The sequence below is a fragment of the Peromyscus leucopus genome, unplaced genomic scaffold, assembly GCF_004664715.2.
Source record: "Peromyscus leucopus breed LL Stock unplaced genomic scaffold, UCI_PerLeu_2.1 scaffold_1271, whole genome shotgun sequence".
NCBI lineage: Eukaryota > Metazoa > Chordata > Mammalia > Rodentia > Cricetidae > Peromyscus > Peromyscus leucopus.
Window position 1 is genome coordinate 1 of NW_023504415.1, and position 59,639 is coordinate 59,639.

At 41.2% G+C, this 59,639-nt stretch overlaps 1 protein-coding gene across 2 annotated transcripts; it reads right to left on the reverse strand.

The window, feature by feature from the left end:
* Positions 1 to 41: 41 nt before the first annotated feature.
* LOC114687725 (cytochrome P450 3A31-like) lies at positions 42 to 28,971 on the reverse strand. 2 transcript variants are annotated; one of them, XM_028862359.2, is made up of 6 exons: positions 28,745 to 28,959; positions 27,679 to 27,772; positions 25,750 to 25,802; positions 2,329 to 2,428; positions 373 to 486; positions 42 to 287 (listed from the first exon to the last, which is right to left on the reverse strand). In XM_028862359.2, the coding sequence occupies exons 1-6, from the start codon at positions 28,813 to 28,815 to the stop codon at positions 195 to 197; spliced, it is 525 nt and encodes a 174-aa protein (XP_028718192.1). In that variant the 5' UTR covers positions 28,816 to 28,959; the 3' UTR covers positions 42 to 194. The 2 variants fall into 2 exon arrangements, with proteins under 2 accessions (XP_028718192.1, XP_037057630.1); XM_037201735.1 differs by lacking the exons at positions 42 to 287; positions 373 to 486; positions 2,329 to 2,428 and adding an exon at positions 22,622 to 23,304 and having other exon boundaries at positions 28,745 to 28,971.
* Between the last annotated feature and the right edge of the window lie 30,668 nt (positions 28,972 to 59,639).

The following is a 59,639-nucleotide window of genomic DNA, read 5'->3' on the forward strand; positions in this document are numbered from 1 at the left end:
CCAAGCATCTTTCCTTCCTACCCTCCCCCTACCCCCGTGACCTTGGCATGACTATGTTTCTTTGCAACTGAATATTTTGTCATCTAGTGTCTAAAGGGAAGAAGGAGCAGCTGGACCATGTGAGACACACAGATGATGACCCTTCTGCCCCAGTTGCCCTTCCTCTCCCAGAACCGCAGTACATGGATCACTACTTACTCTTTCATGGTGATAGGCTTGCCTTTCTCTGCCTCTCTTCTCAAGTATTTTACCAAAATATCTCCATACTGTTCAATGATGGGGAACATCTAAGCACAAAACACAAAGGCATCCATAGTTAAGTGTGGGGACTCAAGTCTCATAAACGTTTCACCTAAAAGTCCTTTGAGTCACCTCTTTGAGTTTTCCACTAGTGAAGGCTGGAGACAGCAAGGCTCGAATTCTCTTCCACTCCTCATCCTTAGTCATGGTGATGGCTTTACTCATAATCCCCACAGGACCAAAATCCTAGAGTCCAAGAAATGCAAATTTAGGTTTCTGTAAGTCCAGAATTATCCATGGTTGCAAAAGTGCTAAGTGGATACTGCTGTATAAAAATTAGTTACTGACTGTTTACTATGGATCAACCCTCATGCTAGATGCAAAAAAATGTTAGAATTTCCTCACAGTCCATAAATCAGGTGCTCACTGGGCTGCCTGTTGAGATTTCAAATCTCTATATTTCAGGATCCTTCTAAATGTAAATCTCTCTGTGGTTGGAAAATTAGTTCCATGGTTTGAGAGAAGATGGGAACAAGATATAGCAGATTCTCCAGACCTATGCAGATGGCAAGAGACTTGGGTACAGATGGAAAGTTATCTTTGCAGCAGACAAGTTCTGTAGCTCTATATTTATAACATTACCAATGTGAAACTTCCTTCTACCTTCCATACTTCTTTTTTATACTATTGTAGAGTCTTCCAACACGCCCTTATGTGAAAGTGCTCAGCACAACAGGAAGAAATGTAAGTGGCTTCCACTTGATGAAGGGCAGCTGCAAACTAGATCTTCTGCCAACTTCATCAAATGACCCAAGGCTGAATGATGGTCAGAGAGATGGTAGCAGGTTAAGGTGCTTGCTGCCAAGCCCCTCAACCTGAGTTCAATCCCCAAGACCCACAAGGTAGAAAGAGAGAACCAGTTGGTTTTCCCAGATAGATCAGTGGGGTAGGCATGGTTTAAAAAAGAGAGAGAACATTGAACTAAGTATCATACCTAGTACAAAATTAACATAAATAAATCCATATGTTCAAGAGCAAATCTCAAAAGTGTGTAATTTGTATTCAAGCATACCCACACAGGAGGACCAGGTAAAGAGTCATCAGACTTGACACTGACCCCACAATCCATGGAGAAGGAAAATGGATACACAAGGTAAAGAGAAGAAGACAGGCTGAACAAGGCAGCTAATGGGCTAGCAAGAGGGAATTGCCTGATCAAGGAGCAGCTCGGCATTCTCAGTGTTTGTCACCACACAAATCTAGACCTGTGGTTAAGTGTACTTCACCACACAGACATGAGAAAGGTCCTGTGAGACAGGAAATGTAAACACAATCTAGATGACAACAGTGTTCATCTGCAATTAGATTACAATAATATAGTATATTTACACTTCCTATTAACAAAATGAATGCCCAGACCCTGCTTATATGTTATTGTGGAAGCCACTGTGAATCTATATTTATTTCATTTTTTTAAATTTATTAAGTAGCCCGGAGGTGGCAGTGAATGCCCTTAATCCCAGCACTCAAGAGGCAGAGGCAGACAAATCTCTGTGATTTCAAGGACAACCTCGTATATAGAGTGAGTTCTAGGATAGCCAGGACATATTAGAAACCCTGTCTTGAAAAATTCAAAATAAAAAATAAAAACAAATACCCAGTATAGCTGGGTGGTGCCGGCACATGCCTTTAATCCTATAATTTGGGAGGCAGAAGCCGGTAGATCTCTGAGTATGGGCAAGCCTGGTCTATAGAGTGAGTTCTCTAAAAAATCAAACCCATCAAACAAAATAAATTCAATAAGTAAAATGTAAAGTTGTGTATTAGTAAATGGGGGAAGCTTGAGATATGGCACAACAGTTAAGGGCACTTGCTGCTCTTCTGGAGGAGCCAGGTTCAGTTCCCAGAATCTATGTCAGTCCACTCACAACTGCCTAGGACACCAGCTCCAGGGCATCTTGCATGCTCTTCTGGCCTTTGCCAAAACCTGCACACATATGTCATTCACTCATATAAACACACATATATAGACATAAATACAAATATTAAACATAAATCAACTTTTTAAATTGAAACAAAGTTACCTACCCTTCTGTTTGTGAAGACAGAATAGCATTCTTTCACTAGTACATTCTTGATCATCTCTGTGTCTGTGATAGCTAACACAGGTGTATGACCATCAAAAAACCTGTGTGGGGAAAACAGCTGATTAACCCAAGCCAGGTTCTGAAGCCAGAACCCCAAATCCAGACTTTGATTCTCATGTTATGTGACCCTCCCTCTGGTTATACAACATATTATCACAGGAGGTCCCAGTCCAACTTAGGGAGTCTGACCACAGATCCAGTGGAGTTTTTGTAAAGTGATAGGTAATGTCATTTAGGACACTATGAGTCACTTAAAGACAAAAAACTTTGTAGTGGGAATCTAGTAGAGTCATTGCATCTAGAATAAACACTAGAATGAAAAAGTTGCTTTTTACTCTATTTAGGGCAATGACAGAACGTATTAGTTGTTTGTTGAAGGTACCTAGACCTTGAAGAAATCATAATAGAGAACAGTGACTATTTTCTATGATTTGTAGGGTTGTTTTTTTGAAGGGGTTTTCCCTCTGTTGCATGACTTTAGTCACAAGACTATCCAGGCATGCTTGGAGTTCTTGAATTATTGGGTACTACAAACAGTGCACAGTAAGGACTGAAGTATCTGGGGTGTGATGACTTCCTTCAGAGAACATCTAGAATAGATTAAAGGACTTTGGTATAAGAATCTCACTGTATCCCAAACACAACCTTTTAGCCCAGCTTAAGTTACAGGAAAACCCCACCTGATATCCTCATACAGTAAAAGAAGCCAATTAAAAGTTACAGCAAAGCAGGGTCATAATAAAGAAAAAATGTAGTAGGTACAACGACTGCTAAAAGAAATAATAGTTTTCTTGCAGCTGCAAAGTAACCAAGGACAGCACCTCCAGATGGAGGTGCATCAATCCTGAGTCTGCTCCTTCTTGCAGCTGCAAAGTAACCAAGGACAGCACCTCCAGATGGAGGTGCATCAATCCTGAGTCTGCTCCTGTGTAGCCTGAAAACCCGAACCCCCACCTGCTTCACCCCTTTGCTTTACTCCCTATAAATACCCTTCCCAATTGCTACTCGGGGTCTCTCCTGCTGTGCTGCTGTGTCAGATGACTAGACAGTCACTAGTTAACTTGTAACACTACAAAGACTCTTTGCTTTGGCATTAGATTCAGTCTCTTGGTGTATTTTGGAGTTACCCTAGGTTCAACATTTGAAGGTTCCACCAAGATTCCCAATCCCACCACTACCACTCTCCATTGAGTCTTACGGTGCCTATTATCTGGTAACATCAAATTTGTTTTACAAGCTTTTTTGGTTTCTGTTTCTGGCTATTTATGGCAGTAGGAGCTCTGTCTGTGAAGCCCGCATAAGATCTATGGTGGATTCAGTGGCAGGTCGTGGGTTGGGGTCCTGACACACGTCCAGGGCTCCTTTGAGGGGTAAGGAGACCCGTCTGAAGGGAAGACGATTCCCCTGGTTTTTCTGGAGAGGCTAAGCAGGTGGCAACTTCAAGCTGAGAGTCCACTGACTCATTTTGAGATCTATGCATGACTGTCTGTCTTGTCTGTCATTGTCTGAGTGTTTGTTGCTGTGTTTATTCCTTTGTTTGATGGTTGGAGCAAATTGAATACCCTAAGAACATGGGTCAAACTAATAGTCACCTTACTCCATTAAGTCTGTTTCTTAACAACTTGAAGGATTTCAGGGACCATGGACACAGCGTTGGGTTAGAAGATCTGAAACCTGTGAACCTGGGGAACCTGTGTGAGCAGAAATGGCATGCCATTTACACTACCTGGCCACAAGAGGGCACTTTTCATTTATCTATTATAGGAAAGACCAAGGATGTCATTCAGAAAGAACATCATGACCAGCTCCCATACATTTCCATGTGGGAAGATGTGGTCTACTACCTCCACCCTGGCTTAGGTCCCTGGTTTCAACTCAGCCACCAATAGAGTTGCAGATTTTTACACTGAGAAAGGAGGGCCAACCCAAGAAAGCTACCCCTGCTGCTCCCCTCCCCACTGTCTTGCAAGGTAGAATGGAGGAAGAGTTCTTCCTCACACCTCTGCCCTATCCCTAGCTCCTTCCCTTCTGAACCCTCCACAGGTTCCCTATTTCTCCAGGGAGAAGCCAATGGAATGGCTCAGCCTGTGGTCTTGCAGGTGGCCAGCCCCCCTACACCTATAGATGTATCCCCTTTTAAGACTCCTCAGGACCTCAGCCAGAGTCCACTGCTTTACCTCTTCAGGTGCTCAGGCCCTGGAACAAACAGTGAATTGAGATTGATCAATACTGGCTCTTTGCAATGGTTGATCTATGCAAATGGAAAAACTAATACTCCCTTTTCTCAGAAAACTGAAAGGGCTTATTAACCTGTTAGATTCAGTGATATTTACACACTTCCCAACCTGGGATGATTGCCAGCAGATATTGCAGATTTTGTTCACAACAGAGGAGAGGGGACTAATTGTGGTAGAAGCTGGGAGGCCAGTTTTCAGTCTGAAGGCCTCCATACCACTGACCAATCTATGATCAATGCAGGGTTAACATTGACCAGTATTGAATGGAATTTCAATATATCTGAAGGTAGGGAGACTCTTAAAATCTATTGCCAGACTCTAACAGGGGTCCCCCAGGCCACAGAGTGGCAACCCACTAATTTGGCCAAAATTAATAGCATATCACAGGAACCAACCGAATCCCAATAGCCTTTTAGAGCAGCAAATGGAGGCATTCATGACCTGATCTCCAGTGGATCCTGAGGCAGCAAATAACAAATTGGCTGTGATCCTAGCCTTTGTTAATCAGGCCACCCCAGTCATTATAAAGAATCTACAGAAAATGATAATCTAGCAGGGAAATCTTTATCTGAACTGCTAGAGGTGGCATCTAAGGTATACAACAACAGAGACCCCAGAGGAAAAACAGGCCAGGTCAAGGGCTGAAGAAAATGAACGGGGGTGGGGGTGGGGTGGGGACAGGATAAAGGCTTCAGAGAATGAAAGGCAGAGGCAGTTGAAACAATAGGTGATCACATGACATGGCATGCCTATTTTTAGCAGTCATGGTTTCAGACCCAGAGGAAAGACAGAAGCTACTATGATGCCTTGGTGGGAACCAAGGTAATCCTTCCTGCCAGAGAGATATGCCCCCTTTGCAGAGAGACCAATGTGCCTACTCTAAAGAAATGGACTATTGGGCAAGGAATTTCCCCTATAAAGAAGGACATAAAAAGCTGCCTCCCCAGGTGATAACAACAAAACATGAGGAAGAAAGTGATTGAAGGGGATGGGGTTTGAGTCCCCACCCCGAACCTAGGGTAATATTAAAATTGGAAGGGAGGCCTGTCCAATTCATGGTGGATTCACGCATACAGCATTCAGCTCTGACAGAAACTGTGGGCCCTATAACCAAGAAAAAGGTATGGGTACAGCGAGCCACTGGCATGAACCAATACCCATGGACTACCCAAAGACAGGTGGATCTTGGCTTGTGCTGGGTATCCCATTCTTTTCTGGTCATGCCTGACTGTCCATATCCCCTTCTAGGAAGAGACTTGATAACTAAAATTGGAGCTCAAACCACATTTGAACAGGATGGGGTGGCAGTAACAGACTTAAAAGGAAAATCAAAATAAGTCCTGACAGTACAATTGGAAGATGAATATAGAGTATATGAACAGCCATCCCCATGCCATGAGTTGGTTCCCTTGGCTGAAATTATACCCAGAGGCATTTTTGGAGACAGAGGGGGCCTGGACTGGCTCAACACTGACCCCCCATCTTGGTGGAATTAAAACTGTGGGCTACCAAGGTATGGGTCTATCAATATCCCATGTCAGCAGGGTATCTCCCCTCACATCCATTGCCTGCTTGACCAAAAGATTTTAAAACATTGTCAGTCATCCTGGAGCACCCCCCCCTACTCCTGATCCAGAAGTCAAACTCTGATGACTACTGCCCAGTTCAGGACTTGAGAAAGGTTAATAAATGGGTCATTGACATTCACCCCACTGTCCCAAATCTGTATACTCTTCTGAGTTCATTGTCACATAGTCTATAAAGGTATCCTGTCCTAGATTTAAGAATGCTTTCTTCAGCCTGCTGCTGTCCCCCCAGAGCCAGGTTTACTTTGCCTTTGAATGGCATGACCCGGGAAAAGGATTCAGCTGGCAGCAGATTTAGACTCGGCTGCCCCAGAGTTTCAAGAAATCACCCACTATGTTTGATGAAGCCCTCCATGAAGACCTGGGTGCCTACCAGACTGAGCATCCCAGAATTATTCTCCACAGTTTGTGGATGATATCCTAATTGCAACTGCCACCAAAGGCAACTGCAAGGTAGGGACAAGGGACTTGCTTGGGACTCTAGGAATGCTGGGATATTGGGTTTCAGCCCAAAAGACACAGATCTGTTGAGAAAAAGTGACATATCTAGGCTATATTCTCAGAGGAAGGCAACACTGGCTGTCAGAAGCCCACAGAGACTGTGTTAAAGATACCCACCCCAAATGTCAGAAGGCAGGTTATAGAATTCCTCGGTTTTCTGATGCCTATGGATTCAGGTTTTGCTGAGATGGTAAAACCCCTGTATGAGGCCACTCAGCACACCAGACCTTTGAGTGGATGGCCAAACAAGAGAAGACTTCTACACTGGTCAAGGCAGCCTTGTTATCAGTCCCCACACTCGGGCTTCCAGACATCACAAAGCCCTTCTGCCTATATGTAGATGAAAACAAAGGAGTAGCAAAGGGAGTCCTAACCCAGATGCTTGTGGCCTCAGCATGGCCCTCATGCCTGAGGATCACAGCGGCCATTCCTTTGCTTGTCAAGTTGCTGACAAGCTCTCCATGTGGCAGGAACTAACTGTGACAGTGCCTCATGCTGCAGAAGGGGCTTTCAAGCAACCTCCCGCACACAGGTTTAGCAATGACTCACTACCCGACCCTCCTCCTCAACCCCCATGCATATGCTTTGTCTCATCAATGGCCCTAAATCTGGCTACCGTTGCTCCTGACCGGGATCTGGAACAACCAATTAATGACTGCTCTGAGACACTCAGACAAGTTCATGAGACATGGTCAGCCAACATCTGATGCTAAGCTTACTTGGCACACCAATGGGAGCAGTTTCCTCAAGGATGGAAAAAGGTATGCGGGTGCTGCGGTGGTCATGGAGGGAGAGGATAATTGAGCTGAGGCTCTGCCCCCAGGGACATCAGCACAGAAGGCAGAACTGATTGCCTTAACCAAGGACTGACAACTAGCCAAAAATAAAAAACTCAATGTCTATACAGACAGACACTATGCCTTTGCTACAGCACATATACATGGTGCTATATGGGGACTTTTAACAGCTGAGGGGAAGAGTATCAAAATAAACAAGAAATTCTAAACCTTCTGGAAGCCCTGTGGCTCCTGGAAAAGCTAGCCATCATTCACTGCCCATGAAATCAAAAGGGAGACTCCCTGGTTGCCTGGGAAGCCAGCAGGAAGACAGGGCTACTAAAGCAGTGGAAGAGCAGGCAGCCTCTGTATTAACCCTAAAGTTGCCATACAGGGGCCCCCATGAAATAACTGATAACCTGGCATATACTGCAGAAAATCTGGCCATCATTCACAGCTTACCCCATGCCTGGCAGCCCCAGAAGCCAGAAGGATGGTGTCTGACAGGAAGTAGGAAACTAGTCCTGTCTGTTAAAATGGCAACAGACTTACCAAGCTATATTCACTGAGCTACCCACCTGGGCCCCAAAATCCCTGAAGAATTGCTCAGATGAAGAATGCTCATCATTCAGTCTCTGAGACAAGGTGGAGCACATAGCCTCTAGATTCTTGGCCTGCTGACTAAATAATCCCAAACCCACCAGAGGACAGCACTGAGTGCAGCTGAGAGGAGACCACCCAAGGTCTCATTGGGAGACTGACTTCACTGAGGTAAAGTCAGGAAAATTTGGCGACAAATATCTATTAGTTTTTCTTGATACCTTTCAGGATGGGTAGAAGCATTTCACACCAAGCACAAGATGGCTCAGATGGTGGTGAAAAAACTACTGAAGAACATCATCCCCAGGTATGGAATACCTGTATTGCTAGGCTCAGACAATGGGAACTGCATTTGCTGCTCGAGTAACTCAACACTTAGCCAAGGTTTGGGGAATATCATTGTGCTTATAGGTCCCAAAGTTCTGGACAAGTGGAGTGTATGAATCAGATGCTAAAAGAGGCTCTTACCAAATTAACCATGGAGACTGGTGGAGATTGGGTGGCTCTCCTTCCTTTCTCTCTGTATCAAGTCTGAAAGTCTTTATATACACTCAGGTTGACCCCCTCCCATACTCCCCAATTTACAGTCAGAACTGCTCTCTGAATTCAATGATGTTAACTTGCAGCAGCCCCAGTATTCAAGTATATCTGGCTGAGATTATGGGAGGTATATGAAAAAGACCGTCTACCCACACTACGCCACTTCCAGCCTGGAGATTGGGTCTTTGTCCACAGACCTCAATGCAGGACACTAGAACCTTGCTGGAAGGGATCCTTTCATTATGATTCTGATCACCCCCACTGTCATCAAGGTTGATGGAATTGCCACTTGGATCCACCACTCCTAAGCCCATGCAGCTGATCCAGAGTTGACTGAGCTGCTGAGACAAGCATGAGGAAACACCAAACCCTGCCAGAACTAGACTGCAAAACTTGACCCCAACAACCCACTGAGACTTAAACTGAAGGTCATATCTCCCAATGGCCAGGGCGATGCTTGCCTTGTTTTTAACTCTTCTGACATCAGACAGGGCAATCAGTAGCCCATATCAACCCCTAAATCTCACAAGGTAGATTTTAGACACTGATGAGAACCTGGAAAGCAGGTCTCTAAACCTCTCCCCACTAAAGATCTGGTTCCCTGACATTGACTTTGAACTTTGTGGAATAATAGGCCCTGACTAAAAAGTTAAAGCGTGAGATATTGCATGGTCAGCTGATTGTCTAAGAAGGGCACATTTTTGTCTTCTCAGGTTGGAAACAATCAAGGGCTGACAAATATGGGGGCCTATCTGACTACTACTGTGTGGTTTGTGGTTTTGAGTTCACTGGTCACATATGGTGGAAGCCCCTGGTTACAAGAGACCTCATTACAGTCCACCAAAAGCCCACTAGAGTCCCCAATGATCCCACAGTCCTATACCCATGTGACATAGTCCACCTAGAACCTGTCACCCACTGTTGCAACCCTGTAACAATAACCTTCACAGAACAAGGTAAAAGACTAAGGATTGGCATATGGGTGAAACATGGGGTATTAGGCTATATGAGTTTGGATATGATCCAGGGGTCCTATCTACTCTTTAGCTAAAAGCCACAGTCCCTACTCCTCTAGCAGGGTAGGGGATCCTTAAAGGATAGGGCCCAATAGAGTGCTGGCTCCACCTGAACCAGCTCTTCCCCCAGGGAAAACACAAGCTGGTCCCATGCCATTCCAGTCCCCTTATCAGGTTGCTATATTTCTCAGAGCACCTAACCTTATCATACCAGAGCTGGACCCCATCTTGAAACTGCTAGAGGCCTTCTACAAAGTCCTCAATGTCTCTAAACCAAACCCCACCCATTCCTGCTGGTTATTCCTTGACACTAAACCACCCTGCTATGAAGGAATAACTGCCATGGGGAAATACACTGAATCTGACCACCCTTCTCAATGCCATTGACAGCAGAAAGGGGAAGCCAGGCTTATTTTATAGACTGTTGTGGGAATGGGGCTCTGTCTAAGAATGGTGCCTATCTCTTACAAGCCACTATGTAATCAGATCATTCAGATACTTCCCTACAGATACCTCCTGCTTCTGTAGGATGGATGGTGGGCATGCTTCTCTGGGTTGGCTCTCTGTGTTCACAGGTAGGTATTGGGTCAGGCCAAAGTCTTTTGTATATTGGTGTGTCTGGTTCCCAAGATAATCTATCATCAAGAAAAAGACATGTACTCAAGATTAGAGGGATACCAGGCTTGACTGAAAAGAGAACCTTGACAGACCTCACATTAGGTGTCCTCCAGAGCATGAGATTGGCAGGTGCAGGGACAGAGATATTATCTTTAGTGGACATGGCAAATATTAAAATGGTCTGTGAGCTGCAACTGACACAGACATAGAAAGGCTTGAAAACTCTATTGCCCACCTGCAGACCTTGTTATCTTCCCTTGCTGAAATAGTGTTATGTAACAAATGAGGGTTGGACCTTCTATTTTTACAGCAAGGTGGGCTATGTGCAGCTTTTGTGGAAGAATGCTGTTTCTGTGTTGACCATTTGGAGCTAATACATGAATCACTGGCAAAAGTGAGAGAGGGATTGGGAAAGCATGAGAGAGAGAGAGAGAGAGAGAGAGAGAGACAGAGAGACAGAGAGACAGAGAGACAGAGACAGACAGAGAGCAAGTACAGGGCTTGTTTGAGTCACTATTAAACTCATCCCCATGGTTAACGACTCTGATTTCTACCTTATTGTGTCCCTTACTGATTTTGTTACTCTTTACTCAATTTTGCTCCTGTATCCCGAGCTACTTAATTTCCCTCATTAAGGAACAGATAAATACAGTACAGCTAATGGTGTTGAGGTCTCAGTACCTTCCCTTAGGGACCCTCAGAGAGAACCTATGATTGGGTCCTCTTGAGTAACATCAAGAGGGGGAAATAAGGAACCAAGCCTCCTGCCCAGACCCATGCCTTGACTATTCTGCAGCTATGACAGGCTATGGAAAACACCCAACAGAATGTAGGCCCATGGCACAGCATGATGTACCCTTGAGTCCCCAAACTTGAGCCTAGCCCTAGTTACAGGAAAACCCTGCCAGATGTCCTCATACAGTAAAAGAAGCCAATTAAAAGTTACAGCAAAGCAGGGTCATGATAAAGAAAAAATGTAGTAGCCACAACAACTGCTAAAAAGATAATAGTTTTCTTGCAGCTGCAAACTAACCAAGGACAGCACTTCCAGATGGAGGTGCATCAATCCTGAGTCTGCTCCTATGTAGCCTGAAGAACCCAAACATCTTCACCCTTCTTGCTTTACTCCTTATAATTACCTGCCTCCATGCTACTCAGGCTCTCTGCTGCTCTGCTGTCTTGTCAAATGAATGGATAGTCTTGAGTTGACTCATTACAATACAAAGACTCTTTTCTTTGCATGGGATTGGATCTCTTGGTGGTTTTGGTGGGACTCTGGGTATAACAACAGGCTATGGAGGTTGGCCAGGAACAAGACAAGGCAGAAATTGGCAACCTAAATTTGGAATAGGGGCCATTGCTGCAAGCCAAACTGCTCTGCCTTTCAAATAGTTAACTAATAAACCTGTATGGGTGAACAGTGGTCCATAATTAAAAAAATACAGGTGTTTGAGTAAGTAGTATAAAACATTTAGTTGCTAAACACACTGAAAAACTACAAAGCCTTGGTATTATCCTGTATTTATAATAAAAATATCTTTAAAAAAGTACTGATTTAAAAGCTGTAATGAATGCAATTGAACCTATGGGTCCTTTAGAGCCTAGAATTCCATTACCATCTTTATTGCCTAAGGCTTGGCTTATTATAGTTGTTGATTTAAAAGATTGATTTTTTTTTTTACTATTCCCTTGCAGGAACAAGATAAAGAAAAATTTGCTTTAATAGTTCCTACTTATAATAATGCCCAAGCATGTAAAAAGGATATAAATGGAAAGTCCTTCTGAAGGAAATGGTAAATAGTACAATGTTATTGCAATACCTAAATATGTAAAGAATCCTGGTGGTGGTGGTGCACGCCTTTAATCCCAGCACTTGTGCAGAGCCAGGTGGATCTCTGTGAGTTCGAGGCCAGCCTGGGCTGCCAAGTGAGTTCCAGGAAAAGGTGCAAAGCTACACAGAGAAACCCTGTCTCAAAAAAAAGAAAGAATCCACTGGAAGTAGTTTGTAAGCAGTTTCCTCAATTTATTATTTATCATTATGTTCAGGATAGTTGATCACTGTGAACACTGAGATTGCATTAATTAAATAAAATCAACCTTGTTTCAAGAGGCAGAGCCAGGAACTAGTTGACAGGAAGCAGCCATAGAGACTTAAAGGGAGCCTTGAAAATAGAGAAAGGCACAGGAAATAGTGAGGAGGGACTTGGAGTTTGGTGGTCCTGTTTGGTTTGGGACAGGAAAAGAAAAGCTCTCTTTCTGAGACTTCAACTAGGAGGAAGGTCAGCTCATTGCTCCTCTGCCTTTCTGAGCTTGCAGGTTTTCACCCCAGCATCTGACTCCCAAGTCTTTATTGGAAAATCATAAGATTGAGATTTAGTTTTAAAACAACATCATTATATGGATAATATCTTAATAGCTGCCTCTGATTTCAATATCTTTGAAAAGGTGTTTGCTGAGGTGCAACAGATTTTACCTCAATGGGGATTGCAAATTGCTCCTGAAAAAATTCCAAGAGGAGACTCTCTTAATTATTTAGAATTTAAATTAAGTAAGCAGAGAATCCAGCCATAAAAAGGATAGATTAGAAGAGATGAATTACATATACTTTATGATTTTCAAAATTTACTGGGAGATATTAATTGGTTGTGGTCTAACAATTGGACTGACTACTCAAGAATTAAGTAGCTTATTTCAAAATTTGCAAAGTGACTCAGATTTAAACAATCTTAGGTACTTAACACCTGAAGCAGAAAAGGTGTTGTCCCAAGTAGAATAGAAATTGCAAGATGTTTATGTACATCTGTTAGATCTCACAAATTGAATGTATTTTAGTAATTTTACCTTCTACTCAATCCCCTATTGGACTCATTATGCAGAGAGAAGATAATATTTTAGAACTGATTTTTTTGCTCATAAACAGTATGTAAAGATAAAAATATACAAAGGAAAGTTTTCTGAATTAATTATAAAAAGAAGAATAAGATTTTGTCAATTGTCAGAAATAGATCAGGCTGAGATTTTAGTACCTCACACTAATGTTGAAATTATGCAATTATGGGTAATTAATGATGACTGACAAAGAGCCTGTAGCAATTATTTAGGAGAAATCAACAATATATATGCCAAAAGTAAAGAGCTTCAATTTATGAAAAGAACTGAATGGATTCTTCCCCATGTAGTAAAAAGAACACCTATTTCTGGGGCTCTTCCATTTTATGCTGATGCAAATAAATTAGGAATGGCTGCTTGTAAATCAGGAAGTAGTCCAAAGTCCATATTTTTCAGTATAAAAATCAGAATTATATGCCATTATAATGGTTTTATTAGATTTTAATGAGTATCTTAATATGCTTACTGATTCTCAATATGCAAAAGGAGTTGAATTATATACATATACTGTTCAACTTATTCCTGATAATCAGAATTAAATTTGTTATTCATACAACTGCCACAAGCAATCTGGAAAAGAAATTATCCACTATATATCATTCACATTTGGTCTCAAACAGGATCTACAGGGCCATTTGAAAAAGGAAATGAAGAAATTAATCAACTACTAATAGAAAATGTATTAGAAACTTCAAAATGTCATAAAAAATCATGTTAATAGTTAAGGCTTAAAGTAAAAGTTTTCTGTTACCTGGTGACAAGCTAAATAAAGTATAAAAAATGTGCTCCTTGTTCTTGGTACAGTCAAATTCCTTTATGAGCAGGAAATAATCCTAAGGGTACTCAAAGAAATGAAATTTGGAAAATGGATATATTTCACTTAGCAGAATTTGGAAAAAACTAAATATATACAATGATGCATATTCTGGATTTCAATCGGTATCTGCCTTAAGCTCTGAAAAGGCTGATTCTGCAATTACACATTTATTAGAAATGATGGCTGTAATGGGCATATCAATACAAATTAAAACTGATAATGCTTCTGCTTATGTTCTCAGTAAAGTAAATTTTTTTTACATTATAAAATAAACATCATTACAGGGATACCACATAAATACGACAGGACAAGCAACTGTTAAAATATCTCATCATGGACTTCCCTTCTGGACCAGAGGTGAGTATCCGGGTCCAACCCTGCCCCCATCCCTGGGCACCAGCCACTCCGGGAAGACCTGCCCAACTTGGCCACAGGCTCTGGCCACCGGGTGGTCCCCTTATAGCCCCACCAGGAGGGATCCCCTTCCCCAAGCCCCCTGGCAGCCCCTGCAATCTCCGCGCCCTGCCCCCACACCCATCTGCCTGAGACCCCAGTCACTTCCTGAGACTTAGAGACCGGCCCCCAGCTCCCATCCTGCCCCCGACTTCCCTTCTGGACCAGAGAGCTGGACAAGAGAACTCCCTTTTGGACAAGAGAGAGAGACTTCCTGAATCTGTCAGCTCTTTCTGAAACAAGTACACTGATAAGACCAAGAAGGAACCACAAGGAGATGGGCAGACATCAAGGCAGAAGTACATACAACAAAATGAAGAGCAATACAGCGTCACCAGAACCTAGCCCGCCTCCAACATCTAGACCTGAACACCAAAAATTGGAAGAAGCAGAAGAAAGTAGCCTTATGAGTAACTTCATGAAGAAGGTAGAGGCTTGTGTAGAGGAAAAGACAAGAAAATTGGAAGAACGCTGTAAACAACTAGAGGAAAAGGCAAACAAATTAGAAGAAAACAATAAAGCCCTCCAAGAAAACAATAAAGTCCTGGAAGAAAACAATAAAGTCTTACAAGAAAACAATAATGCACTGAGAGAAAATCATGAAAAAGTAATGAAACAAACAAAGGGAACAGTCCAAGAACTGAAAAGGGAAATTGAAAAAATAAAGAAGACACAAACAGAGGGAATGCTGGAAATAGAAAACCTGAGTAAAAGATCGGGAACTTGAGATGCAAGTATAACCAACAGAATGCAAGAGATGGAAGAGAGGATTTCTGGCATTGAAGACACAATAGAAGAAATAGTTTCATCAGTCGAAGGAAACACTAAAGCCAACAAAGTCATGAACCAAAATGTCCAGGAAATTTGGGACACCATGAAAAGACCAAACCTACGAATTATAGGGATAGAAGAAGGTGAAGAATACCAACTCAAAGGCACAGAAAATATATTCAACAAAATTATAGAAGAAAACTTTCCCAACTTAAAGAAGGAAATGCCTATGAAGATACAAGAAGCCTATAGAACACCAAACAAACTAGACCCCAAAAAAAGTCCCCTCGACACATAATAATTAAACAACTAAATGTACAGAATAAAGAAAGAATATTAAGAGCAGCCAAGGAAAAAGGCCAAGTGACCTATAAAGGTAAACCCATCAGAATAACACCCGATTTCTCAATGGAGACTTTGAAAGCCAGAAGGACCTGGACAGATGTAATGCAGACACTAAGAGACCATGGATGTCAGCCCAGACTAATATACCCAGCAAATTTTTCAATCATCATAGATGGAAGGAACAAGACATTCGAAGACAAAGCCAGATTTAAACAATACCTATCCACAAACCCAGCCCTACAGAAAGCACTAGAAGGAAAATTCCAACCGAGGGAAGTCAGATACACACTCGAAAACACAGGCAATAGATAAAGCCACAACAGTAAACCCCAAAGAAGAGAAGTACACACACACTACCACCAAAAATAACAGGGATGAAGAATCACTGGTCATTAATATCCCTTAATATCAACGGACTTAATTCACCTATAAAAAGACATAGACTTACAGAATGGACACGAAAGCAGGACCCATCTTTCTGCTGCATACAAGAAACACATCTCAAATTCAAAGACAGACACTACCTAAGAATAAAAGGCTGGGAAAAGACTTTCCAATCAAATGGTCTTAAGAAACAAGCAGGGGTAGCCATCCTGATATCCAACAAAATAGACTTCAAACTAAAATCAATCAAAAGAGATCAAGAAGGACATTACATCCTCATCACAGGAAAGATCCACCAAGATGAAGTTTCAATTCTGAACATTTATGCCCCAAACACAAGGGCACCCACATATGTAAAAGAAACATTACTAAAGCTTAAACCACATATAAAACCCCACACATTAATAGTGGGAGATCTCAACACCCCACTTTCACCACTGGACAGATCTCCCAAATCGAAACTTAACAGAGAAATAAAGGACTTAACTGATGTCATGACCCAATTGGACCTAATAGATATCTACAGAACATTCCATCCTAACAAGAAAGAATATACCTTCTTCTCAGCACCCCATGGAACTTTCTCTAAAATCGACCACATACTTGGCCACAAAGCAAATCTCAACAGATACAAAACAATCAGAATAACCTCCTGTGTTCTATCAGACCACCATGGTTTAAAGTTAGATTTCAACAACAACAAAAACTACAGAAAACCTACAATCTCATGGAAACTGAATAATGCTCAACTGAATCACCAATGGGTTAAGGAAGAAATAAAGAAAGAAATTAAAGACTTCCTAGAGATCAATGAAAATGAAGACACCACATACCCAAACTTATGGGACACTATGAAAGCAGTGTTAAGAGGGAAATTCATAGCACTAAATGCCCACATAAAGAAGTTGGAGAAATCCCACACTAGTGACTTAACAGCACATCTGAAAGCTCTAGAACAAGAAGAAGCAAAGTCTCCCAGGAAGAATAGATGCCAGGAAATTATCAAAGTGAGAGGTGAAATTAATAAATTAGAAACTAAGAGAATAATGCAAAAAATTAATGAAACAAAGAGTTGGTTCTTTGAGAAAATCAACAAGATAGACAAGCCCTTATCCAAACTAACCAAAAGACACAGAGAGAGAATCCAAATCAACAAAATCAGAAATGAAAAGGAGGACATAACAACAGACATTGAGGAAATCCAGAGAATTATAAGGTCATATTTCAAAAACCTCTACTCCACAAAACTGGAAAACCTAAAAGAAATGGACATTTTTCTGGATAGGTACCACATACCTAAGTTAAATCATGACCAGATAAACTATTTAAATAGTCCAATAACCCCTAAGGAAATAGAAACAGTCATTAAAAGTCTCCCAACCAAAAAAGCCCAGGACCAGATGGTTTCAATGCAGAATTCTACCAGATCTTCAAAGAAGAGTTAATACCAATACTCTCTAAATTGTTCCACATTATCAGAAACAGAAGGAATATTACCAAACTCCTTCTATGAGGCTACAATTACCCTGATTCCTAAACCAAACAAGGATGCAACAAAGAAAGAGAACTACAGACCGATCTCCCTCATGAACATTGATGCAAAAATACTCAATAAAATACTGGCAAACAGACTCCAAGAACACATCAGAACAATTATCCACCATGATCAAGTAGGCTTCATCCCAGGGATGCAAGGGTGGTTCAACATATGAAAGTCCATCAATGTAATACACCACATAAACAAACTCAAAGAAAAAACCACATGATCATCTCACTAGATGCAGAAAAGGCATTTGACAAAATCCAACACCCCTTCATGATAAAAGTCTTGGAGCGATCAGGAATACAGGGAACATACCTAAACATAATAAAGGCAATATATAGCAAACCAACAGCCAACATCAAATTAAATGGAGAGAAACTCAAAGCAATTCCACTAAAATCAGGAACGAGGCAAGGCTGTCCACTCTCCCCATACTTATTCAATATAGTACTTGAAGTTCTAGCCAGAGCAATAAGACAACATAAGGAGATTAAGGGGATTCAAATTGGAAAGGAAGAAGTCAAGCTTTCCCTATTTGCAGATGACATGATAGTATACTTGAGTGACCCCAAAGATTCCACCCAGGAATTGATAAAGCTTATAAACACCTTCAGCAACATAGCAGGATACAAGATCAACTCAAAAAAATCAGTAGCCCTCCTATATACAATGGACAAAGAAGCTGAGAAGGCAATTAGAGATACATCACCCTTTACAATAGCCAAAAATGACATAAAATACCTTGGGGTAACACTAACCAAGCAAGTGAAGGACCTATATGACAAGAACTTTAAGTCCCTGAAAAAAGAAATTGAAGAAGATGTCAGAAAATGGAAAGATCTCCCATGCTCATGGATAGGCAGGGTTAACATAGTAAAAATGGCAATCTTACCAAAAGCATTCTACAGATTCAATGCAATCCCCATCAAAATACCAACACAATTCTTCACAGACCTGGAAAGAATAATACTCAACTTCATATGGAAAAACAAAAAAACCCAGGATAGCTAAAAGAAACCTGTACAATAAAACAACTTCTGGAGGCATCACAATCCCTGACTTCAAGCTCTACTATAGAGCTACAGTAATAAAAACAGCTTGGTATTGGCATAAAAACCGACATGTGGACCAATGGAATCGAATTGAAGACCCTGACATTAACCCACACACCTATGGACATATAATTTTTGACAAAGAAGCCAAAAGTGTACAATGGAAAAAAGAAAGCATCTTCAACAAATGGTGCTGGCATAACTGGATATCAACTTGTAGAAGGCTGCAAATAGATCCATATCTGTCACCGTGCACAAAACTTAAGTCCAAGTGGATCAAAGACCTCAACATAAATCCAGCTACTCTGAACCTGCTAGAAGAGAAAGTAGGAAATAGTCTTGAACGCATTGGCATAGGAGATCACTTCCTAAATATAACACCAGTAGCGCAGACACTGAGACAAACAATCAATCAATGGGACCTCTTGAAACTGAGAAGCTTTTGTAGAGCAAAGGATATGGTCAACAAGGCAAAGCGACAGCCTACAGAATGGGAAAAGATCTTCACCAACCCCACATGTGACAGAGGACTGATATCCAGAATATATAAGGAACTCAAGAAATTAGACATCAAAACGACCAACAGTCCAATTGAGAAATGGGCTTTAGAATTAAACAGAAAATTCTCAACAGAGGAAACCCAAATGGCTGAAAGACATTTAAGGAATTGCTCAACATCCCTAATCATCAGGGAAATGCAAATCAAAACAACTCTGAGATACCACCTTACGCCTGTCAGAGTGGCTAAGATCAAAAACACTGAAGACACTTTATGCTGGAGAGGATGTGGAACTAGGGGAACTCTCCTCCACTGCTGGTGGGAATGCAAGCTTGTACAACCACTTTGGAAATCAATATGGCGCTTTCTTAGAAAATTGGGAATCAATCTCCCCAAGATCCAGCTATACCACTCCTGGGCATATACCCAAGAAATGCTCAATCATACCACAAGAGCACTTGCTCAGCTATGTTCATATCAGCATTGTTTGTAATAGCCAAAACCTGGAAACAACCTAGATGCCCTTCAACTGAAGAATGGATAAATAAATTGTGGCACATATACACAATGGAATACTACTCAGCAGAGAAAAACAATGACATCATGAAGTTTGCAGGCAAATGGATGGATCTAGAAAAAATCATCCTGAGTGAGGTAACCCAGACTCAGAAAGACAAATATGGTATGTACTCACTCATAGGAAGATGCTAGATGTGGAACAAGGATGACTAAACTGCTACTCACATCACCAGTGAGGCTACCTGGAAAACGGGACCCCAAAAAAGACACGGAGAAATGGATGAGATCTACATGAACAGCCTGGTCATGAGTGGGAACAATGAAGGCGACGGTCGAGGGAAAGAGAGTGGGAGATCCTAGCTGGATCAAGAAAAGAGAGGGAGAACAAGGAATAGGAGACCATGGTAAATGAAGACCACATGAGAAGGGGAGGAAGCGGAGAGCTAAGGAGGCCCACGGAGATCCACAAAGATACCCCCGCAAAAGACTGCTGGCAACGGTCGAGAGACGGCAGGAACTGACCTACTCTGGTGATGGGATGGCCAGACACCCTGATAGTTGTGCCATAAACCCCATCCAAGGACTGAGGAATCTGGATGCAGACATCCATGGCTGGGCCCCTGGTGGAGCACTGGGAGTCTAATTAGTGAGAAAGAAAAGGGTTTATATGAGCGAGAATTGTTGAAGCCAAGGTTGGATAAAGCACCGGGACAAATAACCAAATGAATGGAAGCACAGGATCTATGAACCAAAGGCTGAGGGGCCCCCAACTGGATAAGGCCCCCTGAATGGGTGAGACAGTCATTTGGCTTGATCTGTTTGGAGGCAGCTGTGCATTGGTGCCAGGTCCTGGGCTCGTTGCATGAGTTGGCTGTTTGAATCCTGGGACTTATGCAGGGACACTTGCTCAGTCTGGGAGGGGGGGAATGGACCTGCCTGGACTGAGTCTACCAGGTCGATCCTGGTCCTCAGGGGAGACCTTGATCTGGAGGAGGTGGGAATGGGGGGTGGGCTGGGGGGAGGGGGGCTAGAGGGAGAGAACAGGGGAATCTCTGGCTATTATGTTGAACTGAATGGTGGTGTAAAATAAAAAAAAAGAAAAAAAATACCCAAAAAAGCAAAAATATCTCATCATACTCTAAAAGACATGCTTTAAAAAAGAGGGGGAATAGGAGGACTCCCAGAGATAGATTTTTATCATGGTTTGCTAACTTTAAATTTTTAAATGCTAATGAAGCAGGACAACAGCTGCTGAAAGTCATTGGACTGTGGGAAAAACTCTTGAATTAGGTTATCATGTGTATTACAAGGATATTTCAATCAGAATGGAAACTAGAGAAGGTGTTATGTTGGGGTTGAGGTTATGCTTATGTTTCTGAAGGAGACCAGAAGTTGTGGACATCATTAAAGTTAATAAATTTTGACATGAGCATGAGAAGTCTCCTGGCTGTCTTGGCTGCTGACATGGATTGCACAACTCTGGAAAGAAAGAGATACAGGAGGCCCTTGCAACAAAGAGCTTATCCTTCTACATAGGGATGGCTTAAGAAATTGACTGAAGAAGCAGAAACAATAGTTCAGCTGGCTAGGGAGCCTTTGAATTCTACAACATTGTTCCATGCTATGCTGTCTGTGGAAACTATATATGTAATGGGGACCAATCATACTGGGCTTATATTCCTAATCCTCCCATTAATAAAGGGATCAGTTGGGGAGTTATAGATATTCCTGTAGTGGTCAATGAATCCTCTTGGCTACTTGGTCCTTATGACTAGTGAGGACCTGGTGGGCCTGAGGAAGAGGGTAAGGAAACTACAAACCATACTGTGGAAAATCAAGGAATTCCAATTTTTATGGGTGATGTAACTCACTGTCAAAATATAACTTTTCAAATTTGGTTATCTATAGTTCATACTACTCAGGAAGTTCAAAATAAAATTTTTATGTTTCTTGCATTTGGGTTTAGAGGACAGGAGATTAATTCTACTAATTCCATAAATCTTCCATTTTGTGAGATGTGGATTAGCAACAAGGCATCTGACTGGATACATTGTCAACAATATACAAGTGAAAATCATCAGGTGCATATTAATATCTCCCAAGGAAAAGTCACTGATCAAAGCCCTTATGGCTTCCTATAAAGAAAGTATTCGCACTCAGAATTGAGATGGCAAAAGAATGGTTTGAATGAAATTAGAGAAATTAGTTGTGATCCTATGCAATGGAATGGTGTTGGGATGTCAGTTCCTATGTGGCAATTTGCAAATTCAGTTCGGACTATTTTGAAGAAATGAGCAAGTGCCTTACATTCTCTTAAACTATGGAAAGAAAGGTTAAACAGTAATGTAAAGTATATATTGATGGCATATATACTTTGTCCTTTAGATGAAACCAAAGTCACCACTTTGTAGCATGTGTACTGAAAGGGCCTAAACAATGGCACCCTAATCACTATAACATCACTTGGAACACTGTACTCTTCATACTTGTATTAATGCTAGTATGTCATTAGATGTCACCTCTGAATGTTTATATATTCTTGCAGCAAGGCCAACAGTTTGGATGCCAGTGAAGTTTTTGAGGCCATGACATGCTAACCTGTCATGATTCTAGTCCAGAAACTCTCTGAGAGAATATTAAGAACTCATTGGATGATTGAATAATTGTTGCTGTGGTTATTGGAATTATTGCATTAACTGACTGTGTCAGCTGGTCTGGCCCTTCATAAAGAAATTTAGACTGCTGAATTTATTAAAGACTGGCATAAACATGTGCAGAACTTTGGGCTCAGCAAAATAGAATAGACAGTTAGGTAGTCAATGAAATAGCTGATCTGAGACAAGTTGTAATCCTAATGGGAGATCAGTTAGAGACACTGGGGGAACATATTAAATTAAATTGTGATTAGAATGTGACATCTCATTGCATTACATCTTTAAGGTTACTGAAAGCAAGTATGATTAGAAAGGGTTAAAATGCATTTGTTGGATCATGCTAATTCTTCTGAAATGATTGATGATTTACAACAAGAAAGGAAGGAAACTTTTTCAGTTGATTATCTGATGTGTCCAGAATGGAAGTCATGGAAAGCATTGCAGATCCCTTAGCTTCATTCAATCCTGTGCTTCATTTTAATAGAATTCTTATCCTAACATTTGTTTTACTTGTTTTCAATGTAATAATTTTACTGGATGGAAAATGTATTCTGGCTTATCTACCTAAGACTGTGAGACAATATGATACATAAAGGGGTATCTTCACTGTGTGGCTGCATAATCTTGAAGGTAATTAAAACAACTTAAACAAAAGGAAATGTAGTGGGAATCTAATAGAGTCATTGTATCCTGAATAAACATTATAATGAAAAATTTGTTTCTCAGTGTCTCTAGGGTAATAGCAGAATGTATTAGTTGGTTGTTGAAGGTACCTAGACCTTGAGGAAATCATAGTAGAGAACAGTGACTGTTTTCTGTGATTTATAGAGTTGTTTTTCTGAAGGAGTTTTCCATCTGTTGTATGACTTTAGTCATTGGACTGTCCAGTCATGCTTGGAGATCTTGAATGATTGGATACTGCAAACAGTGTACAATAAGGAGTGAGGTTGCAGGGGTGTGATGACTTCCTTCAGAGAACATGTAGAATAGATCAAATGCACTCTGGTATGAGGAACTTGTACCCAAACACAACTTTCCTATACTCTCAGTAAATACGCATCTGAACATAGGTTCAAGGTTCAGTTCACAGAAACTGTTCCTCCCTGCTGCAGAGAGCCTAAAATGAAATTTTGGAGTAATTCTCATTATTTAAGTGTCCTGAGCAACATGAATTACCCAACAACAGTTCCAAATGATATCATAATTAGAAACAAAAAATGGAATTTTTAAGTCTAGATGTGAATATGTGAGAGTTGTTTATATCATTTTCTGATATTTGCATGTTTTAAATATTGTGAGGGGCAGGAGAAATGGCACCATAGTTAATAACACATCTTGTTCCTGCAGAAGACTTGAGTTTGGTTCCTAGAACCCACTTGGATGACTCACAACAGCTGTAACTCCAGTTTCAGGGGAATCCAAGGCCTCTGGCTTCCATGACCATTAGCACTCATGTACAGAAGCACACACATGCACATACACATAGTAATAGAAATAGATGTTTAATAATAAAATATTGGAACTGGAGAGATGGCTCAGTGGTTAAGAGTACTGGCTGCTCTTCCAGAGGACCTGGGATCAGTTCCCAGCACCCACATGGCAGCTCACAACTGTCTGTAACTCCAGTTCCAGGACTTCTGACATCCTCAGGAAGACATACATGCAGGCAAAACACCAAAGAATGTAAAATATAAAGAATTTAAATGTAAATAATAAAATATTATTGTAAATATTAATAATTAAACCATTCAAATATTAGTATCAATATTAAATAATTTTAAAGTAAAAAATCCTTTAAAAATTAAAAAAATTAAATTAAAAAATTTATCTGAAAAATAATAAAATACCTCATTCTCTGGGCCTGGGCTACAGCTTGGTGGTAGAATGACTGCCTAGAGTGCACCAGGCTTTGGCTTTGATACAATGAAAACACAGAATTTCAATGAGGCACCATTACCAACTTCCCCTAGACTCAGAAAGTGTGGCAGGCAGGGCAGAAAGAACATGAGAGCCAGGCAGGGAGAGGAGAGCTGCAAAGTGCTGTCTTCCCTGGTCTGGAGCTCACTGCAGCTGGGATGACCTCCACAGGCCCTGTGGGTGATTTGACTGTCAACACTGCAGCAGGAAGCTCAGGGGCCTGAGCCTGCCTGAGGATTTACACACAGCTAACCCTGGAATGGGCAAGCAAAATGGCCCCATGAACACCAGATCAGCCCTGGGATCTACACGGTGAAATGGAGAACTGACTGCCACATGTTGTCCTCTGACATTTACATGTGCACCAGGGAACACATCCCCTCTCTGATAAATAAACAAGTATAACAAAAAAGGAAAAAGGAAACAGTTGATGGGGGAGGGCAAGAAGTCTATGTCAGTGGTGAACCACTGGTAAGTTGCTCACACTCCTGTAAATAACCTCTTGCTCTCTCATGCTTCTGTAAATAAGTCCAATTAAATTCATTGATACAGACACAGACACACAAAACTAATGAAAAATATAAGCAAAATGTTTCATATAAAAATGATATTAGTGCCAGGCATGGTGGTACACACTTTTCATCCAGCACTTGGAAAGCAGAAACAATCATATCTTTGAGTTCAAGGCAAGACTGGTCTACAATTTCAGTACCTGGACAGTTAGGACTACTTAAAGAGATACTGTTCCAAACAAACAAACTCACAAACAAACAAACAACAATAAGTGGATAAACAAACAATTAAATAAATATTAGTCAGTGAAAAGTTGAGGAAACTCTATCAAGTGTTGACAAGCAATAATATTTCCAGGAGACATTCACACAAGGCCATTGGACAGACAACAAAGCTTGCTGCAGGCATTGAACGACATGGTCTTTTTGGCTACGTCAACTCAGCAGACCCTGTGTTCAGGCCTGTGGTCCCTAAGGATGGAGGAGAAGAGATGAAGAGGCAGGAAGAGCCAGAGCCTCCTCCCACTTGTTTGTGTCTCCTAGCAATGATGACACCCACTCCAAAGCTCTACCCAAACTCCAGTGTCAATGACAGGGAACAGTTCCTAATGCCGACTCAGCTGCTTTACAGGACCATTAAGGATGTAGATCCAAGGAAGAACACCTTGGTTATTAAATACATTGGATCTCCACAGTCTTTTCAATTAGACAGGACACAATGATATACTCTTATATCAAAAGTGTTACCTGGAGTATGGGTGGCTCACACCTTTAATTCCAGAACTCAGGAGATAGAGGCAGGTGGATCTCTGTGAGTTCGAGGTCAGTTTGGTCTACAGAGTAAGTTCCAGGACAATCATAGTTGTTATACAGAGAAACCATGTCTCAAAACCAAACCAAAGCAACAAAACACAAGGCCCAGAGTCCATGGAACACCAGAGCTGATAAAAAAGCCACAGTGTTCAATGTTCTGAAGATAATTAGACCTGGGAGCCATGGCACTTACTGACACATGGCATCACCCTTACAACAGAGAGGTGCATGACTACAGTCCTGGGCTGGCATTGTCCTTGCACATGTAGAGTACATCTTCCTAAAAAGATCAGCTCCACAGATCTTTCCAGAATACTCACCCCCATATTTTTCCATACTTTTTATAGCACTCAATGTCAAATTTCCACATACCCTGGAAAGAGAAATAGCATGAAATTTATAATTGCCCTGTATGTATCAACCCTTCTGTATCCAAGGAACCAAACCCTAAAATCCCATGAAGGTAGGTTTATTACTTCTGACAGAGAAAAGTTCTTCAGTAACATTTAGTTGAACTAGCAAGATGGCTCATTGGGAAAAGGGAGAGTGATAGGGTAGGACATTTGATACCTTCCTGTGGCCTCTGCCTTCAACCTCATAGACAAGTACATATACATATCACCAGATAAAAATGCATACAACAATAATAATAGTTTTAAAGAATGTGCAAAATAAGCATAGAACCTTTAGGAAGAAAAACCTGAGCAGACATTTCAGTGTTAGAGCACTTGCCTGGCAGGTAGAAGGCCCTGGATTCCATTCTTAGTACCACAAAAACAAAAGAGAATAGAAAATGTGTCATTAGACCTGGAGATGTGGCTCAGCATTTAAGAACACTTGCTGATCTCAAGGATCCAAGTTCCAACACCTCACATTCATCTGTAACTCTGGCAGGGAATCCAGTGCCCTCTTCTGGCCTATGTAGGTACTCCACCCATGTGCACAATTCCATGAGTATATGCATGAAATCTTTCTAAAAGAATCAAGTGTTAACCAGGACCTCCATTTCTAAAGGAAGAGAGTGAAGCAAAATACTCTAATTCTCAAGAACCCAGACATGCCATGAAGGGTGAATGTTGGGAATAGAGCCATGGAAATAATCTCAGGGGTTCAGTGATTATGCAGAGAACTCAAGTATATGAAAAGCCCCCCAAAAGTATCTATGTGGGTCTGTAGTATGCTGATGCTTTAGAAATATTCAGAAAAAGAAAAAATGTTGCTCATGAGCCTGGGTACAAAGAGGAGAATTTTAATTTAATGCATACAGGTTGATATCATTGAAGCTGGAAACCCCTTCAAGATTTTCTTCAAATAAGTACAGCAGTGCCTTTCCAGAATCTGTACTGGGTAAGAAACAAAATTCTTTTTGCTCACAAAGTTTGAGCATCATGTCCTGAATATCAAGATGAAATGGACTGGAGATCTGGGCATTTCACCCAAGGCAAACTTGATGTTGAATAAACTGACATTAGGGCCAGTGAGATGGCTGCGGATGAAAAGACACTTGCCACCAACCCTGATAACCCGAGTTTCATCCCTAGGACTCATATGGTGGAAAGAAACACTAAGAAGTTGTCCTTTGACCTACGTATGCATGCCAAGGTACACACACACACACACACACACACACACACACACACACACACACACAGCTAAAATTATGAAATATGGGGGACAGTTGACAGTGGAAGCTGTGGAGATGGTTTAGTGGGAAAAATCACACCCTAAAAAGCAGAATTTAAATCCCCAGTATCTGTGAAAATGCCAGGCAGTGTTTAAAGCCCTCCAGTAGTCCCCACTTGCCAGAAGCAGAGACATGAGCTCCCTGGAGCAAGCTGGCTAGCAAAACCAGTCAAGTCAGAGAAAGCTGGGTTCAAGTGAGAGACTGCCTCCAAGTATCAAGTGAAGAGTAATCAAGAAGACACCCAATATCAACCTCTGGTCTCTCCGTGCACACACAAATCCATGAATATGCACCTGCACACATATGGGCACTCACACACATGCAAATACATGCATACACACTATAAACACACACACACACACACACACACATTTGATAGTTTTAAGTTGCAAATAAAGCCCCAAGGAACCACTAGACAATTTCTAATATCATGAATATTAGATTTTAGATAACACACAGTATGAGGGCCTGAAGTCTCAGAGTTTTCTCCCAAAGAGCATTTAATAGAACTAAACCATTATTGGCCATCAAGGGAAGCCATATGGAGAGTTCAATCAACACTCACCTTGTAGTAATTCAGCAGAGTTCCTACAAATGGCAGAGGTTTGGGCCCAGGAATTCCCTGTTTCTTAAAGATGTCATGTTTATGGGTCCCATATCTGTAAAGTGAAACAGAAAGCCTTGTGACCACACACAGAGGAGAGGAGATAAATGTGACCAAAACCCCCAAATGAAGCAAAACAATGACTTGGCTGCCCCTCCAGTTCCCATAGAGCTTAGGGAAAGGCTGGAGGGTTCAGTGTGCATGGCAACCTGCTGTTCATACCCATTTTTCCTGAGTTCTGGTGGAACTAGGGGTAACCTGAAAGTCAATCAGGTCATAGCCAGAGTAAATCTTATCAGAAAAACTCCTCACCTCAGCAAGAGGAAATTTAAAGTGTGTGTGTGTGTGTGTGTGTGTGTGTGTGTGTGTGTGTGTGTGTATGTGTGTGTGTGTATGCCAAGCAGATCAGAATAACATCAATATGAATATTAAGAGGTAGTATACCTGGGCTATAGTTCAGTAGTAGAGTGCTTGACTAACACATACAGACTCTGCTTTGATCCCCCACTATGACGAAAAAATGCAAAATGAACTCAGGCCTTCAAGATGACTTCATAGGGAAAGGCACTGGCTGCCAATGTGGATGATCTGAGTTTGACCCCAGGAGAACACAATAGGAGAGAACTGACCCCCAAAGTTATCTTCTGATACTCACGTAGACACACGAACACACACGAACACACATACTGTCTCATGTGCTGCCCCTAGGCCCAATAAATAAAACATGTAATTTAAAATGTTTTTACAAGTGTTAATTTCAATTCTGCTCTCTTTCTGAAGTTTTTATTCTAGTGCCTGTGGAGAGCATCAGATTCCCTGCAGCTGTAATTACAGACGATTGTGACCCACATGTGGATCCAGGTTTCAAACTGTGGTCTTCTACAAGAGTAGTCAGTGCTCTTAACCACTGAGTCATCTCTCCAGCTCCTGCTTCTGATACCACTTTTGACCTTGCAGACAGAATATAGGTGTGAGTATTACCCAATCCTGAGGACACGGTGGGAGAGGATCTTTGGTGGTTACTCACCGGTATAAAAGCACCAGACTGATTGCCAGGAGGACCCAGGTTTCCAGGGAGAGAACTGAAGTCAGGTCCATCCTGGCTTGTCTGTCAGCAGTGTACCCCCCTGTGTTCTCCCTCCAGCTGTGTGTGCTACCCTCTGCAGGGCTTCCCTTCTGCCCAATGGTGCTGAAGTGTGCGCAGCCTGCGGTGTTTATACCCTGGGAAGATGGTGGGGCCAAGGCTCCAGCCACCTGGACTTTGGTATCCTCTCCTTTTTGGCAGATCATAAAGTTTGAGCACAGCCCATTTTGATATCTTTTGAGCTAACATTCTGTGCAGAATCAATAAACAATGTAGTCATTTCAGGAAGATTACAGGTTCTTCTTTTTTTTTCTGTTATTGGCTCACTTCTTCTTTTTTTATTTATTTTGTTCTATTCATTCACAGTTAATACAGAAAATACTTGGAAACATTTCCATACAATGTTTGACACAGAAATCATCAAATAGACGTATACAATATTGACAGGAGGCAGTACATTTATAAATTATAACCCCAAATGTATTTATAAATTAGAAATGGAAAGATCTACAAATGAAATTATGAAGGTTCACCAAAGTCATTTAATCTGTCAGTTTCTCATTCATTTTTATGTCTTAATTATATTCTATTGTATGAATAAGCCACATTTTATTTCTCTCTAGTATTTGATAGCTATTTGAGTTGTTTTAACTTTTTTACTATTAGCAACACACTGCTGTAAACCTTCATGTACATGTTTCATAGGTGCACATTTTCAGTAGTTTGAGGATATATTCCTAAGGGTAGAATTGTTGAGTAACAGAGTAACAATGTTTTGCATTTTGACCAACCACCAAACTGTTTTGCCAAAGTGGCACACCATTTTACAATCTCACCAAATCCTTGTTTTTAAGGCTCTGATTTTTGTATAAAAGCATTCAATCATTCTGTCAGACCAAACCAGGAAAAGTAAGCTATAGTTCAGAGCTGTTCTATTCTATTTACTATGCAAAGCCATTCTTGGCGTTTGCAACTCTCAGCCCTTTTGAGTATTCTCGCAGTGTTCACCTTTTCCTCCACCACTTTTTTTCTGGTTTATTTCTATCTATTACAAATGTATAAAAAATCCTCCATCAACGCTGCTGATAGCAGCAGAACCTTGAGAAATATACCTTTGGTTTGCCTCAGAAAAGGAACACATATTGCACTGTAAAGTTTATAAAATTGGCGCAAAACATTGTGATAATGTTAAAATACCAGTTTTAAGAGTTCAGTGACTAATGTGGAGCCGATGGGATACATGCAGAACTGTGAAAGTGATCTCACTTAGCCAGCTGTACATGTAGACTGTAAATCTACATTCAGATCATTTCTGAACTAAGACTATCATCTCAGTTTATCTGTTGAGGTCAACCAGGAAACCCTAGAATATACCTTGATTTTTGCAAAAAACAAAATTGGGGAGGGGTTTCTTCAGCATTTCAGTCCACGAGTAACAGTATCCTAACAGGCAAAGTGTTCTCTCACTGTCAACATAGAATGAACTGCTGCTGGAGGGCTTTAATTTGCATTAGCACTTACATGCATAGTATCCAAGTTGTTGACTTTATGACTTTAAAAAGTAACTCTAAAAAAGTAAAATGGCCCTTCTTGGAAGACTAAAGGAAGACATCCAGCCACAGTTGTAAAAAGTCTCATCAAAACAATATACCCTTTTATGAATTACGTCTCAATTAAAAAAAAAAGTAGCCCCAAATAAGAAGCAGCTCTGAAAAAGAAAATATAACTTAAGATATTTGAAAAAAACAAGGTGAATACAGGTTCAAAAATAATTAAGATACATTTTCTTAAGGCTACCTAGAATTAGGCTTTAAAGAATTCTACCATTTCAAGTTTACCACTAGTTACTAGATACCTATTTACAAACAAGATGTTCACCTTTTTTGTTTCTTTATCAAGAGAAAAATCTACCTTCAGACTCTGAGGGTGGTGATGGGGAGGGACTAGAAAACAAGATTCAAACAATTCCATGCAAATATCACATTTTTCAAATGGAAGAACTCCAAACTGCACTAGAAGTTCCAATCACTAAGACACTTTCCATTGAAATGATTTAAGTACAACTACATGGCACCAAGGTTTAGGCCTAATATAGGCCTGACAACCAAGTCCTTGTTTTCTGGAAGAAAGGCCTCAAAAGTCCCACTCAATTCCACATAACAATACTTCAAAGATCAATTAGGTTTTCCTTTCCTTAATATTTTTGTTTTTGACTTCTAATCTTAAAGACTAGATTAAAACTTAGCTCATTTCCCAGAAGGCATTGCCTCCCTTTGCTCTATGAAAGAGTCCACCAAGACCTCTTCCTCAAAACCATCTAGCCCCCAGCCTCCAGCCTGTGCTTGTGATGCATCTTTCTCAACATCCTGAAAAGGTAATGTAGGTAAAATATGCTCATAAACATTAAAACTAGTTGTTAGAAAGACGTAACTAGCTTTATAATTTAAGTTTTAAAACATAAACACTTGCAGCTTAATCTGCACTGACAATGATTGTCAAAGCCTAGAATTCAACATTTACAAATTCTCATTCACACACACAAAACACACTATTATCACACAACTTGTGTCTTGAGAGAATCTTCTGCTTTTTAAATCTTTGGCCTCCCAGTCAATCCCAAGTTCAACCAAATTTTCCGAGTTCTGGTAGTTACCTGGACCACTGAGGCATTGCCACAAGACTTCTTCTCTTTTGAAACATCCTTTTTCTCTAGATATTAGGATAGCTACACCAGCTTGTTTCTTCTGTAGTGTATGTTGGTGTGGGATTATCTATTGCTTGATTTTTCATGGATGTGTTTAGCCTCTTTGGGTTGAATTTTCCCTTCTAGTGCTTTCTGTAGGGCTGGGTTTTTAGACAGGTATTGATTAAATCTGGTTTTATCCTGGAATATTTTGTTTACTCCGCTATGGTGATTAAGAGTTTTGCTGAGTATAATAGTCTGGGTTGGCATCTGTGATCTCTTAGTGTCTGCATGAGATTTGTCCATGATCTTCTAGCTTTCATAGTCTCTATTGAGTAGTCTGGTGTTATTCTGATGGGTTTACCTTTATATGTTACTTGGTCTTTTTCCTTTGCGGCTCTTAATATTTTTTCTTTGTTCTGTGTGTTTAGTGTTTTGATTATTATGTGGCGAAGGAACTTTTTTTTGGATCCAGTCTATTCGGTGTTCTGTAAGCTTCTTGTATCTTCATAGGTATTTCTTTCTTTAGGTTAGGAAAGTTTTCTTCTATGATTTTGTTGAATATATTTTCTGTGCCTTTGAGTTGGTATTCTTCTCCTTCCTCTATCCCTATTATTCTTAGGTTTGGTCTTTTCATGGTGTCCCAAATTTCCTGGATGTTTTGTGTTACGACTTTTTTGTCTTTAGTGTTTTCTTTGACTGACGAATCTATTTTCTCTATCGTGTCTTCAGTGTCAGAGATTCTCTGTTCCATCTCTTGCAATCGGTTGGTTATGCTTGTTTCTGTAGTTCCTGTTCGTTTTGTCAGGATTTCTATTTCCAGCATTCCCTCAGCATGTGTTTTCTTTATTGTCTCAAATTCATTTTTCAGATCTTGGAATGTTTCTTTCATCTGTTTAATTGCTTTTTCTTGGCTTGATTTGATTTCTTCCCATTTTTTGTTCGTTTTTCTTCCATTTCTTTAAGGGAGTTTTTTATTTCCTCTTTAATGGAGTTTTTCATTTCCTCTTAAAGGAAGTTTTTATTTCCTCTTTAAGAGAGTTTTTCATTTCCTCTTTAAGGAAAGTTTTTATTTCCTCTTTAAGGTAGTTTTTCATTTCCTCTTTAAGGAAAGTTTTTATTTCTTCATTGAGGAATGTTTTAATTCTTCTTTAAGGGCCTCTATCATCTTCTTAAAGTCATTCTTAGGGTTGATCTCTTCTGTTTCTTCTGTCATGGTATGTTTAGGTCTTGCAGGTGTAGAATCACTAGGTTCTGATGTTGCCATATAGGTCTTTATGTTGTTGCCTGTATTTTTGCACTGGCGTCTACTCATCTTTTCCTCTGTGCGGTGCAGGTGGTGTCTGTGTCTGAGAGTGCATCTCTTGTTCTAATTTTTAGTCTTGGTTTAGTAGGGGTTCTTGGTTAAATTGGTGCTATTGGGCTGTTTCTTCAGGGACAGCTGATTTCAGTCAGTGAATTATATACTTATGATTCTAGTGATCTGGTTTAGTGGCTGGGTAGTGCCTTCTTCTGTGTTCCCAGGTCACATTTTGTTCATTTGTCAACTCCTCAGCTGATCTTGTTTCTTCAGACTTCAAACTGTAGGCATCTGAATCCTCTCCCAGATGGGTTTCAGCTGAGCAGGGTAGTCTCACCAACACCTCCAAGTTGTTGGGTTTCACAGGATCAGCAGTTGGGTCCTGGGTTGTCCCCACACAGAGTGCCCAGAGTCACCCTGGTTCTGACCCACGGAGATAGCCTCGTCCCCAGGTGTTGGGGCTAGGGGCATCCCCGTTCCTAGCTGCATCCACCCCTCTCTGTCCCCGGGCCTGTCCACCCCTGTGGCCCGCCACCACAGGTTCACCTGCGTCCACTTTTCTCTGCCGCTGGGCCTGTATGTCCCTGTCAGATGCCGCTGGGTCTGTCCACCTCTGTGGGCTGCCAAAGGGCCTGTATGTCTCTGCCGGCTGCCACCGTGGGCCTACCTACCTCTGCTTGTCACTGCTGCTGGGCCCATCCACCTCTGCGAACTGCCACCGGGCCTGTATGTCTCTGCCGGTTGCCGCTAGGCCTGTATGTCCCTGTCGGCCGCTGCCACCGGGCCCTTCCACCTCCACGAGTCGCCGACCTGCATCTGTCTGTCTCCACCGCGTGGCCTGTTTACTTCTGTGGGCTGCCGGCCGCTGGCGCCGGGCCCATCCACCTCCATCTGCTTATCTCCGTCACAAGGCCTGTCTACCTCTGTGGGCCGCCGCTGGGCCTGAATGTCTCCACCAGCTGCCGCCGGGCATAAATGTCCCTGTCGGCCGTTGCCGCCGGACCCGTCTACCACTGCGGGCTGCTGCCACAGGCCTGCTTGCTTCTGCTTGTCTCCGCCATCTTGAATCCAGGTTCTTCTTTTTTTTTTATCAGAAGTTAAACAAATTCATTGACATGAAATGCCCTCTCACAAAGGCTGTCTTCATTCAAAAATACATGAAATGAAGCAAAAATTGTGCTATCTGGATGCTGACCTTTGCAGAATGTCAGTGTCCCTCCCTGAAATACATTTTGTCATTTTTGACAACTCAACTCAGCAAAACAATTGAAATCTGTTAGAATCTGTCTTCACCTGTGCCCCTAACAAATAAAGTCACTTCTCCACGGTATGACTCCCACACATGTGTCTCCTTCCCCTTAGCCCACCACTGAGGGTCTTCCTGTGTACCCTTTACTAGATTGTAAGACGGTTGTAGGCAGTAGACACCATTATGTAATAGAGTCGTCATTCAGACCAGTCGAGTTGAACTGGGAGAGATGGCTGGATCTAGTATGTCCCAGGGCACCAACAGTTCAGCATGGTCCAATGAGGTCATGCTTTACAGAGTCAGAAAACAAGACTCAAGCCTGCAAGTGTCCCTGACAGCTATGGCTCGCAACCAAAGACTATATAGAAAGCTAATATGAAGTGAGCTGTGTGTGAAAATCCCTCTGATCAGTTGCTTGTAACTGTTAGGGGAGTTGCTTTGAAGGGATGAGATGTTCTAAAAGTCACTGACTGTAACTTCTGTAGAACCATATCTAAAAATCACTGAAAATTACACTGTATGCCAGATGGTTTTGACACACTCCTTTATTCCCAGCACTCTGGAGGCAGAGGCAGACAAATCTCAGTGAGTTCTAGACCAGCCTGGTCTACAGAGAAAGTTCTAGGACAACCGTGGCTGTCACACAGAGAAACCTTGTTTTGAAAAACAAAAGAAAATTACGCTGTATTTTGTTAAATCATGCAGTGTGTGAATTAGGCACACCAATGAAGATGATATATTATTTAAAGTTTATATTTTTATTCATTTGTTTGTTTGTTGTTGAGAAAAAAGAAAATCTAGGAGTCGTGATGAGAATCAGATGGTAGAGCGACATCTCAGCAGTCACAAAGCCCTGGCTCCATCCCCAGCACCAAGTAACTGGGAGAAGACTTCTGTAATCCCAGAACTCAGGGAGCAGAGGTGGGGCCCAGAAGTTCAAAGAGAAAGTTCAAAGCTACATAGAGAGTTTCAGCCCAGCCTCAGATACATGAGACCCTGTCTAGGGGAAAAACAACAACAAAACCTAATTTCCTCTACTCCTACCCACCAAAATTCACTCTGTGACGGGTCATCGTGAGAAGGAGACAGACCTCACCACTTACTGCTGAACTATTGACACCTAGCAGGTTCCGGGAGAGAGGAGGCCTTGTATTCAGTTGTGTGCCCACTGGTGGGTGGTGACCCCACAGGCTCTAACGGACAGTTCTAAACCCACAGTCACACAGGTGGCACTAGTCAAAGTCTGCAGGACACAAACAAATCACGAATATGGGAAAGAGACTTGCAGGGAAGAAGTGAGGCTGATGAGGGTGGGAGTGAAGGGAGAGAGAGTGGGGGATTAGTCAGGATGCCTCAGATACACGTGTAACGTTGTCAGATGACAAAATGTGTTAATTAAAAATAAGAACAGTGTGTGCTCTGGGGTGGGGATGTAGCTCAGCTGAGAGAGTACTTGTCTAGTATGTACAAAGACCTGGGCTGGATCATCAACACCACACAACAGGGCCTGGTGGTGGTTCTAATCCCTGCACTCCAGGGGTAGAGACTAGAAGACCAGAAGTTCAAGACCACATTGTCTACATAGCAAGTTTAAGTTAGCTAGCTTGGGTACAGTGTGAGACATGTATTTCAAAAAAGACTTCAGAAGGAAGGCACCATGCCCAGCACATTCTCTAACTTGTTCCAAATCAAATTCACAAAAAAGAGGATAACAAAGTGAAGTGTATGTATCTTTCTTTTGAGAATCAGCATGGACACACACACACACACACACACACACACACACACACAATTCTAAGCCAAATAGTAATAAACAAAACCTAGTAACAGTGGTCTAGTGATTACACTCTGTGACGAGCTAGATTCAACCAGAATTCAAAGGACCTAACACAGAAAAAGATGCTGATATAAGCTGTCATTGAACGAAATGTTACAGTCTGGCAAGATAGCTCAGGGGGTAAAGTCACCTGTCTCTAAATCTGACAGCCTGAGTTCAATTCCATTTCCCATGGGATGGAATGAGAGAATGGATTCCCTCAAGCTGTCTTCTGGTCTCTACTACACACACACACACACACACACACACACACACACACACATGTATGTATGTATGTATGTATGTATGTATGTATGTATATACAGCCACAAATAAATATATATGAATTAAATACTTTTATAAAGAACACAGCCCACCACAGAGATGGCTCAACACACAGAGCACTTGCTGGTGATTCAGATGACCTGAATTGGGATCTTAGCACCCACATCAGGTGGCTCACAGCTACTTAACACTAGTTCCAGGGGAAGCATAATGGCCTCTGCAGGCAGTATTCACATTCACACCCATATATACACATACACACTCACTCACTCACTCACTCACTCACTCACTCACTCACATACTGACACACACATTCACACATATGCACAGACACTACACTCACACACATTCACACACATTCTCACACATCCGAAGACACACAAGCACTTGTACACATACCCACACACACATGCATGCACACAACAGCATACACACACTCACACACAGGCTTGCAAATAAAGCACTCACACACATACTCACATACACATTCAAACACACAGGAATGTAGTGTGAATTCTAATTGGTCTTCACAGTAAAAACCTAGAGACAGATATCAAGGTAAATGCTGAAAGATCAGAGAGACAAAAGAGCAAGCCTCTGTCACCTCTTAAATCACCTACTCCTCAGCCTGGAAGGAGTGCCTGTCGCTGCCCAGCTTATAGCCCTCTCTCCACCCAGCCAAATCACTTCCTGTTTCCTCCTCCCTAGTCCTGGGATTAAAGGCTTGTGTGCCTCCCAAGTACTGGGATCAAAAGCATGAGATTACAAGTACTGGGATTAAAGGTATGTGCCATGACTCCTTGGCTTCTATGATTAACTAGTGGCTACCTCTGCAAGCTTTATTTGTTAGAGCACAAAAAAATTACCACATTCCCCCCTTTTTGTCTAAAATAAAAAAGAAGGCTATATCTACTATGTGAAAAACTACATACAGTATTACAATAACTACATATAATATATACAGGCAATGAATACATCAACAATGTCTAGTCCATTAACAATTGACAAATCCAGCGAAAATATTCCATATCTACCCTATCTTGGTGAGTCCAAAATGTTGTACCTAATTCACTTTCTATTCTAACTTGCATTACCAAATCTATTTTTTAACATCTCTCAACTTTATACACTTTACACCTCTTTAGTGAATTTCTTTTCTGAATCTGGTAACAAGGAAAACTATAATTATAAATATGAAGTCTTCAACTCCATCAGAGACCTGAAAAGGAAATAATATTACCTGAGTAAGCAGCAAGTGCAAGCAATGGACTTCCAAAAAATGCAAGAAATGACAGAAACAGCCGGCTGCCTGGAAAGTCACTCAAGGTTCCTTTGCAACATCAGGGCATCCATTCTAGAATATCTGACAGACTTTAACTGAATTTTCCCAAGTTTCAGCCCTGAGAAAATTCCTCCCAGAATCCTGGGGAAGACACCAAATCTGGTGTGGGGTATCTGAGGGGAAGGAATCTTCATACACCTTGGTCTTTTGGCTGTTTACTTTATTCCTCTATACATCTTCAGTTCCACCCTGACTCTCAGTTCCTCTCTGTACCTACTTTTTCTGCCCCCTCGTAGCCCTAGTAATAACTAAGCACTTATGCTTTTGGTCTCATCTTCATCCCCTGTTCCTTCATCCTCCATCTTTTCTTCCTCTTCTCCTCTCCTTACCTGATTCACCTACAATCTATAAGAAACTTTTCCTTGCTCCTAACTCCTCAGTCTGAGCCATTTTGCCTTACCATCTACAGAATCTCTGTGTTCCTCTCTTCTCTCTGGCCATGTGATTCTGTCTACCTTCTACTGAAAAACTGCCTTGTTCTTTCTCTCCCAGCCATGCAAGGTTATATCTGCCATGCAGTATTCTCTCCTTGGAATCCTGCCTCATCCTTCACTTCACCTGGATATGCAAAAACCTTTGTTCTCAGTCAATAGCTCTGGAATGCCATTAAACCTGAAGGCAAGGGATGGTCTGAACTATTCTGTCCCTGTTAGTCTTTCATAGCTTTATTTTGGGCTGGCCCTAGCTAAAGGAGAAATTTGCAAAAGGCAGATATTCAATTCAAATGCTAAAAATGGGGTGCCAGGAGCTCAGAGGCAACAGTCTCTGCCTATATGACTTTATCCAAGTACTGGCCCAAGCAGGGTGCTCATACATACACATTCTATGTATGGTGTTCATACATAATTCTATGGGAATTATGAGCACAAGAAATTCATAGCAAGGCAAAGCTGAATATTAAAGCTGTATAAGACCAAATATTGTGTGATAAATGGCTTCACTTTTGAAGTGCTTGATCAAAGTATAGCTTATTATATACAGCTGAACTCCTATAACAGATTCTTGTGGGTTGCCACAAGTCTTATCTGTGAAGCAGGATTTTCTGAAGTACTGATTGTCCTGCCTTGTGTTGGCAAAGTTCAACAGCCCTTTCTTTTGTGTCTTACTTGTCCCATTTGGACAGCAACTGTCAGTAGTCCAGGCAAGGGCATTTTCTTGCCCAGTGGCTCTAATTTTTTGCAACAAAAAGTAAACTTCATATGGAGTTTCTTCAATGCCATTCATCTCCTATGAAGTAGATTGCTGCTGCCAGGAGCAGACTTGTGTCATTGTCCAAATAAAGAAGAACCTATGGTATTAAAACATCTTAAATACTATGTTCTGTAGATCTCTCAAGTGTTTCAAGACTACTTGTCTATCTAAAATATCTGTTTGACCTTGAACATACCAAACATGACTACGAGTTCAATTGTAATAGATGACTAACTACTAACTTGCATTTCCTTATTATCCTAAACAGTTTGTAATAAAAATTTCAAGGACTAGAAATTTGTATTATGTTGTTAAATGAGTTGTATGGGTACAATACCTTAAATAAGAGTAGAAATGTATGTATAGTATGTTCTAACCACAATAATCTCTAATTTTTATCACTGTATAAGCCATTGCAAAATATTTAATACTTGTACTTCTTTTAAAAAGTAGTTTCAGATAATCTACCTTTTTATTTTATCATATCAATATACCCTTTTTAAATTTTCAGAATAGATTTAATAATCTACCCTTTATCCTATCATTTCTATAACTCCCCTTTTTCTTTTTTCTAAACAAGAAACCTGAATCTAATCTTTGTTCAGCTTTTTTTAAACTCATTACCATTAACAACTTGTAACCAACCACTGTAAACAATGACAAATCCCCATAACCCATTGAAAGACCAAAACCACCCACCCTACCTCTTGGGAATGTGGGCATCATGTTTTTAAAATTACCTCCTGCTGTCTGGGGGTGATGACACCTTTAAGAGACTCTGAACAAAAATTGGATTAATTATCAAGTCATGGGAGAGCTAGCTGTATCGTTTGTTGACCAATTTCTGCGTAATTGGAAAATGCAGGGCTTATCTCAAGTCCTGGTTAGAATAGTCTGTGAGGCTAGATCATTTTAGCTAGCCATCTTAAAATTCTCCTGAGCAGTTTGTAGTCTAAAGCCGTTTTTGGGGTGATGTTTGTCAGCTTAGTGGTGCTATCATAGTCCTGGTGCAAATGTCATTGTGGAGACCCATCATCCTTTCGAAAACTTCAAAGGTCATTGTTAGGCATGGTCATGGTTCATTGCCAAAAACTTAAACATTTTAATTGTCATATGCAGCAGATCTCAAAGAGGTTAAAGGATCATTATTTGTTATGTACATCCAGAGTACAAAAACTTAATTCCTAGTTACAAGTAAGATAGAGACTCAAACCCGAAATAATGTGCAGGAGGCTCGAGGAAGCCTTTTTCTAGAATTAGTTAGTTGACAAAGAATACATCTTAAAAGTTTGGGGATAATATTTATACTTTAGGAAAAGCTTTAAGGACTTAACATAAAACTAAAGGATTATGAGATTAGCAGCAACAGAATAGTCCTTAATATTTGTTTTTCTTCTGTCCTATATCTGGTGGCTCTTCTGACATGAGACAGAGCTTTTCCATTTTACTTTAACAAGTATGCTTATGTTTAGCGAATGAGAGAGCCACAGTTCAACTACAAAGCCAGTCTTAAATTCTAGTTGGACTGGGACTACAAAATACCATTTGCATGACATGTTTGTAGAGAACAGCAAAAACAAACATTTAGGAAGTTTTATGAAATTTTATCCTGTTGGAGATGTGATATACCAATAGGTCAATTTACTCTTTTTCTTGGGACAATTTTTCTGGATGATTTGTCCTTTATCTTCACATGTCTCATTTTTCAAGTGGTCTTCAGATTTCTTCACTGGATGTCTTCATTCTCCTGAAAAGACAACAACAAAGCCCTTCCCCAACCCTAATTTTGGGGAGGTTCCCTTTTGGTAAGTTATATCTGATCAAATGAGAAGCATTTGTTAGTCATATAAATTAGTTTAGATTGAAGGGTCATGCTGTTTGATGAACTATCACCTCTTCTAAATCAAGAGGTTTCCCTTGTTGAAATGTAATCTTTATCATATTTGCTTTATGGTTTCTCCTGAAAGTTTTCTTTTTTTCTTCTATAGCTGTTCTGTCATCCAGAGCAGTATGGCTTTTTTTTTACACTAGGCATTAGGTTCTTTAATTGCTCTGGGAAGGAGTTTCCTCCATGATGACAGGAAACAACTAAACCAAATTTGACATGGGGGCCTGCAAGAGACCCCTCGAGGCATTTCCTGATGGCAAAGGGTTAATTTGCCTGTGTGTTGTTGATCTACATTTATTAGTCCAGTGTCTGCCTTTGCCAAACTTTCCACATATTGCAGATGGAAGGGGTGTTCTGTTGGAGTTATTCCCAGAAACATCAATGTTTCTAGGAATGCTCTGTTTACAATCTTTTGTTAGGTGATTTTATTTACTGTAGTTGAAATACCTGACATTCAGATACTTTGCTCTCCCTTTCTGCTGATGGGTTTGGTTCTGCCTCAACTGAATGTATCAGGCTTTGCTGTTCCCCTATGGGAGGACTTACCCTTTTGGAGGAGGGGATCATGGTTAGGTACAGGGAAAGGCAGTGGGGAGGGAACAGAAAGAAGGATGATATGGAATCTGTGTATGTAAAATGAACAAAAATTTTTCTTTTAAAAGAAACATCTTACATTTAGATTTTTCTTCAAACCCCTGGAAATCACCTCTCCTATCCAAGCATCATCATGATAAAGAGTCAGTATAGATTGTTTCTTGTACTAATTCCTCCAAGGGTGCTGATCTTTCCTCTAATGGCCTAATCACCCTTTTGCATTGTGCAGTAGAATTTAAAAGCTAGAGTTTCAATTACTATGAGTCTAGCTTCTGAATTTGGTATAATTCTATTTACTGTTGAAGTTAAGATTTGTAAGAAATCAGTGAAGATTTCTTCTTTTTTGTTTTTGATTTTTGAGACAGAGTTTCACTGTGTAGCCTTGGTTGTCCTGGAACTCACTCTGTAGACCAGGATGGCCTTTACCTCACAGATATCCACCTGCCTCTGCCTCCCAAGTGCTGGGATTAAGAGTGTGTGCCACCACTGCCTGGTAAGTGAAGGTTTCTTTTGGGACCTGTATAAGTTTAGTAAATGACTCAGTTCTCTTTCCTACTTCTGCAGTTCTGTCCCAAGCAATCAAGGCTGCTGAGTGACATAAAACCAGGGTGTGGTCATCATATAGTGATTTCCTTTGTACATTATCATAATATCCCTCTCCAAGATCATGGTCTTGGGGGATTTCCATATCTCTAGCCTTACTTTGTTTTTCAGTGTTCTTAGCCTCATCTTTCCAACTGGTCCTCCACTTTTACTGAGGACCAGGGTTCAAGACTGCCATAAACAGGTCTCTCCAGTCTTGAGGGATAAGTTGACCATGAGTTTAACATCTGCTTCACAAAAGGTGAATGCATGCCATATAAGACTATCACTTCCTTGAATCTTCTCAAATCTAACAGGCATTGCACGGGAGTCCTTTCAGCTCTTACACAGTCTTGGGGATATCTATTATTTGGCAATTCCTGTAAGGTTATTGGATAAATTAAAGTTGGCTGTTTGAAAAACTTAGGGCATTCCTTTCTAACCTTATAATGCAACACTAAGATTAATTCTCCTTTAGGTTCCTCTGTCAGGGTCTACAAGTTTGACAACAGATGTAGAATGAATTCTAATTGGTCTTAATAATAAAAACCTGGAGCCAGATATCAGAGTAAATGCTGAAAGATCAGAGACAAAGAAACAATCCCCAAGCCACTTCTTACCTCACCAACTCCTCAGCCTGAAAGGGGGGCTGAGCTTCATCTCTGTCTGCCTTATAGTCCTCTCTCCACCCACTTCCTGTTTCCTTCTCCCTCTTGCTGGAATTAAAGATGTGTGCCTCCCAAGTACTGGGTCAAAGGCATGAGATCCCAAGTGCTGGGATTAAAGGTGTGTGCCACCACTGTCTGGCCTCTATGGTTAACTAGTGACTAGCTCCACACTCTGATATCCAGGCAAGCTTGCTTTATTAATTAATTAATTAGTTAATTAATTAATTAATTAATGTTAGATCACAAGCAAAAGATCACCACACATGCATGTACACACAAACACAGATACATACATAATACACTATAAATCTTTAAAACAATAAAATGTCATGTCTTCCTAGCATAAATAAATATAATAGTGAACAACTATTTGTAAATACAAACAAACTACTGGACTCATCAACCTAACAAAAATATTTTTTAAAAATATAAAGAATATAATCTTTTTTATTAATATTTTCCATTTATTTTACCTAGGGACCTCATTTTTCCCTCCTTCCTCTCCTCATATTCCCTCCCCTACCTTCCTTCTACACACCCACATACATTCCTCCTCTGTCTCCATTTGGAGAGGGACATGCCCCATGGAGAAAATATCCTTTTATTCATGTTCTAGAGATTTTATATATAAGTCCTATATTTGTATCATTTTCACCTTTCTCTCTTCTCTCTTCACTCCTCCAATTACCCCACCCCCTGTAGCTTGAGTTTTTCTGTCTTGCCCACAGTCAGGACAAATCTTTGTCACCCGCCAGTCCCACAGCCGCTCAGACCCAACCAAGTAAACACAGAGACTTATATTGCTTACAAACTGTATGGCCGTGGCAGGCTTCTTGCTAACTGTTCTTATAACTTAAATTAATCCATTTCCATAAATCTATGCCTTGCCACGTGGCTGGTGGCTTACCGGCATCTTCACATGCTGCTGGTCATGGCTGCGGCTGGCAGTGTCTCTCTTTCTGCCTTCCTGTTCTTTCTTTTCTCCTCTCTGTTAGTCCCGCCTATCCTTCCTGCCTAGCCACAGCCGATCAGGTTTTATTTATTAACCAATCAGAACAACTTGACATACAGACCATCCCCCAGCACAGCCAAGTGCAGACCATCTCAAACACCTGCACTCAGGCCCATGGTCCTAATCATCCTCTATACGGACCTGCTGGGTAACGCCACAAGGAACCTGAGAATGGGCTCCCACAGGACATACAGATCATCCCACAGCAACCCCCTCTCAATTTCATGACTTCATCCTACTAAGCCCACTTAGTGTTGCTTGGGTGCACATCAATTTAGTGATGACCACTTGTGGGTATGTCAACTCACAGCCCACAAGCCACATGAAATTGAGAATAACTCTGAATTCTGCCCAACACAAAAACCATACACTTGTTTAAAATATTTTAAGTTTGGGGTTTGGGGAAAAATATAGTTTCTTGTAACTCAGTTTGTGGTTCTAGGGTATGAATTTTATAGATGATGTTGTTTATACAATGTCCAAAAGTTGGCCTCAAATGCATTATTTTAGACTTTTACCCATTAATTAGCACATCCAACTTTTTTCTTTTGACATCTCCCACCCCAAAACTTTTCAAAAATGACCAGTTATTTTATTGTTTTTATAATTCTTTTTTTAAATTAAGACACTTTTAAAATTCATTTTACATGTCAAAGGTCTCCCTCTTCCCTCTCTTGTTCCTCCAGCCCACCCCCAAACGCACCTCCCCATTCCTTCCTAGAAGGGAGAAAAGCCTCCCTTGGGGAGTCAACAGAGCCTGGTACATTTAGTAGAGGGAAGCCCAAACCCCTTCCCCTGCCTCAAGGCTGTGTGAGGTAGTGGGTTCAAAAAAGCCTGCTCATGCACCAGGTATTGATTCTCATCCTACTGCCAGGGGCCTCTTAAGCAGAATAAGCTACACCGTGTTGCTATGCAGAAGGACTAGTCCAGTCCCATATAGGCTCCACAGCTTTTTGTCTAAGTTTCATGAGTTCCCACTAATTTGGTTTGGTTGTTTCTGTAGGTTTCCCCATCATGATCTTGATGCCCTTCCTTATACAATCCCTCTTCTCTCCCTTTGACTAGACTCCTGGATCTCAGCCTGGTTTTTGGCTATAGATCTCTGCATGTGCTCCCATCAGTTACTAATGAAAAGCTCTATGATGACACTTGGCTATTCACTGATCTGATTACTAAGGTAAGCCAGTTCAGGCACACTCTCCACTATTGTTTGTAGTCTAAATGTGGGTCATTCTTGGGTATTTATGGGAACTTCCCTACCACCCAGTTTCTTCTGATCTCCATGATGTCTCCCTCTATCAAGGTATCTCTTTCATTGCTCTCCCACTCAATCCCTGTTCCAGCTCCACCATCCCATTCACTTATGTTCTCAAATACCATCCCCTACTCTCCATTGCCCACACCTCATCCCCACTTTACTCATGGAGATATCATCTATTTTCCCTTCCCTGCATAATCTATGCATTCCTCTTTGGGTCCTCCTTGTAGATGTAACCAACCATCTTATTAATTAAGAAACTCAGAACCAATGTAAAAGAGAAAGCTAAGATGTCAGAGCTCAGAGCTAAAATCTCACCCATCCTCCTTACACACTCGAAAACACAGGCAATAGATAAAGCCACAACAGTAAACCCCAAAGAAGAGAAGTACACACACACTACCACCAAAAATAACAGGGATGAAGAATCACTGGTCATTAATATCCCTTAATATCAACGGACTTAATTCACCTATAAAAAGACATAGACTTACAGAATGGACATGAAAGCAGGACCCATCTTTCTTCTGCATACAAGAAACACATCTCAAATTCAAAGACAGACACTACCTAAGAATAAAAGGCTGGGAGAAGACTTTCCAATTAAATGGTCAAACAAGCAGGGATAGCCATCCTGATATCCAACAAAATAGACTTCAAACTAAAATCAATCAAAAGAGATCAAGAAGGACATTACATCCTCATCACAGGAAAGATCCACCAAAATGAAGTTTCAATTCTGAACATTTATGCCCCAAACACAAGGGCACCCACATATGTAAAAGAAACATTACTAAAGCTTAAACCACATATAAAACCCCACACATTAATAGTGGGAGATCTCAACACCCCACTTTCACCACTGGACAGATCTCCCAAATCGAAACTTAACAGAGAAATAAAGGACTTAACTGATGTCATGACCCAATTGAATCTAATAGATATCTACAGAACATTCCATCCTAACAAGAAAGAATATACCTTCTTCTCAGCACCCCATGGAACTTTCTCTAAAATCGACCACATACTTGGCCATAAAGCAAATCTCAACAGATACAAAACAATTAGAATAACCTCCTGTGTTCTATCAGACCACCATGGTTTAAAGTTAGATTTCAACAACAACAAAAACTACAGAAAACCTACAATCTCATGGAAACTGAATAATGCTCAACTGAATCACCAATGGGTTAAGGAAGAAATAAAGAAAGAAATTAAAGACTTCCTAGAGATCAATGAAAATGAAGACACCACATACCCAAACTTATGGGACACTATGAAAGAAGTGTTAAGAGGGAAATTCATAGCACTTAATGCCCACATAAAGAAGTTGGAGAAATCCCACACTAGTGACTTAACAGCACATCTGAAAGCTCTAGAACAAGAAGAAGCAAAGTCTCCCAGGAAGAATAGATGTCAGGAAATTATCAAAGTGAGAGGTGAAATTAATAAATTAGAAACTAAGAGAATAATACAAAAAATTAATGAAACAAAGAGTTGGTTCTTTGAGAAAATCAACAAGATAGACAAGCCCTTATCCAAACTAACCAAAAGACAGAGAGAGAGAGAGAATCCAAATCAACAAAATCAGAAATGAAAAGGGGGACATAACAACAGACATTGAGGAAATCCAGAGAATTATCAGGTCATATTTCATAAACCTCTACTCCACAAAACTGGAAAACCTAAAAGAAATGGACATTTTTTCTGGATAGGTACCACATACCTAAGTTAAATCAAGACCAGATAAACTATTTAAATAGTCCAATAACCCCTAAGGAAATAGAAACAGTCATTAAAAGTCTCCCAACCAAAAAAAGCCCAGGACCGGATGGTTTCAGTGCAGAATTCTACCAGATCTTCAAAGAAGAGTTAATACCAATACTCTCTAAATTGTTCCACATAATAGAAACAGAAGGAACATTACCAAACTCCTTCTATGAGGCTACAATTACCCTGATTCCTAAACCTAACAAGGATACAACAAAGAAAGAGAATACAGACCGATCTCCCTCATGAACATTGATGCAAAAATACTCAATAAAATACTGGCAAACATACTCCAAGAACACATCAGAACAATTATCCACCATGATCAAGTAGGCTTCATCCCAGGGATGCAAGGGTGGTTCAACATATGAAAGTCCATCAATGTAATACACCATATAAACAAACTCAAAGAAAAAAACCACATGATCATCTCACTAGATGCAGAAAAGGCATTTGACAAAATCCAACACCCCTTCATGATAAAAGTCTTGGAGCAATCAGGAATACAGGGAACATACCTAAACATAATAAAGGCAATATATAGCAAATGACTACAAGTTTTATTGTAATGTCTAACTGCTAACATTCATTTCTTTATATCCTAATAGTTGATAATAATAGCATTCAAGGATCAGAAAATTGCATTACATTGTTAAATGAATGGTATAAATACAATTAGAAATATGCATATAGCATTTTCTAACAATATCAGTTTCAAATCTGTATACAATATAAAACAATCCCATCCAATGTGAAGTATTTAAAGCTAGTAATTGTCTTTTTCTTTTCTTTCTTCCTTCCTTCCTTTCTTTTTTTAAAATAAGAACCTTAAATCTAATCTCCTTTGCTTAGCCTTTTTCCTAACCCTTGACAACTTGTAACCAACCCCCCTAAACATTGAAAATTATCCCAGACCCCAAACCCATTAAAAATACCAAAAAACCACCTGCCCCACAACATCTCTTTGGGAATGTGGACGTCGTATTCTTAAAATTGCTTCCTGCTGGGTATGGGCGAAGTTTTCTTTATCCTGAAAGAAAAATTTTAGGTTAATTGTCAAATTCTAGGAAAGGTAACTATATCCTTCATTTTCCAGTCTGTGTATAATGACAAAGTTCAGGGTTTATCTCAAGTCCTTATTCAAGTAGTCTTTGACACTGGATCATCTCAGCTAGTCATCTCAAAATTGCTCCGAGCACCTTGTAGTTCAAAGCTGATCTGTGGATGATGTTTGTCAGCTTAATGATATTATTATTGTCCATGTGGAATTGTTGTTGTTGTGGGGCCCAATCTTCTTTCTGAAGACTTCAGTTGATGTTAGGCCTGGCCGTGATTTCCTGCAGAAAACTGATAAGAGACTCGAACACAAAGACATATATATGCAGCTAATTGAAGCCTTTTTTCTAGAATTAGTTAGTACTCTATATGACCAGTCATATCTTAACAAAGTTTAAAATGTATAAATATCTCTATATATATTAATCTTGTAAATTTTAATATAAAATTCATACTTTAAGAAAAGTTTAAAGAATCAGAATAGAATCAAATGTTGAGATTAGTAATAGAATAGTACCTTAATTAATTTGGCTTTTGTCCTGTCCCATAGTAGAAGATGGCTCTTTTATTTTGGCACGATACAGGGAGTTTGCATTTTCCTTTTAACAACATGCTTGAGTTTAAAGAAGGAGAGAGCCATTTTCCAACTCCAAAGTCAGCTTTAAATTTTAATTGAACTGGGACTATTAGAAGACCAATAGTGTTAAATCTTTAGAGAAAAGCAGAAACAAACATTTAGGAAGACATAAAATTTTTTAGATAATATATACCCATACACCGTTTGACTCTGTTTCTTGGGATAGATGATTTGTCCCTTTTCTTCAGTTGTCTCGTTTGTCCAGTGTTCTTCAGATTCCATAACCTTCATTCTCCTAAAAGACAAAAACAAAAACCTTTCCCAAGACTAATTTTGGGGATATTTCCTTTTGGCAAGTTATTATCTGATTAAGTGAAAAGGCCTGTGTTACTGGTACAAGTTAGTTTAATTTGGATGTTCATGCTGGTTGATGAACTATCACCTCCTCTAATTAAGAGGTCTCTCTTGTTCAAATCGAACCTTTATCAATTTTGATGGTACCCACAGCTTATCTTCTCCTGTAGAAACAAAAGCAAAACCTCGTCCCCAATGTAATACATACCCTGGTTTCCATTCTGAGGTCAGCACATCCTTAAAGTATATAGGCTGATTTAATTCTGTAGTTTTTTTCTATTATCCAGTGTCTCTCTGCAGCTGTTGTTCCTTTCTCATTGGCATTGAGAAAATTCAAAGTTAATAGAGCATTATGCAGTCTATTTCTGGTTTTTTTAAAATTTATTTTACAACACCATTCAGTTCAGCATAATAGCCACAGATTCCCTTGTTCTCCCCCTCTCGCCCCCCATGCCCCTCCCCCAGCCCACCCCCCATTCTCACCTCCTCCAGATCAAGGTCTCTCCCGAGGACCAGGATCCACCTGGTAGACTCAGTCCAGCCAGGTCCAGTCCCCCCCTCCCAGACCGAGCCAAGTGTCCCTGCATAAGTCCCAGGATTCAAACAACCAACTCATGCAACGAGCCCAGGACCCGGCACCAATGCACAGCTGCCTCCCAAACAGATCAAGCCAAATGACTGTCTCACCCATTCAGGGGGCCTGATCCAGTTGGGGGCCCCTCAGTCTTTGGTTCATAGATCCTGTGCTTCCATTCATTTGGTTATTTGTCCCTGTGCTTTATCCAACCTTGGCTTCAACAATTCTCGCTCATATAAACCCTCTTCTTTCTCACTAGTTAGACTCCCAGTGCTCCACCAGGGGCCCAGCCATGGATGTCTGCATCCAGATTCCTCAGTCCTTGGATGGGGTTTATGGCACAACTATCAGGGTGTCTGGCCATCCATCACCAGAGTAGGTCAGTTCCTGCCGTCTCTCGACTGTTGCCAGCAGTCTTTTGCGGGGGTATCTTTGTGGATCTCCGTGGGCCTCCTTAGCTCTCTGCTTCCTCCCCTTCTCATGTGATCCTCATTTACCATGGTCTCCTATTCGTTGTTCTCCCTCTCTTTTCTTGATCCAGCTAGGATCTCCCACTCTCTTTCCCTCGACCGTTGCTCTTCATTGTTCCCACTCATGACCAGGCTGTTCATGTAGATCTCATCCATTTCTCCGTGTCTTTTTTGGGGTCCCATTTTCTTGGCATAACTGGATATCAACGTGTAGAAGGCTGCAAATAGATCCATATCTGTCACCATGCACAAAACTTAAGTCCAAGTGGATCAAGGACCTCAACATAAATCCAGCTACTCTGAACCTGATAGAAGAAAAAGTAGGAAGTAGTCTTGAATGCATTGGCATAGGAAATCACTTCCTAAATATAACACCCATAGCACAGACACTGAGACAAACAATCAATCAATGGGACCTCTTGAAACTGAGAAGCGTTTGTAGAGCAAAGGATACGGTCAACAAGGCAAAGCGACAACCTACAGAATGGGAAAAGATCTTCACCAACCCCACATCTGACAGATGACTGATATCCAGAATATATAAGGAACTCAAGAAATTAGACATCAAAACGACCAACAGTCCAATTAAGAAATGGGCTTTAGAACTAAACAGAGAATTCTCAACAGAGGAAACCCAAATCGCTGAAAGACATTTAAGGAATTGCTCAACATCCCTAATCATCAGGGAAATGCAAATCAAAACAACTCTGAGATACCACCTTACACCTGTCAGAAAGGCTAAGATCAAAAACACTGAAGACACTTTATGCTGGAGAGGATGTGGAGCTACGGGAACTCTCCTCTACTGCTGGTGGGAATGCAAGTTTGTACAACCACTTTGGAAATCAATATGGCGCTTTGTTAGAAAATTGAGAATCAATCTCCCCCAAGATCCAGCTATACCACTCTTGGGCATATACCCAAGAAATGCTCAATCATACCACAAGAGCACTTGCTCAGCTATGTTCATATCAGCATTGTTTGTAATAGCCAAAACCTGGAAACAACCTAGATGCCCTTCAACTGAAGAATGGATAAATAAATTGTGGCACATATACACAATGGAATACTACTCAGCAGAGAAAAACAATGACATCATGAGGTTTGCAGGCAAATGGATGGATCTAGAAAAAATCATCCTGAGTGAGGTAACCCAGACTCAGAAATCAAATATGGTATGTACTCATTCATAGGAGGATGCTAGATGTGGAACAAGGATGACTGGACTGCTACTCATATCACCAGGGAGGCTACCTGGAAAACAGGACCCCAAGGAAGACACAAGGATCACCCAATGACAGAGAAATGGCTGAGATCTACATGAACAACCTGGACATGAGTGGTAGCAATGAAGGGCAAGGGTCGAGGGAAAGAGAGATGGAGATCCCAGCTGGATCAAGAACAGAGAGGGAGAACAAGGAATTGGAGACCATGGTAAATGAAGACCACACGAGAAAAGGAAGAAACAAAGTGCTAAATAGGCCCACAGAAATCCACAAAGATACTCCCACAAAAGACTGCTGGCAATGGCCAAGAGACATCCAGGACTGACCTACTCTGGTGAAGGGATGGCCAAACACCCTAATAGTTGTGCCAGAAACCCCATCCAAGGACTGAGGAATCTGGATGCAGAGATCCACAGCTAGTCCCCGGGTGGAGCGCCGGGAGTCTAATTAGCGAGAAAGAGGAGGGTTTATATGAGCAAGAATTGTTGAAACCAAGGTTGGATAAAGCACAGGGACAAATAGCCAAGCGAATGGAAGCACATGAACTATGAACCAAAGGCTGAGGGGCCCCCAACTGGATCAGGCCCTCTGAATAGGTGAGACAGTTGATTGGCTTGATCTGTTTGGGAGGCATCTAGGCAGTGGTACCAGGTCCTGGGCTCATTGCATGAGTTAGCTGTTTGAAACCTGGGACTCATGCAGGGATGCTTGGCTCAATTTGGGAGGAGGGGACTGGACCTGCCTGGACTGAGTCTATCAGGTCGATCTCAGTCCTCGGGGGAGGCCTTGCTCTGGAGGAGGTGGGAATGGTGGGTGAGCTGGGGGAAGGGGAGGGGGGCAGGAAGAACAAGGGAATCTGTGGCTGTTATGTAGAACTGAATAGTATTGTAAAATAAAATAATAATAAAAAAGAAGAAAAAATAAAAAATAAAAATGTTATAACTAATATAAGAAAAACTATATACAATAAGTACAATAAGTATATACAATATATACAAGCAATAAATACATCAATAATGTCTAGTTCATCTGCATTTGACAAATTCAGAGAAAACATTCCATTATATATCCTATTTTTCTGAATCCAAAATGTATCTAATTCACTTTCTATCCTATCCTATATTACCAACAGAAAACTTTTATGATTTCTTTCCAACTTACACACTTAACACCTCTTAGTGAGTTTCTTCTCTGAATGTCTTAACAAGGAAAACTATTCCCATAACTATCTAATCTTCAACTCCCTCAGAGACGTGAGAAGGAAATAATATTACCTAGTAAAATGGGAAGCACAAATGAATGACTTCCCAAAAATGTGAAGTTATGACAAAAACAGCAAGCTTCGTGGACAGTCACCCGAGGTTCCTCTGTAAAGTTGGGGCATCATCTTTGGCCTACAGGCTTAGCATATCTGACAAACACATTTGTGAAGTAGGATGTACACAAGGCTTACAGCTTGCCCTCACATTCAGTGTGGTTATTGCACGTACCAGATAAACTTGAATTCTGCCAGTGTCCTGACATGATTCAGGATTTAAATTCTGTAAATTGCTGGTGTTTTTCAAGTTTGGTTTCCCATTCTTCTCAGTTTGTGGGTGGCTTCATCTCCTTTATTAAATGCCAGTCCACCATTGAGTGGCTAGACTCTGTCAGCCTAGTTACTCCTCCAAAATAACAGCTCCAGCTACTGTTCCACTGCACACCAGGAGCCATCGGCCCACTGCCTGTTCAGCTGCCTTCGAAAGAAGGCGAACTGTACCTTTTCTGGATTGCAAAGTCACTTCAGCAATGATGTTATATTGTTCTGTACCCTGGCCTCAGAGGACACCTGTTGCCAAAGCTGCAACCACATTGTCTGGGCAAGGATCGGCAGTCCTTTTGTGTGTGTGTGTGTGTGTGTGTGTGTGTGTGTGTGTGTGTGTGTGTGTGTGTATGGGTAAAACAATAATTATAGAGGAATAGTTCATGAATGTTAGAGGGAGTGTTGGGGACATAGAGTTGCAAGTTTGAAGAGGGAGTGGAAATGATGTGAATACAATACTCATGTAAATAAAAAATTAAGTGAAAAACACATGCATGTATAAATGTTAAATCAAATAAAATATTTTAAAAGTATCTATCCATACTTTATTCTTTGATAATTTCATACATGGATATAATGAATTTTGGTCATTTCTCTCTCCAATTAATTACTTTCACCCTTTCCTACTAAAATTCTTCTTCCTCACTAGCTAATTCCCACTTTCATGGCTGTTTCTCTGAGTTTATTTAGAGATTCTTGCCTGAGTGTGGGTCGAATGCTATATGCTGGATCATGGATAACTTAGTAGTCAGTACAGCACTGAAGAAAAATCCTCCTCCTCCCTCAGCCATCTTTAGCCTTAGGGAATGATGAGATGTGGATGGGCACAGAAAGGGTTTCTTCAGGTATCGACAGTTGCTGTGAGTCCGTAAATGCAACAGCTATGTCATGTCTAGAATATAGGGTCCATAGCATTCCTCTCCATTCTCTGGCTTTACATTCTTTGTACCCATTCTCTTTGATGTTCCTGAGTCTTAGAGGAGGTTGATGCAGATTTCCAATTGAGAGTCAGTTAGGTTCTGTCTCTTAATGGTCTCACTCCTTCTTAAAATTGGGAACCTGGGAGTCAAGCTTACCACACTTAGGCTCATGGAAGAGGAAACCACAACCAAACCATGGAATTCTGTCCTTGGCCCTTATATTCATATTAACATTAGATCATGAGTACATTTCATTTCATGCCAATTGGCCAAAGTCTTGTCTTATTCCAACATTACTCAAAAGCCTAAGTTCAAAGTCTACTTTGAGGGTCAGGGCAAATGGCCCGGCTGTCAGTCTGAAAACTGAAAAACAAGTTGTTACATACTTTAAGGTACAAGGAGAGGGCGGCAGGTAAAACCTACCAAGGCAAGCATTAAATCCTAAATCTCCCAGAATGATGTTCTGTGCACATTGCAGCAGGATCACAAGGCTTTGGACAGCTCTTCCTTGGTGATGTTGCTTGTCAGAGGCTCTGCTGTTGCTGACTTGATTGAGCTGGCTTCCTACACCAGCTGCAGCCTTTCTAAGTGGGTACACAACATTACAGGTTGCTCTGCCTCTTCTTGGGTACCACTTTTATCTTCATTTGAATGCCTCTATCAGGCATCACCCTTTTGGGGGACTTCTTTATTGGCTCCAATTCTGCAGCAAACAATTGGCTCACCTCCCAGACTTGAAATGTTGGTGGAGACCCCCATGTCTCCACTATTGGTGAAATTATTAAGGCCACTGTACATAGTTAAAAGGATATTTATTTAATGGTGTAACTTACAAATTAAGGGATAGGTAGGTTGTGGGGTGTGGGGAAGGTGTATCGCAATCCAGCAGTGTTCTCTGGAGCTCTGCTGGTCCACCTCCACCGTTCAGGGTCCCAGAACAGAGAAAGCGCTGGCCCTTCCAGATCTCAGGTCTCCAGGCACCTCCCCTGGCCCCGCCTCATTGGCGTGACTGTGCCAGAGTCTCAAAGGGGGTTGGAACTTCCAGATCAAAGCTGGAATGGCTACCCACTCCACTCCACTCCACTTTTGTTTTTCACAAAGTTTATTAATAATTTTAAAAATTCATTTTATATACCAGTCACAGATTCCCCTCCTCTGTCTCCTCCCATGTCCTTCAAGCATTCCCCCCACCCATTCCCCATTATTTTCTCTGATAAGATAAGGCCTCCTATGGGGAGTCAGTAGAGCCTGGTATTTTCATTTAAGGCAGGTTCAAGCCCCTACTCCTGCTTCAAGACTTTGCTAGGTGTAACACCATAGGTAGTGGGTAACAAAAAGCCAGCTCATGAACCAGGGATAGGTCCTGATCCTACTGCCAGGGGGTCCCTTAAGCAGATCAAGCTGTACAACTGTCTTACTTATCCAGAGAGCCTAATCCAGGCCAATGGAGGCTCCACAGCTGCTGGTCTAAAGTTCAGGAGTTCTCACTAGCTTAGTTTGGTTGTCTCTGTAGGTTTCACAGTCATGATCTTGATGACCCTTGCTCATAGAATCCCTCTTCTTTCTCTTCAACTGGACTCCTGGAGCTCAGCTTGGTGCTTGGCTGTGGATCTCTGCATCTGCTTCCATCAGTTACTGGATGAAGGATCTATGATGACAGTTAGGATATTCACCAATCTGATTACTAGGGTAAGTCAGTTCAGGCACCTTCTCCACTATTGCTAGTAGTCTAAGCTGTGGTCATCCTTGTAGATTCCTGGGAACTCATCTTGCACCAGGTTTTTCACTATACCCATGATGTCTCCCTCTATCATGGTATCTCTTTCATTGCTCTCCCACTCCATCCCTGTTCCATCATGACCATCCCATTCTCATATTCCATGACCTACTGTCTATTGCCTCCACTCACTCCCAATTTACTCATGGAGATCTCATCTATTTTTCCTTTCCAGGGAGAGCCATGTGTCCTTCTTAGGGTCCTCCTTGTTAGCTAGCTCTGCTGGAACTCTGGGTTGTAGTCTGGTTATTCTTTGCTTTATATCTAGTACCCACTTATGAGTGAGTCCCTACCATATTTATCTTTTTGAGTCTGGGTTACCTCACTCAGGATATTTTTGCTTCCATCCATTTGCCTGCAAACCTCATGATGTCATTGTTTTCCACTGCTGAGTAATACTGCATTGTGTATATGTACCGCATTTTCTTAATCTGCTCTTTGGTTGAAGGGCAACTAGGGTTTTTCCAGGTTCTTTCTATTATGAATAATACTGCTATGAACATAGGTGTGCATGTGTCTTTGTGGTATGATTGAACATTGTTGGGTATATGCCCAAGAGTGATATAGCTGGGTCTTGAGGAAGATTGATTCCCAATTTTCTGAGAAACTACCATATTGATTTCCAATGTGGCTGTACAGTTTGCACTCCTACCAACAGTGGAGGAATATTCCCTTTCTACACATCCTCTCCAACATAAGCTGTCTTCAATGTTTTTGATCTTAGCCATTCTGATAGGTATAAGATGATATCTCAGAGTTGTTTTGATTTGCATTTCCCTGATACCTAAGGATGTTGAGCAATTCCTGAAATGTCTTTCAACCATTTGAGATTCTTCTGTTGAGAATTCTATGTAGCCCATTTTTGATTGGATTGTTTGGTATTTTGATGTCTAGTTTCTTGAGTTCTTTATATTTTTTGGATATTAGCCCTCTGCCAGATGTGGGGTTGGCAAATAAGACAAAAAGACAGCCTACAGAATGGGAAATGATCTTCACTGAATCTATTGCACTTGCATTGTATGATTCTGAAAGACCAAACAGCATGGAGATGGCTCCATCTCCCACCAAAATCAGCTATGCTTAAACCTATAAGAACAATGTTTGCAGCTAAGGGTTGATCATCTGGGAATCAGGGAGTTGAATCTCAAAGTCCCTTGGATAAGATAGGAAGCCAGACCTCAGTGATGCTCAGGAATGCTGTCTCCTTAGTCTCTACCACTTTCAAGGTCCCACTCTGTCTTAATATCATCAGACTTGTGTAGTAGGTAGCTGTTCCAGCTTTGACTTGGAAGTACTACACCCACTGAGGCTTTGGTAACTGTCACGCCTACAAGGCAGGGCTGAGACAGGAGCCCTTAAGACCTGAGATTTCCGATATGCTGGCTCTCTTGGTTCCTGGATCCTGGACGCTGGAGGTAGACTGAGCAGAGCTTTCCAGAGAATACCTCTGGACTGTCTACACCTTTCCTAGACCCTGTAACCTATCCCTTTACTTGTAAGTTACCCCTCAAAATAAACCTCCCTTTTAACTATGGGAAGTTGCCTTAATACTACAACCAATAGACTTGGCACTGGAAATGGATGGCTCATATCTGTAACCTCTGTACTTAAGAGGCAGGAGAATTAAGAGTTCAAGCTCACCCTAAGCTACATAGCAAATTTGAGGGCAGGCTGGACTTCATGAGAACTTGTTCAAAACCAAAAACAAACAACCAAGAATTGGTACTCTGGTGCGTATAGTGTCCACTGATGTGTTGAGGGCCCTATCCAGACTCAAGCCTCCTGCTGACTACTCAGGGTCAGATTTTTAACATCAACAGCCCAGAACCCATAGACTGGGATCTGGGGGAAGTGCATGTGGTAAAGTGCTTGCCTTGCATGTGTGAGTTAGATAACTCAAGTCCAGCAGAAAAATAATGGGCATGGTGGCTGACTTAGTCAGGGTTTTTACTGCTGTGATAAAACACTATAAACAAAAAGCAAGTTGTTGAGGAAAGGGCTTACCTGGCTTACACTTCTGCTTTGTTGTCCATCACTGAAGGAAGCCAGAGCAGGAACTCAAATGGGCAGGAGTCCTGAGGCAGGTTCTGATTTAGAGACCATGGAGGGGTGCTACTGCTGGGTTGCTCCCCATGACTTGATCACCCTGCTTTCTTAAAGAACTCAGGACCAACAGCCCAGGAAGGGCATAATCCAGTTTTCCTCTATCAATGGCTAGTTCTGAAAATGCCTTACAGGCTTGTCTACAACCCATTCTCATGGAGGTATTTTTTTAATTGTGGTTCCCTTCTTCAGATGGCTTAACTTGTGTCAAGTTGACATAAAAGTATCCAGCACAGTGACATTTGCTTGTAATCTCAGATGGAGGAGATGGGATAGGAGATCTCTGGGACTCACTGGCTACCTGGTCCCACCTACTTGACCAGGTCAGTGAGAGACCTTATCAAAAAATATCTGACTTTGTCCTCTGGCCTTTATACATACACTCTCTCATGTGCACATTCACCTGAATATGTTTGTTACATGTGTGCACTGACACACATAATCTCTCTCTCTCTCTCTCTCTCTCTCTCTCTCTCTCTCTCTCTCTCTCTCTCTCACACACACACACACACACACACTATCTATACACTAAAACATGGCCTGTTGTAATTAGGATATTGTCTTAAAATTAACTAAAATTAAAGTTCAGACACTGAAGCTTTCAACCATAAACTGACACGCATAATGAGAAATTGGAATTGCTGTGGTTTGTGTGTATCCCCTAAACTCAACTGTTAGAAAACTTAACTTTCCAGGGAACATGGTGGAAACATTGAGAAGGTATGGGCCATGTGGATTCTGTTCTCTGGAGTGAGATCTTGAAGCAGGAGAGATGAAGCAGAAAGTGGATAGGACTAAGATGCACTATATAAAAATTTTAAAAATTAATATTATTTCAAAAGCAGGAAACTGCAAGAAAATACTTGATGAAGTGCCTGGTGTTAGAACCTTGGCAAATGAAAAACAAACAAAGCCCCCAAACCATCCATCCAGCCAAAAAGTGAATTAGTGTCACTGGATAAAGCACTTATGTGCAAACTTAAGGTTTAAAATTCAGATTCCCAGAATCCCCTAAAAAGGTGTAGACATGACAACCATTTGGTAGAGCCAGACAAGATCCCTAAGCCAAGCTTGGCTAATCAGACTAGTGAGCTCTGGGTTCATCCAGATACCCCAGATGGAGTGGGAAGCTGTGGAGAAAGACACCTGATAGCAACTCTGAACTCCACATATGTGACCATGTGAGGGTGTACCCCACATCTACATATGCAAAAACAAGATACCCCAACAATACAATGAAACATAAAAAAACCAGAGTATTTCCCCAAACAAACCAAGTACAGAAATAAAATGGAGGGAACCATCTTCTGCACCCATGGTGATGTTTTCCTTCATGACTGATGCTGAACCATTCTCATAGTATTGGGGGATCCTTTATTTTCACTACAGAGGATTTCCTGTCTTCTCTTCTTCCTCCATCAATCTCAAGAGCAACAGACACCATTTTCTCCCATGAGCCACAGCGCATACACCCTGTGTCATTATGCACAGCAGTTCCCTTCCTTCTCCTTTCTCAGTCCCTCTTCTCCAGCGGAGGTTCAGCTATTTTCCCCAGGAATGGCGACTTGAAAGTCCTTCCTTCATTTCCCACAGGTGTCCCTCTCCTTCTCCCTTTGTGGTCTGTCCCTCCCTCTGTGCTCCACTGAGTGCCTGACCCTGTGTCAGCATCACATCTTGGTGACAGTCACCAATCCTGTCAGCTCCTTATAAATAAGTCACCAGTCTCAAATAACTTGTGACATCAACACAAAATGAACCAAGACAACAGTTGTCATTAAACTGGGCTGTTCTCATAGCCTTGGAGGCCATCTGTTTATCTTCTGGACTATTCCACAGCAGAGCATGTGGAGGGACATGCTGGTGACCCCTGCACTCTCAGGCCACTTCAGATACTCTGGTCTGTGCCTTCCCTAAGCTCCTGGTTCCTCTGAAGACATCTTGCAGTGAGTTACATATCCAATGTCTTCCACCATGCCCCCTTTTGAGACAGGGTCTGGCTATGTAGTTCTGGTTGTCCTGGAACTCACTCTGTAGATCTGGCCAGCCTCAAACTCAAAGAGATCCTCTTGCCTCTGCCTCCAGAGTGCTGGGATTAAAGTGTGCAACATCATATCTGGCCCAATGTCTCTCTTTGTGCTGGTCTGTTCACATGCCATCTTACTATTTATCCCCCACAGATGCATCCAAGTTCAGGGCAAGTGAAGACTCAATTTGGAGAAACAGAAGAGTCTCAAGATTCTAGGGAGAACCATAAGATAAGACTAGAGTACCAGGGCTTGATCCAGGCTAGGAAGAACCCCTGGAAAAATCACTTTGGATGGCAGGTACAATAGCCAATTGTTTCATTTGGTACCTTTCCAACTGAATGCAAAAGTGGATGTAAGCTGGGTGAGGTGACTATAGGCTATTATGCCATCACAGGAGAGGATGAGGGAAGAGGACCACAAGTTTGAGTCTAGCCTTGACAACATAGGGAGTTTCATGCTATTCTGGGCTATCACACTGGTTTCCTTTCTATTACTGTGATAAAACACAAAAGTCACTTCAGGAAGAAATGG

Coding starts and splice junctions, on each gene's coding strand:
- LOC114687725 (XM_028862359.2), bottom strand. CDS start 28,815: ATGGACCTGACTTCAGTTCTCTCCCTGGAAACCTGGGTCCTCCTGGCA. Junction 2,429..25,749: donor AAGTATGGAAAAATATGGGG/GTGAGTATTCTG, acceptor TTCCCCACACAG/GTTTTTTGATGGTCATACAC. Junction 288..372: donor CTAGTGGAAAACTCAAAGAG/GTGACTCAAAGG, acceptor TTTTGTGCTTAG/ATGTTCCCCATCATTGAACA.